The 72,089-nt window shown below is 37.8% G+C and overlaps 1 pseudogene; it reads left to right on the forward strand.

Annotated features, from left to right (window-relative positions):
• Positions 1-6,325: 6,325 nt before the first annotated feature.
• Positions 6,326-35,845, forward strand: LOC118521999 (ubiquitin-ribosomal protein eL40 fusion protein pseudogene; annotated as a pseudogene).
• The last annotated feature ends 36,244 nt before the right edge of the window (positions 35,846-72,089 follow it).

The following is a 72,089-nucleotide window of genomic DNA, read 5'->3' on the forward strand; positions in this document are numbered from 1 at the left end:
TTTTCTGTCTGCAATTTTTTAAATTTAATTAAATTTAATTAATTAATTAATTTATTTTTTTAAGTAAGCTCCACGACCAGCATGGAACCCAACACGGGGCTTGAACTCACAACCCCGAGATCAAGATGTGAACTAAAATCAAGAGTCAGATGCTCAACTGATTGAGCTACCCAGGTGCGTTTTCTGTTTGTAATTCTAACAATTTTTTCTGAGGATCTGGTATTTTATATAGAAATATTGAAAAGTCTACATTTGTAGTTTTTCTTCATCATTTGGTTCCAGAGATGAATTAAAATGGATTTAAAAAAATCATTTTACTAATTTTATGTTTTAAAAATATTCAATACTTCGATTTTCCTTATGGCAGAAGAATGGTTCTGGATTATGTGGGAATTACATTTGTGAATAATGCATAGTTATCTTCCTTAAGAATTCTTACAGTCTAGCCGTTTAATAAAACAGAGACATGAACAAAAGAACCGAAGGGCTAACATTTGGGTATGGCCAGAACATTGGTGAGGCCTGTGCTGTTTTTATAAGTTCAGATTGTTTACAAACTTAATACATAGATTCTTTCTCTCCAAAAGTTTTACTTTTCATAATTTGACATGAATATTTAACAGAAAAATTAGAGCAATGGATAGCTATCTGAGTGTTTGTGTAAGTGGATTAATGAACTTAATACAGGCACAAAGTAAAGAACACTTAGGTATCCATTGAAAAAAATCATTCTTTCTGGATTTAAGATCTTTTTAAAGTTTTTATTTGTCTGCTTATTTTTTGGATAGCAGATAAAGATTTTTAAGAACTTAAATTTATGTTCCTCCTCTAATTTTTAGGCCTAGTATTCTTAGGTCAACTTGAGAAAAATTATAGCTCACCTACTATTTGTTTTAAGGATAAACATAACAGCTCTTTTTCACTCATCAAATTTCAGACGTTTTAGAAGCACAAAGGACACAGCAAAAAGATAACATTTCTTGGTAAGAGAATCTTGCTTAGAAATATGAGTCTATAGGGGTTTTGTATATGTATTTTTCTTTCTTTTCTTTTCTTTCTTTCTTTCTTTTTTTTTTTTTTAACTGTAAGAAACTCCTGTAAGTGATGCAGGAGAGATTTAAAATAATGAGAAACAAAAGATAAGAAAGGCCAAATGGTTTAAAGTTATTTTATCTCTGGAAGTATCCCAATGACAGCCCAGCCCAACATTAAAACAATCTACATTGTGTAGCAGAACAGTTAAAATCAGTGTGGCCATCTGGAAACATTCCAAGCATTATGGATTGATGGCCAAAGACAATCCCCTTTTAACAACTGAGCACATTCACACAAAACCGCAACTCAAAGTCTATGGAAAAGAAAATGCTCATATAAAAAAGCAACAGGCTGAAGAAGAGGATTCTTTACATGTAGGAAACAGTCACGACAATAACTTGAAAGAGTAATGGCGATGAAAATTTCAAATTTCCAAAGTAAGGTCCATATGAGAATTGCACCTAGCATTATTTAGATCTGTGCTTGACTATTTTTTTTAACTTTTTGCACTACAGAAAAAAGAAAAAAAAATTATCATATGACATATCACTATGCATGAAAAACTCAATAATTTCAGAATCTAAAGTAAAAATAAGAAAAAAACAAACAAACAAACCCTGATACCACCTATGTAATTATATCACTGACACAAAGTGTAAACAAAAGTACCACCAAACTCCTTTTTGGAATTGTGATTAATTAATAAGAGTTCCATACTAATTAATCTTTAATTTTGTGTTTTTGAGAATGAAATTCAAGTGAAAGCAGCTAAATCATGTTTCAAGGTAGAATACTTAAATATGGATGGATGTTGGGGCGCCTGGGTGGCTCAGTTGGTTAAGCAACTGCCTTTGGCTCAGGTCATGATCCTGGAGTCCCTGGATCGAGTCCCGCATCGGGCTCCCTGTTCGGCAGGGAGTCTGCTTCTCCCTCTGACCATAACCCCTCTCACGTGCTCTCTCTCATTCTCTCTCTCTCTCTCAAATAAATAAATAAAATCTTTAAAAAAAAATATTGATAGATGTTTTCTTTACATGATTATCAGGAAGATAATTTTTAAAGTGGAAAACCTAAGATAGTTGTTGACGAGCAGTGTCTAAAATGTTCAAGTCAATCTGCATAACACACTCACCGCCAAGTTTGGTTTTGCTTCAAGCATCAAGGCTTAAAACTATTTTTAAAGGCAATTAAAATTGTATAGGTGGCATAAGTCCAGAGAAGAACAGCTGTCACTATTGATACACCAATTGTTCAGAAGATACTCTCGTGGTTATTTTCAACATTCCATATTCACTATCTTTAAGAAATTTGGGAATAAATAAATCTACAATATTTAAAATAACTAAAGCGTTATACAAAAAAGTATCTTGTGATATTTTAAATATCATCAACTAACAATTGATCCTGTATTAGATATGGTTTGAGAAGTATAGGGTTTTTTGGATGCTGTTATGATTTATTTTGTAATTACCATTAATTTGCATGAGCAAGTACCCATTTGTGAATAAGATTGCTTGATGCTCTATGAGAAAGCACCAATGGACACAGCTCATGTATTGCAGAGACAGGGGCTGCTATTTATTGTTGTCATTGCTATCTTTAGTATGAAACCCTGTAGAATTGGGGACAATAGCCTCTCAGGATGAGTGAATCAGATTTTTCCATTGTCTATGACCCTTCTTTATTATGACCTAACAGTTATTGTTTTGCTACTTCAGTACCATGACATAATTCATTATATGATGAATTTTGCTATAAGACAGGCTTGGATTGCCACAAATGTGGAATCTATGCTCCAAATAATAATAGAACTTAACTCAGAATCACAGTAAAATTTCATTTTATGTTTAAAAAGTTTATTATGCTTCTTGAGCATACAAATGCCCCTTTTGTTACTATCACAGGCATATCTTAATAATTCTGAGTAGAATATTCCTAGTATAGGAGCCTCAGGGTTTATTTGCAAAAAAGTGAAATTGGAAGCTCTACAGATCTGTGTCTGATTCCTAGCTCTATAACTTATTTGAACTCTAATGTACTTTTAATGATCCAGGGAAACCATCCAATTTGCATACCTGGAAATTGTTGATTACTGAGTTTAAAAGAGAATATCAGTGCAAGAAGCTAGCATTGTGTCTGGCTCAATATGAGCAAAATATCTGGAAAAATAACAAACCTCATCAATGGGATTTTTTTTTTTTAGCAGATCCTTAATTTCTGGCCCCATATAATGCTTCAGGCTCATCTTGCTTGTTCTTCTGACCCAGTCCTAGAATCAGTCATTTCTTCAAGGAGCCCTGGAACTTGTTAGTGGAAAATAGCATTAGAACCCAAGCTCTGATGGGCTCTTTGCTACCAGGATATCATCTCTCTGGGGCACTCTCGGTTCACAGACTAACCCATACATATACACATGTCTATAAATATTTCTATATTCAAAAAACATAAGTTAATACTGACTTCTCCAATGATCCATATAGATAATTCTAGACCCCCATCTCCGCTGGCTTATCTGCATATTCTCACTCCAATAGTGAGGAACCTGGCTCTCATCATCCACCATTTATTCACTTATTTACTTCATTGTTCAATTTCAGTGTTCATGTATAGCAGTACCAGAATTGTTAACTCATATCTTAATGGGGTAAACTTCATCAACCAGACCACAAGGCTTTTGTGCAACTGCTTCATCCTTTCCTCTTACAGCTGCTACTCATTTGAAAAGTTACACTAGTCAGCAGTCCCTTCCTCCTACTTCCTTCAAGGGGTGTTTCACATATTTTTAATACAATTGGATTCTTTTGCCACAGTCTGCATTCTTCCCTAAGATTCCAGGGCATCCAAGTAATTTTTTTTTATTCAAAATAAATTTGCACGCATTGAAATTCACTATTTGTGCTGTAAATTTCTAAAGGTTTGACAAATGCATAATGCCATGTATCCATTGTTCCAGTTTTATATGAAAAGTTTCAATACCCTAAAAATCTCCTGCCCTTTAGTTATTCATCCCCTTGCCCCACCCTGAAGGCCTGGCAACCACGGATCATTTTACAGCTTCAATAATTTTACATTTTCCAAAATTTCTTATAATTGGAATCATATATGCAGCTTTTTCCTATTGGCTTTTTAACTTAACAATATCCACTTAACTTACCTCCATGTCTTTTTGTTGCTTGATAGTTCATTTCTTTTTATCACTGAATAATACTCCATTGTATAAATGGACCACAGCTTGCCTATCCATTCACCTATCAAAGACTATCTTGGTTGTTTTGCTTGGGGTAATATGAATAAAGCTGTTGTAAATATGTGCAGTTTTTTGCAGACATAAGTTTTGAAATTAATTGAGGAGCTACTCTGGAATACAAGTGTTGCATTGTATGGTAACACTGAGCTTAACTCTGAGAAGCTACCAAACTATCTTCCAATGTGGTTCTACTATTTATATTCCCATCAGCGATGAATGAGAGTTCCTGTTGCTCTACAACATCATTAGCATTAGGTATTGTCAGTTTTTTGGATTTTTAACTAATCTAATAGGTATATAGTGGTATCTCATCATGGTTTTAATGTGCAATTCCTTGAAGACAAAGAAGGTTGAACATCTTTCATGTTTCTATTGAACAATCTGCACCTTCTCTCGTGACGCATCTGTTCAGAACTATTGCCCATTTCCTAGTTTTCTTTTTATGTTTTTATTTGTATATTTTGAACATAAGTCCTTTAGCAAATATGTGGTATGAAAATATAGTCTCCTAGCCTCTGACTTGACTTTGCATTCTTTTAAGAGTGTCTTTTACAGAACGCATGTTTTTAATTATAATGAAGTCCCCCTTATTTTTTTCCTTTCATAGATGGCACCTTTGGTGTTGTTTCTAAATACTCATCACCAAACCCAAGGTCACACAGATTTTCTCCAGTGTTTTCTTCTAGGAGTTTTACAGTATTGCTTTTTATATATATGATCCCTTTTGACTTAATTTTTGTGAAACTGTAAGATTTGTGTCTAAGTTTTTTTGTTTTTGTTTTGTTTTGATTTTAACACATGGCCATCAGTTGTTCAGCATCATTTGATGAAAAGACTATCCTTCTTTTATTAAATTTTTTTGCATGTTTGTCAAAGGTCAGTTGATTATATTTTTAAGTCTACTATGGGGCCTCTACTGTGTTATGTTTTGTGGTTTTTTTTTTAATATTTTTTAATTTACTCATTTGAGAAAGAAAGAGAAAGAGCGAGAGCATGAGCGGGGGGGGGGGGGGGTCAGAGGGAGAAGCAGAAGCAGACTCCCCACTGAGCAGGGAGTCCGATGTGGGTCTCAAACCCAGGACACCAGGATCACAACCTGAGCCGAAGGCAGACACTTAACTGACTGAGCCACCCAGGGGCTTCACTTCTAGTGTGTTCTATTGATATATTTGCATATGCTATTCAGATGTTAGTTTGTCTTGATTACTCTCACTTTACAGTAAGTCTTGAAGTTGGATAGTGTCAGTCCTCCAACTTTGTTCCTCTCATTCAATATTGTGTTGGCAATTTTATATCTTTTGCCTTCCCATTTAAACGTAAGAATCAGTGTGTTGACATCCACAAAATAGCTTGCTAGGATTTTGCTCAGAATAGCAATGTCTCTATATTTCAATTAAGGAAGAATTGATGTAATATTGAGTCTTCCAATCCTGGAACATGAAAGATCTCTCCATATATTTAGATCTTCTTTGTTTTTTTTTTTTAAGATTTTATTTATTTATTTGACAGAGACAGAGAGAGAGAGAGCACAAGCAGGGGGAGCAGCAGAGGGAGAGGGAGAAGCAGGCTGTCCACTGAGCAGGGATCCCAATGCGGGGCTCTGTTCCAGGACCCTGGGATCATGACCTGAGCAGAAGGCAGATGCTTAAACAACTGAGCCACCCAGGCACCCCTAGATCTTCTTTGTTATATTTCATCAGGGTTTCTGCCTATATATCATCATATTTTATTAGATTTAGATCTGGATATTTCATTTTCTGCTGCTATTGTGACGAACATTTTGTTTTTAATTTGAAATTCCTATTTTTCATTGATGGTATATAGGAAAGCAATTGACTTTTGTATATTGACCTTGTATCTGATGGCCTTGCTATAATCACTTGTAGTTGCAGGTGCTTTTCATTTGCTTTTTTTGTGTGTGTGTGTTTTTTATATGGTAATCATTACATGTACAAAATAAAACATTTTAATTTCTTCATTCCTAATCTGCATAAATTTTATTTTGTCTTTTTGCATTAGCTATAAGGCAGTTTACCAGTTGATATGACGGTAAGGTGTAGAAGGTAGGAAAAATATTCTGTAATCTTATGATTCAAGGTCACTGTTTTAGTGCTCTTATGAGCCTTGGCCATGAATTTCATTATTGTCTCTCACTTTCTTCCTGACAGCTTGGTTGAGGCAGGAACACTAGAGTGTTATGTAGTTGGGTAATTCCCTCTCCCAGATAGGATAATTCCCTGGACTTATTTCAAAATTATCTTTCTCCCCCCACCTCACTTCTTCCCTCTCTCCTCATAGCCACAACCCATGCTAGAAACACTAAGATGTTTTGGGTTTTGGGTTTTTTTTTTCCCCCTAGACTCTTCTCCATGAGAAACGGGTAAGATTCCTAGAGATAAATCCCCAGAGAGCGTGTACCCTCCTGTAAATCATTAGCCTCCAGAATTTTCTCACTCTCATGCTAGTTCATGCTCTGACTCCATTATTATATGGATTATTTCATCTCATTCAATTGAAAGATGATGAAATGTATATTTAGGCAATGTGTTTATACAACTGATTATCATTTCACTGTTCGTCAAACACATTTACTTATTTCCCTAATATTAGAGACATTTTTGCTATATTCTTATTGCAAACAATGATGCAATAAGCATCGTAGAGAAAATGTCCTTGTGCATATGAGGGTTGTCAAGGTGTGAGAGTACTTGCGTTGCCAATACTTTGAGTCATCAGATTCACGCAGATTTGAACAAATTGGTATTTATGAGATGTTTTAGCATCCATTTCTCTATTTGTGGAAATAATAAACTTTCATATCCTTTTCTTTATCTTCCATTAAGTTGGGTTTTTTAAAAGATTTATTTATTTATTTGAGAGAGACAGAGAAAGTGGAGGGAGGAATAAGAGGGAGAGGGAGAAAGAGAATCTCAAGCAGACTCCCTGCTGAGTGTGGAGCCCAATGCAGGGATCGATCCCACAATCCTGAGATCATGATTTGAGGAGAAATCCAGAGTAGGCCCTTGAAACCCACTGAGCCACTCACATAGCCCATTTCATCAAGTTTTTAAATCCAACAATTTCTTGTTCATATCTTTTGACCATTCTTATGAATTTCTTTTCATTTGGGCACCGTTGTTAATTTAACTATTTATATATACTCAGGGTACAAATCCTTTTCAGTTATATGTCTTGAGAATATCATTTCGCATTTGTGGAAGATCTTTTAATTTAGTGCACCATGTTTATTTTAGTGTAGAAAATTATCTAGCATTTTCTTTATTTCCCCTGCCCCCCCTTGGTGACCTTGTCTAAAATATTTTATTTTTTAAAAAGTCTCTCTCTGGAGTGCATGGGTGGCTCAGTCAGTTCAGCATCCAACTTTGGATTTCAACTTAGGTCATGATCTCAGGATCGTGGGATCAGGCCCTGTGTAAGTCTCCAAGCTCAGCACGGAGTCTGATTGAGGATTCTCTCTCTCCCTCTCCCTCTGCCCCTGCCCCTGCTCTCACTCGTTCTCTCCAAAACAAATAAATAAATCTTTAAATAAACAAATAAATAAAAGTCTCTCCAAAATTCTTTTTTTTTTTACTTTTGCATTTCTATCTTTAAACCTAGTTGATTACATTTTGTTTAAACTATTCAGTTGGATATATTTTTTTAATATAGGTAAACATTGTCCAACACCATTTATTAACTATGTTGACTTGCAATTTCACTTGTTATTTGGAAAGTTCCAGTGTGTGCATGAGTTTGCGTGTGTTGATATGCTTCCTGGCTATTTTTTCAGAAGGTGTACTTTGCCATTATACCGACACACACTTTATTATTATTGCTTCATGATAAGTTTAACTAAATAGTAGAGAAATACTAGTTCTTCAAATCTGTTTTGGTCGTTCTGGGGCTTTTCTTCCTCCATAAGAAGCTTAGATCCATTTTCTTAAGCTTCATAGACAAGGACTTGAAGTTTTCCTTAAAATTGCATGGAATAATTAGCATGATTTGAGAAAAGTAATGTTTTCTTTTTTTTTAAACTTTTTTTTTTACTTTTTGTTAATCACCATACATTACATCATTAGTTTTTGATGTAGTGTTCCATGATTCATTGTTTGTGCATAACACCCAGTGCTCCATGCAGAACGTGCCCTCTTTAATACCCATCACCAGGCTAACCCATCCCCCCACCCCCTCCCCTCTAGAACCCTCAGTTTGTTTTTCAGAGTCCATCGTCTCTCATGGTTCGTCTGCCCCTCCGATTCCCCCCCTTCATTTTTCCCCTCCTGCTATCTTCTTCTTCTTTTTTTTTTTTTTAACATAGAAAAGTAATCTTTTGAATGACGTATTTCTATGCATGAGAACCATGTCTGACAGGTAAGTCCTTTGACAAATTCTTATAATTGTATCTATTGAAAACTAACATATATTTGTAAGAATTTCCCCCCTCAGGAATGTAGTAGAATTCGATGGTATCCTCATTTTAATTATATATTTGCATGTTGCTTAGTTACAGGAACCCTGTTGCTTGTTTAATCTCATACTCTCTTATATGGTCTATTACAGAATCATATTTTTGTAGCAGTTTTATTTTTTCTTTGCATATATTTATTCATTTACTTACTTATATTTTGTCCCACTGTCTTTCAAATATAGTGTTCTGCATAAGTAGTAGTAGTGTTGACCGTTGTCTATTCCATGACTTCAAGCACAGCTTCTAAAATTTCACCATTAGATATTATTTTGGCTAGATTTTTTATAGTTCTCTTTTAACAAATAAAGGAAGCTATCTTCTATTCTTATTTTACAGGTACATTGTTTTAGTTTCATTTATTGGTAGTTGATTTAATTAGTTTTACCATCTACTGAAATGATGACATTACCTTTCCTCCTCTGATCTGTTAATATATGAAGACTTCCATGTATATTTTATCTGATGTTAACGATACCATTCTGGCTATTCTTAGATAAATCTGGCTCATTGATGACATATTATCCACTTGCATAATTTTAGTGAGAGTGCTGAGATGCTGATTATTTAAAATTTTGCACTTACTGTCTTAATTCACCTAATTTGTCTTTCTCAATCTATCCTTGCCTGGCTTTGCTATCAGAGGTATAGTAGCTTCATAAATTGAGTTTGGAAACTCATTTTTCAGCCCTCTGGAACAGTTTATATAACTTAGGGATTACATGTTCTTTTAAGGTTTTATAGAACTTGGTTATAAAACTGTCTGGGCCTGGTGTTATTCTGCATGTGGGAGGTGGGTGGGGAGGAGGGTAAATGTTAATCTATTGCTTCTATAGCTTTAATACCACAAATGGCTTGTTAAGTTTTATATTTCATTTTGAGTGAGTTTTAATAATTTTTCCTTTTTGAAAATGTCATTTTATATATGTTGGAAAGTTATCTACATAATCATTTTTTTTAACCAATTCAATCCATGATTTCTACATTACTCTGATTCCTGATTTGTGTGTGTGTGTGTGTGTGTGTGTGTGTATTTTCTTTATATTTTCTTGATGCATCATACCATAGTTTCACACATTGGATTTATCTTTCTGAAGAATCAGATTTTTTAAGTAATTTTTTTACTATGTTATGTTAGTCACCATACAGTGCTCATCACAACACATGCCCTCCTTAATACCCATCACCCTGTTATCCCATGCCCCCACCCCCCTCCCCTCTAAAACCCTTAATTTGTTTCCCAGAGTCCATAGTCTCTCATGGTTTGTCTACCCCTCTGATTCCCCCCCTTCATTTTTCCCCTCTTTCTCCTCATGTCCTCCATGCTAGTCCTTATGTTCCACAAATAAGTGAAACCATATGATAATTTTCTTTCTCTGTTTGACTTATTTCACTTAGCGTAATCTCCTCCAGTTCCATCCATGCTGATGAAAATGTTGGGTATTCATCCTTTCTGATGGCTGAGTAATATTCCATTCTATATATGGACCATGAATCAGATTTTAAAAAAATATATATTTTCTCTGGATTCTGTTTTCTGTTTCGTTAGTTTCTAGACTTTATGATTCCCTTCCTTCAATATTTCTTGCACTTACTCTTTTACTCTTTTTCTAACTCACTGAATTAAATATTCATCATGCAGTTCTCAACCCTTTTTTTAAATGAATGAACGCATTTTAAAAACTTCAAATTTCTGGGGCATCTGGGTGGCTCATTTGTTTAAGTGTCTGCCTTCAGCTCATCATGATCCCAGGGTCCTGGCATGGAAGCCTCACCTTGGTCTCCCTGCTTAGCAGCATGTCTGCTTGTCCCTCTCCCTCTGCCCCTCCCCCCACTCATGATCTCTCTCAAATAAATAAATAAATAAAACACTTCAAATTTCCTTCACATTACTGCTATAGTTGAAACTCCCAAGTTTGAATATCTAGTGTTTCCAATGTTAATCAGTGCTAAATCTTTTGTGATTCAGGATAAATAATTTTTTTAAGTTCTTATTTAAATTCTAGTTCATTAACATACAGTGTAATAAAAACAATATTTGATTTGATCAAGTTAAAATTGATTAGCCATAGAGTTTAAAAATCAACAAAACAGGGACAAATACAAAACCCCCACATAGTCATGATAACACATTTAAAAACATATAACTAGTTTATTGAATATTATAAACTTGGTGGGCTACAAATATAAATGATTTTATTTTCTCCAATTAAAAAAAAAAGAACTAAATCTTTTGTACTTTCTGTTGTTTCTTCTTTAACCCAAGAATTATTTAAATGTGTGTATATTTTATTTCCCAAAATACAAAGCTTTGGGGATGTTTCAAAATATGAATCCCCAATTTAATGTATTTGCCTGATATAGCTATCTTCGTATTTGTTGAGACCTTTTCTGTGTCCTATATTGTCAACTGGAAATATTCTTCGTATACTTCAAAATTACTGATGTTTCAAAATCACAGATATTGTCTATTTCACGATGCTTCCCTTTCTCCCTTGCCACCCTGTCGCTTGCACCAATCTTGTTATTTGTGTTTTTTACTCTGATCTTTTCAGATTTATCACTTATATCTTGACTTCTTGAGAAAGAGTTGTTATAAATAATTTCTAATTATTTTGTACATTGGTTGATTTGTTTGGTAATTTTGTCAATTTTATTTTATATATTGTTATCTTACTACATTCCCATAGGTGTAGGATATTAAATCTCAGGTATATTGGTTATTCTTATTCTTTTTATCATTCTACAATAATATGCTTTATCCTTAAATATGTTTATTAAAGTCTATCTTGTATGAAATTAATATTGTTATGCCAGCATTCTTTCATTTTTATTTGAGATTTTTTTAAATCATTTACTCTCTACACCAGCATGTTTCACCTATGTTTTCTGTAACCCATACATAATTAAATATATTTTTTACTTTTATGTGGCTTATAGCCTAATGGTTAAGATCAGGGACACTCCTGTGCCTTCCAAGAGTTTCCTTCCTTTGTGTTTAGTGCTCCAATGTTTCCATGATGTACTTAGGCATATTTTATTTTATTTAGGATTAAAATTGACTGCATTTTTTCAATATTAATATTTCTGTCCTTTGATCAGGTCTTTCATTCTTTTGGTATTGCCTTTCTCCCATTGATTTTGTTTTATCCTCTTGGAATTCAAAGTATTCATATGTGTCTTTGTCTTATTAAATACCATATTCATCTTTCAAATACTGTTTCCAATTGTCTACCTCTTCAATGGTTTTTAACATACTATGTAATATCCTCAACTATAGTGTTTAATTTTTTAATTTTCTTTTTAACATATCTAATCTGCTGTTCAAGGCATGCATTAAAAATCTAATTTGAATAATTACATTGTTGTTTCGAAAACTTATTTTTGATCCTTTTATAGTCTGCTCCACTGTCTTTCTTTTTGCATCTTTTAATACTTCCTTTTAGTCTCACACCTTTTTGAGTGTACTGATTTTATTACTCTTTTGTTTTTCCACTTACCTCAAGTTTTGTGTGATAACCCTCCTCATTTTTGGGTCTGCTCCTTTCCCACCTGGTGGAAAATATCTTCCTGTTAGTTATGATTTCTTTCTTCCCTTACTTATTTACTTATTTCTACTATGAGCCCCTATTCCTTTGAAGTATTCCTCCAAGTTGATCTTGAGTGTGTACCCACTGCTTGTGCTAGGCTGTCATTGTCTACGGACCAATTTTTATATTCATAGCTTGGCTTGGGCATTTATGCAGCTTATCTATAATGAAAAATCAAACAAATATAAAGCAAAGTGCTGGCATGAGCTTTTAATTTCTTTAGAAAAATACCCTGATCCTCAACCCCCAGGTCAAGATAGAAGTAGTCTTCCCAGCCATATCATCTCTCCATCTCAACCTTTGGGCAGTTTATCAACTTCTCACTGAGATTGTAACACTGCAAAGATCAAGACTATCATCCCATTCACGAGTTTCAGTCCCTTCCAACACAGTGGGCGGAGAGACCTGATCTCCTTTCTCAAGACTCTCCTTGCTATTTTAGAGTCCAGTTGACCCAGGGGAACCCATCCTTTTTCCTGGTTGCCTGCTTCCTCCTTGATTATAAACCCTGTGGATTTTGCTTATTATATTTGGAGCTAGCTATCAATATTTTAAAAAGCTATATTTAACCCAGATTCTTTAGTACTTTGTAGGAAGATTTTCATGCAAGCTTAGTTCTTTATTTTATTGGAATCAGAAGTCTCCCTGTCTACTGTTTTTCCTTACCCAAAAGATTCATGGAATTAAGAAGCACTTCCTTCTATTTAACTCCATTAACCTGTATTTGGTCTCATCAAAACATCCAATCTGCTTAGTTTTTTTTTTTAAGTTTTTGATTGTTTTCAGCTTCAAGCAATCTATCAGGCCCTTTCTGATTTTTGTGCCTTTTTTACTCACTTTAGCACCATGAGCCATGACATCTATATTCTCTTGCTGGTATTCACAACTCCCTTTTATGCTTTTCTTTCCATTGCACCTGCCTGGGTCACTTCTGTTCCTTCTTTGCTAGTTTCCCTACTTACACTCACTTTCTTCCACAGACCACTCTCCAGCTACAGCTAGAATGATTGAAATGAAACAAAATGAAATTGTTCCTCCCTGCTTAAAACTCTGATATCTTCCCATTGTCTATAAACTAGTCTCTTAATGATAACTTAAGAGATGCTTGATGGTGTGGTCTCCATCTACCTCTCAACTACACCTTGAGCTTGTTTCCTATTTTCTTTCACCTTTAAGAATGTGGAATTGCTTTCCATTCTTCGATAAATGTTCTGTCATCTCAAAAGTACATAATTAGGCAACGGTTCTCAAAGTAGTTCCCTGTGCCAACAGAAAGAGCATCCCCTGGGAACTTGTAGAATTTTGGAGTTCTATCCCTGACCTACTGAGTCAGGAATGATGGGGGTGGGCCCAGCAATCCGTGCTTTCACAAACCCACCAGGTGTTTCTAACACGTGTTAATGTTTGAGAACCACTCCTATAGGTATTTCTTCTGTCTGAGACACTCTCCATGCGCCACCTAACCCTGCATGGATAAGCTGTCCCAAGCTTCAGGCTTCAGATTAAGTCAGCTTCTCAGTGAGGCAAAATAGATCTTTAAATCATGTTGAATCCACATTCATGGCGTGATACACTTCCCTGATAAGTGAAGTTACCTGGTTGTTTGCCAAATACTGATTCACATTAGTCTTCTGGGAGAAACCACAGGCACTGAGAAAGTCAGGAATTTTAATAACCTCTTTCTCATATATTTTCAATGTTTGCCACCTACTTACAGGGTAGAAGAGTGGAAATATTTTTGGATGATTGAATGGATGCAAGGTTTAAGTAGTGTTTTCCTTGTAGAGGTTGAAATTAGTTCCCCCTTTCCTCTCACTTTGCTTTCTAGGGATATTTCCTGAAAGAATTGATATAAGAGAAGTCTGAACCACAGAGGTTATTTTCTGTATTCCAACTATTTTGTTTGTCAGTATGTTTCCTGGTTGGAATCAATCTGTCTCTCTCTTTATCTCAATCTCTTTCTATCTCTTTCTCTGTCTCTGTCTCTTTCTTTGTATCTATCATCTATCTATCTATCTATCTATCTCCCATCCAAGTACTAACCAGGCCCGACCCTGCTTAGCTTCCGAGATCAGACGAGATCGGGGGCGTTCAGGGTGGTATGGCCGTAGACTATCTATCTATCTATTTATCTATCTATCTATCTATCTATCTATCTATCTATCTATATCTATCTATCTATCTATCATCTATCTATCTATCTATCTAGAGAGACAGAAAGAGACATTTATATTCCACATTTTTTAAGTCAATGGCTGGTGGGTTAGAATTGTCTACAAATATGAGTTATTGGAGTAATTTGGTCCAAGTACAGATTCAAACTTCAATTTGTTCAATGAATCAATATTCACTAAGAACTCACTCTGTGCAAAATGGTACTAAATCTTTCCAATAGGTGACTGCAGCTGTGTTTACTGGGGAACCTGAAGAGGAGAGGCGGGGCAGAGTTTGAACTGCCAGATGTGGGTGGAAGTGTAAGAGGCTGGCTACAAGCTTATACTTTCCCTTGTCCTTCACTTTTTACCTTTGGTGACCTTGTCACGCCCATCATGCTCTGGGGAATTATTTCAGCTCAGAAGACTCTGTTTTCATTTGTCTTCTTTTGGTTACGTTTTCTCTTTTTTACGAAGGATCGATTTTCTTCATTTTTGCTGATTTTATTCTTTCTTCGAACTTTTTGTACTAGGATTTGTATTTTGGCATCTTAATTTTGGTCTTATCAATGTGTTATTTATTTCATAGATTTTGAAAGTGGTCCTTTAAATTGTGTGCACTCTTTTTCAGTGATTTATTTTATAATGTTATCAGGAGGCATAATCTTGGAAGCTTCAATGTGGGAAGAACATATACAATGAACAATGTGGGTTGGAATCTTCATCTAGATCTCTCTACAGCTGACCATTGTCAACTTCTATCAGTAGGCAATTCTCATTCATATCATGCATCTGTCAAGATATTCATGTATTAAAATAAAAAAAAATGATCGCAGTGTCCTGGGATCAAGACCCACATTGGGCTCCCTGCTCAGGTTTTCCCTCTCCCCCCTGCTCATGCTCTCTCCCTATCTCCCTCCCTCTCTCTCAAATAAATAAATAAATGAAAGATGTTCATGTATTAAATATATTTTATGAAGTTAGTTGTAAGCAAGAAGAAGTATTCGTGCTTGGATGGAGCAGCGGAAAAATGGACTGGGTTGCAGTCCATGAAATAATCATGCAATGTAAATTGAGATGTATGCACGTGAAAGGTACCATATGAGTATAAGGATAGGCCATACATAGCCTGCAAGACCAGAGAGATGTACTTGGAAACATGGGTGAGCCGATTATTCCTGGCAAAAAATAGGAAGTGCAAATTACCTGAGATAGAAAAGAGGCTTGTGATATTGGAGAAATAGAAACAGGTCAGTATGGCCAGCAGGTAGTGCATGGGGGCTGGGAGTCAGAGTACTGTCTGGAGGGTAGAGGAAAAGTCAATGCAAATTCTGAACTTTTAGGCAGAGTCCAAATCATCAAGTGCCTTGTAGATGACATTTGCTTCTTTGACAGATCACGCTGGTTCTGAATGGAAAATAGGTTTAGAGACAGATGAGAGAGAGCAGAATAAGTAGATGGAGGTGGGCTGTGGAGATGATGGTGGCTTGCATTAGTGTGGTGGAAGTGGCAGGAACAAGAAGAGGGTGAAGTTGAAAAGACCCCGCATAGCCAGAGGAATGTTGAAAAAGAAAAGCAAAGCTGGCAGCATCACAATTCCAGACTTCCAGCTCTACTACAAAGCTGTCATCATCAAGACAGTATGGTACTGGCACAAAAACAGACACATAGATCAATGGAACAGAATAGAGAGCCCAGAAATGGACCCTCAACTATATGGTCAACTAATCTTTGACAAAGCAGGAAAGAATGTCCAATGGAAAAAAGACAGTCTCTTCAACAAATGGTGTTGGGAAAATTGGACAGCCACATGCAGAAGAATGAAACTGGACCATTTCCTTACACCACACACAAAAATAGACTCCAAATGGTTGAAAGACCTCAATGTGAGACAGGAGTCCATCAAAATCCTAAAGGAGAACACAGGCAGCAACCTCTTCGACCTCAGCCGCAGCAACTTCTTCCTAGAAACATCGCCAAAGGCAAGGAAGCAAGGGCAAAAATGAACTATTGGGACTTCATCAAGATAAAAAGCTTTTGCAAAGCAAAGGAAACAGTCAACAAAACCAAAAGACAACTGACAGAATGGGAGAAGATATTTGCAAATGACATATCAGATAAAGGGCTAGTATCCAAAATCTATAAAGAACTCATCAAACTCAACACCAAAAGAACAAAGAATCCAATCAAGAAATGGGCAGAAGACATGAACAGACATTTTTCCAAAGAAGACATCCAAACGGCCAACAGACACATGAAAAAGTGTTCAATATCGCTCGGCATCAGGGAAATCCAAATCAAAACCTCAATGAGATACCACCTCACACCAGTCAGAATGGCTAAAATTAACAAGTCAGGAAATGACAGATGTTGGCGGGGATGAGGAGAAAGGGGAACCCTCCTACACTGTTGGTGGGAATGCAAGCTGGTGCAGCCACTCTGGAAAACAGTATGGAGGTTCCTCAAAAAGTTGAAAATAGAGCTACCATATGATCCAGCAATTGCACTCCTGGGTATTTACCCCAAAGATACAAAAGTAGGGACCCGAAAGGCTACGTGCACCCCGATGTTTATAGCAGCAATGTCCACAATAGCCAAACTGTGGAAAGAGCCAAGATGTCCATCAACAGATGAATGGATAAAGAAGATGTGGTATATATATATACAATGGAATATTATGCAGCCATCAAAAGGAATAAGATCTTGCCATTTGCAACGATGTGGATGGAACTGGAGGGTATTATGCTGAGCGAAATAAGTCAAACAGAGAAAGACATGTATCATATGACCTCACTGATATGAGGAATTCTTAATCTCAGGAAACAAACTGAGGGTTGCTGGAGTGGGGGGTGGGGTGGGAGGGATGGGGTGACTGGGTGATGGACACTGGGGAGGGTATGTGTTCTGGTAAGCGCTGTGAATTGTGCAAGACTCTTGAATCTCAGATCTGTACCTCTGAAACAAATAATGCAATATATGTTAAGAAAGAAAAAAAGAAGAAGAAGAATGTAGCAGGAGGGGAAGAATGAAGGGGGGGAAATCGGAGGGGGAGACGAACCATGAGAGACAATGGACTCTGAAAAACAAACTGAGGGTTCTAGAGGGGAGGGGGTTGGGAGGATGGATTAGCCTGGTGATGGGTATTGAGGAGGGCACGTTCTGCATGGAGCACTGGGTGTTATGCACAAACAATGAATCATGGAACACTATATCTAAAACTAATGATGTAATGTATGGGGATTAACATAACAATAAAAAAATTAAAAAAAAAAAGAAGAGGGTGAAGTTGGAAAGCATTTAGAAGACAGAATCAGCAGGACTTAGAGACTGGTTGGCCATATGAATGAAGGCTTAGCTTCTAGCTAAGATAGGGGACACTGGAGAAGCAAGTTTGGGGGAAAGATCTCCTATCAGTTTAGCATATATTGAGTTTAAATAATTGTGAGCCATGTGAGTAGGATTTTAATTACGCAATTGCATTTATATGAGATGGAAGAGAAATTTATGAGAAGGGCATGTGGCTATCTACAGTATCTTGTTGGTATTAGAACAGACTTTTGAGGGAGCAGGTTTGTGCACTGGGACAGGGGATAGGATTGGGTAGGAGACCACAGACCTTTGAAGGGAATTGATAAAACCAGCTAAAGTGTTAATAGAAAATCCAAGAAGGTGAGTGTTGCCAACTATAAAGAAAATATTTGAAAGAGGGAAGATGGATCACGTATGTTCACAGTTGTTGAGGAACCCAGTGAAATAAATGACTTACAGTCCATTGATTTAAGCAACAGAGGCATTTTTGACTTTTGACACAGTTGTTTCAAAGCCATTATTTATGAGTTAAGGAATGAATGTAGGTGAGGTGAAGAGAGAAAAGAGAGGCCGAATCTGGAGAGGAATGTGGACACCGAGGAGGGTTTTCCTTTTTCTTTTTTTTTTATAAAGATTTTATTTATTTATTTGACAGAGAGAGACACAGCGAGAGAGGGAACACAAGCAGGGGGAGTGGGAGAGGGAGAAGCAGGCTTCCCGCTGAGCAGGGAGCCCGATGTGGGACTCGATCCCAGGACTCTGGGATCATGACCTGAGCCGAAGGCAGACGCTTAACGACTGAGCCACCCAGGCAACCCAGGAGGGTTTTTCAATGGATGGGAATGTGGGTGGCACATTAAGATTATTCTGGCACCACAGTAAAATTGTCAAAATGTTGTTTCTTTGTTGCCTTTCTTTTTTAATAAAGAGTTGCATGTTTTTATATCCAAATATTCCTATCTTTCACACAATCACTGACATTTAGGAAAGTCACAGAGCTATATGCCGCTCTTAGGAAAAAAAAAAGAGCTTATAATTTTCATGTTTGGAAAGATTTCCTGAATACCCCCCTGAGGATCTTGGAGAATCCACTGAAGGGCGTGCCTTGTGGGCAGGCTCACTGAGCACCCAAAGATCTATGGGTGCCCAATGACTTTCCAAGGGCAGTAGGTGACTTGATGTCATAGTACTCTCAATAAATACAGCTTGTTATGTATGACTTCAGATGGCCCTCTCTGTTCGTTGCCACTTCACCCAACCCTCTGCCACATTTTTATACAACTCACATCTTCAACCCAGTAACTTACTGAAGACCAGTCACCACATGCCTGTACCTTACCTTACGTCCTGGAGCTCTTGCCCCTCCTTCTCATCATATGGTGACCTAGAATAGTTGGGGTCCCATATTTTACACTCACCATATTCTTTTCTTTCCTACTTTGCTTTCCCGGTCTTACTATCCTCTACCATCAAGTAAAAATGACATGCATAAATAAACTCTGGGGAGTAGAAAGAGCCCTCAAGACAAAGTGTCAATCATGCCTGTTCCATTACAAATCAGTTTATGTTAAATTATATGCATTGACATTCTAATCTTCATATTATAATCAGTTAATTAGTAGTAATTAGTATAGTTTAGCCCAAAATAGCTGCCTTAAATCTTATATGCTTTTTGTAATCTTATTTAGGCCTCTGCAACATTTAACTATTTAAAACTATTTTTTAAAAAGAACAGTTTGGAACTTCTTGTAAATCAGAATTTTGTTTTTTGGTTTGTTTTTTGTTTTTTGTTTGTTTTTAATTGACAATGCCCTAAAGTTAACTATAAAGAGCATGGGTGAATGACATGGTCTCATCTGGAATTTATAAGGATGGTTTAGAATCTTTGTAGTGCTTGTGGTAGACAGAATAATTCTCCCCCAGGGGTGTGTGTTATCGTCCTTGGGACCTGTGAATGCAGCCTGTTTTAGGACAGAGGGGACTTTGCAGATGTGATGAAGTCAAGGGTCTTGTGATGGGGGAGTAGACAGGATCAACCAGTGTGATCACAAGGACCCTCACAAGAAGGAGGAAGGAGAGTCTGAGAGAGTGAGATGCAGCCAGGGAAGTGCAGGCCACATATTGGAAGCTGCTGCTGTCCTGGCTTTGAGGATGGAGGAGGCGCCACCAGCTTCTCAGAAGCTGGAAGACGTGAGTACATGGCATCCCCTCTAGAGACTATGGAGGGATCACAGCCCTGGTGACACTGAAATCTCTACCAGGTTAAACCCATTCCATGCATCTGACCTCCAGAACTCTAAGGTCATACATTTGTGTTGTATTAAGCCAGTAAGTTTGTGGTAGCTTGTTTCAGCAGCAGTAGGAAACTGACACAATATTCTATAATCACTCAGTGTCACTTACGCAGTTTTTAACACACACACGTCTTGTTAATGAGTCAGCATTGCTGTATGTAGCTGTGGCTCTTCCTATCCCAACAGTAAGGGATGCTCAGTGGAGGACAGAGAGGGAGACCAACTCTGGCGTAGATCTGAGGTGACCTACGGAGACTGGGAAGGCCAGGGGAGCAGACAGAACTCAATCTCCACCTCCCTGAAGACTGGACTCATTAGAGACCCTACCTCTTGCCCAGTCTGTGGGCCGAGTCCAGTTACGGAGTAGGGCCACATAGCAGCTCTGCTACCTATGTCTTCCGCTAGGCTCTCTTCCCCTGAAGAGGGAAGAGGATTATTCACATCTTCTTAAAGGAGCCCACCCATGAGTAACTGAAAGGAAAAACAAGAAAGAAATGTACATGACATTTGTTGCTGTTAAGCATTTTAGCTCTTGTTGGACCCCCATCACCCTCTTGTGTGTCTTAAAAAAATCCAGAGAGGACTTGTCTTTGCTCTCTGGGGGATATCACCTATCCATCAATCCTGCAGCAACTCAAAACCATTCTGAAAATATGTCTGTGGATGTAGAACACATTTAATACGTTCCCCTTTCTGACATTTGCTGACTGTAAAAAAATACAAATAAGGAAATATTTTTTTAAATCCCAGGAAAAATTCAAATGCTGGGTGAGTCTGAATCTGAATTGCCCTTTAATAAATCAACAAAATCTTTGTGCTTCTCTCTCTTTGCCTGTGTTCAACGTTTGAATATATGTATTTTACCACAAAAATTTGCCAAAATTGTACCCCATATAAATATGTGTAGCTCACAGCATTTCCAGGGTAACTAGTGGCTCGAAATGATGACATTCTATTGTTAATCAGAATGCCCCCATTTCTGTGTGACAGAGCTCTTTACAGAAATATAAAGGAAAAAATGTGAATAAATCTTATTTAGCTGGCTCCGTTTAACACTCAAGAAATATGTGAGTCATGCTATGAGGGCTGTGCATAAAACACACAAAGAAAAAAAGAATTATTCCCAGTGATAATCATGAAGTAGTGGGGCCTGATGGTTTTTTAGCAGCTGTGTGCAAATCATTATATATCAATGGCCATGGGGAAACATTGTCAACATCTGGAGTTTTTATTAAACAAATACCAACAGCTACCATTTGATTGCTCTTTCCCAAAGCAGAGATTAAATAATAGTCCATCAGACACCTGCTGCATGAGATTCATCACAGCAGCCTGTACTCTCTCCATCAAGAGTAAAGTAGCATCTTCCCGGCATTCTCCAGCATGCACAACTTGTGAGTGTGTGTGTGTGTGTGTGTGTGTGGGTGGGTGTGTGTGTGTGTGATTAAAACTAGAAACAGAAGAAAAGAATACTGATCAGTAAAAAAACATGCTTTCTTCCTTATTTAAATGGAAATTTTAAAAATTGAAAATGTGATCACTGCATCATAACATAGTCATGTATTTTTCTGTGAATTTTAGATCCAGCATGTTCTTTTATTATAGTATTAACATGTTTTTTAAAGATTGTTCACATGCAACAGGACCTGAAGTGGATCATAATGAATTCCAAAGATAGAAATGGTGGGACCCATTAAAACAATAGCTACCAGAATTGGAGTGGGGAGACCACTTATTTGCATAAATGTTTTTACATAAGTTTAAGAGTTATATGCCTGGGAAATCAGGCTGTTGATCTAAATATGAATTAGAACTTTGTCAGTGCTATGTAAGGGCCATATTAAACAGAAACATGGCTTTGAATGAGCATATGGCAACATCTGTCCCAAAGATTAGTTGGTCTCTCCCATATTGAAAAAGTGAAAGTATAAAATCTTATTAATAAGCGTCATTGGAAATCTCTTGTGTTTGTGCTACTGAAAACTTGTTCCTCAAACCAGCATTATCAGGATCACCTGGGAGCTGGTTAGAAATATAAATTGCTGGACTCTACAACTAGACTTTTTGGATCACATTTTGGAAGTGGGGCCAAGTATCTGTGTTTTAGCAAGTTTTCTAAAGGGCTTGGATGCATGCTAATTCAGAGAATCACGGGTTCATACAATTTGAGAGTACCAGTGGATTTATTTGAAAAATATTGGGAATACTCAAATTTAGCTCAACCCCCTGATCATTGGTCATATAAGGACTCATCGTCTACATATACAGTTTTCAAACACGCCTCAGAAAAATCCCTTTTATGTTTCATTTTGTAGAAATGTCCTATATGTCAATCTAGCACTTTTTCCAAATTTAATTTTAGATGGAGAAATGCATATCTTTAATATACAATAGGAGGGCTCTTTTAGTTGGTACGGATGAAAAATAGTTGGAGTAAAAACAATTGTCAAGACTAAGAAAAAACCTGGGGGTGATATAGTATTTGAAAGTGCTTTCTAGATTATAAAAACTAAATATAATAGTTGAAGTAATATATAGAGTAAGTGTTGGATTAATATTACTCTGAATACCATGACATAGACTTTTGCCATTAAGATATTTTAAAGAATATTTAGACACTAGTAAGTGCATCATTTAGCTGTATTTCAGATGAAGTTCATAAATTAATTCTGGCTCAAAAATAGGAGTTAATTATTTTCATATAACAAGAATGTGTTGCCAGGAAAGTTGTTGGAACAATGTCAGCAATTTGCAATTCTCTTGCTTTGCTTCCATGGTTGCAATATATCATCAAGTCCATGTTCAAGGAAAGTAGAAGGGGAGAAAGCACAGCATGAGATCCATTTATCCCTTTAATCAGAAAAGCACATCTTTTTCTGTAAAACCCTCCAGTGGGCCTTGGTTTAAGGCTCATTGCCAATGGGGCCACCTTTAATGGGAGGTGACGAGGGAGAGGGAGATGAGAATGACTTTTACATCAGCCCATCAACCATGTCTGAATGGCCAGTCCAGGGCTGGACAAAACCCAGGTCATTTTCAGCTCAATGATTTTTTAATCAACAAATAACTTGTTTAGTGATTAATGTAAACTACCAACATGTTCTTGAAATAAGCTAGTTGGGTTAACCCTACAAATGTGTTTCAAGATGAGCATCTGTTTATAGGCTCTTTGTCTCTGAGGATTCTAATAATGGGTTGAGTCCATGCGATAGGAAGCACGTAAGTAGTCATTTTTCTCATGTCGTATCTCCAACAAGATATACTAATATAAAACAGATGCTCATATCCTACTTCGACACTTACCTAAGGAGATGCACTGCATGGCTGTCCTCAGTGACCTATTCTAGTATCTCTAGGCACAGTACCTCAAGGATGCTCACCCAGGACATTGGACTTTGTTAAGTGCAGCTCTATCAGCAGCAGGGAGCTGAACTCAATGAACTTTCAAGGTCTCTTTTAAGGCTATTATCGGATTTGCCTGCCTGTGTAGTCTCAGGACTTGTTTATATCCACATGAGGTCAATGCTTCCTCCCTCCTATTAATTTTCCTGCCATCTGTGCTACCAGATGTAGTGAGAACAGGGGAGGCACTCCACCCTGGGGAAGAAAAGGCAACTCCGCCCAACTGCTCTGCCCCTGCCTCAAAATCGATTCTTCTCTTTGTTCCAGGAGATTTGTGCTCTTACTTGCCAAAAGTAAAGGTCTTAGTGTACAACCAAGTTGAAAATGGCCATCCATTCATTGCAAAAAAAGATTCAACCTGAACGGATAATATTGCATATATTTATTCATTTTTGCTATTTATGAAATAAGTTGGAATGTATTTGCTAGCTAGAGATATGCTAGATTACAGCTTAGCATAGTTGAGTGGTTGGCCAAAGATAAGTGGGATAAAATTCACTCAGAGGAGAATTAAGAGGAGCATAAAGTAGGGAAAGTCAAGGGACTGAGATCATTTATGACAGGGATAGAAATGACGTAAGTTCCTACACTCACTCCTGAAGCAAACTTGTAAATTATCCCCCAAAATGTGAGATACACCCAAAAAGGAAAGTTATGAACTGATGATGACCTGCATTACTTCTGGCTCTTCAGGGCTTTTCTTATGAATTTTGTACCCTTGACATTATAGCCCTGAGAATAACGGGATACTTTGGGAAAGTGTATCCCTTAGCTTTGAGTCAGTAGCTTTGTAGTCTGTAGCTAAGAGGGATTGCCAAGATCACCCACTTATCTCATTCATGTTACAACACTGAGGCATGCAGAGATGTGGTGATATTCCCCAATACTTTGTTACACGGAGCTATGTGCTGCAAATAGTGCACTCTTTTAACAATTAACTCTATGACATCTTTGGCATGTTAATATTTTAGTTATACATCCATCTACATGTCCTATCCACCAAATTTACTTAGTATTTACTGAGTGGAAAAATCACTTCTCTTTATATCATATGAACATCAGCAGATTTTAGGAGTTGGGTCTAAATTAGGCCTGAACCATTCCTAATGCTTTCATGATGTTCATGAAGATTAGATATTTGGCTGAATTGAATAAGGAATGACAATACAAAATAATAATAATAATAATAATAATAATAATAATAATAATAAATAGGTTATTAGTGTAGTCTATCCAAGTTATGCTTTTCACTGACTCTTTGACCTTGGATAAATCACTTAACCTGCCAGAATCCCCATTACGTTAAATTGAGATCATTAGTCTACAAGTGGATCTGTTAAGTCTATAAGCTTTGTCCTTTGTCATAGAAAATTGCCTATTTTAGTTGTACTGAATTTTAAATATAGTTAAAAAAAAGCTATCCAAAAGGTGTATTAGAGCTCTATCCAAGAAAAAATAATAAAGAGAAACGTGTTGGGAGAGACAAGTTCAACATGAATGCCTGACTTCTGACCACAACCCTGAAATCGCCGGAGGCCCAAGGGAAAATATCAGTTTGTATATTTGGGAAGTCAAGCCAGCTGAAAGGAAACTACAGATTTTTTCATCTCAGACTTAGGTTCTGGCCACCAGCTCCCATGTGGTTGAATGGCATCAATTTCAGTACACAGATTATCCATGCTGAACTGCCCCTGTGGCTTAGCAACTTCTGGCAGTTTTAGTCTGATTAGCTCAACAGCTAATTTCCAAGTCATTGGGGGAAATTGGAAACTGATGTGTATCAACATTGGTAGGATGTGATTATCCATCCTATTCCAACTATAAATGTTCTCAGACTATACTAATAAGTAGAGTCGGACAAGCTTTTTAGGCAAAGCATGAGTATACTCTGCTCTTAAGTCCATTGTACTCATCCTGTTACCCTATAAAATACAAGACCAATCAATGTCTATGGCAGTTTGCCATATATACAGCTTCGTGTTATATGCATTTAAATGTTTATGTTACTGAGCTTTTACAATCAAGTGATCAGTGCAAACTGTATAGTAGTATTTGATAGGAATCGTCAAGGAAATTACTTCCCTTAAAATGGAAAAATAAACAACAGATAAAGTAAAGCACACATTGAGTTGACAAGAGGAAAAGTGTCAGGAGATTTTAGTTTGGTCAGGAGGATTAGAAAAGACAATCTTTTATGAGCTCCCTTCACCGTTGGCAGCCTACAGAGTTACCGAGAGCAGGCATCCTCTTCAACTTCAGAAATAACTCAACACTGCTCTCCTGATGAACACAGTGGCAGACACAGCGGGCATTATGATAGGGACCAAACTGCCCCTTGAGCTATTCTTTCCCTGGATAGTTGTTGCTACACCTTGGAAAGAAATTCAACTTGGAGTCATCTTACTTTGCCTTTTCTAATCTTCTACCTGTCCTTTGAGTCTGTCCTTCCACCCTTGAGTTACTTTGTCATTCTCTTCTCAGGGAGCTGCTAAATCAATGAGCATTTTAGTGGAGTTCCCTGCTGTGAAGATACACAAGACTCAGAAGATATTTCTTGCTTAGAAACTTGCAACACATTCTCACTGTTATATGACCGAAGAAAATGCTGTAGTTAGATTTTTATTGGAACTCCAACAATACTGAAACAAGAGGCAATGGAAATATCACAGATGGATATCCAAGTTGATATTTCCATATGGCAGCTATGATAAAATAAGACCACTGGATTTGGAGATACAGAACTTGGTTTTAAATCCCAGCCATCCACTTACCATATGACCTTGCGGCAGTGATCGGATTTTATGAGCCTCAGTTTTTCTTCTAAAATGAAGGAGAATAAAAATGACCTCTTCCCCCAAACTGTATTTAATGACTAAAATATAGGCCATGTCGAAGCACCAACTGGGCCATGAAAACTTTCAAAAAGCATTTATGAGAAGCTGCATCGGAATTTGTATACTAATTCCAAACTCTTTTGCTATTTGTCTGGGGATTAAGTTCATTCTTAAATATCAAGCTTAGCCTTGAACATGTACCTAAAAATTAGATACAGACCAAATCATCTATAGAATTTTGAAATCAGATATCTGTTTCATCTTATTATTCCAACCTCTTCAAATTGCTATAGACAACAGAATACTCCAGGAACACAAAAAAAAAATAGTCCAAATTCATCAGCGATTTGTAGTCAGTAGACATTGTCCACCACCCCAAAAAAGACTTCATCTATAAGGAAGAGACCATTTATTTTCATGGCACTGAATCTTAGGATCATTAATGGAAGAGAATGAAGTTCACTTATTATATGAGACTAGCATAGGTAATTGGTGGATTGACAATTAGGCTTAGCATAATTGTTTTTCTTTTCTTTGTACAATTGTGTTGTACAATTGTGCATAATTGTGTTTCATTATAAAACACATTGTTTATGGTTTAACACTATTTTTAAAAAAGATTTTATTTATTTATTTGTCAGAGAGAGAAAGAGAGAGCACAAGCAGGGGGAGCGGCAGGCAGAGGGAGAAGGAGTCTCCCCTCTGAACAAGGAGCCCAATGCAGGACTTGATTCCAGGACCCTGGGATCATGACCTGAGCTGAAGGCAGACGCTTCACCTACTGAGCCACCCAGGCATCCCTAGTTAACACCATTTTTATAACAAATACTTATATAAAAAAGTGTAGGGTTGAGAAATTGAGATTTTCCTATAATTTATAATAGGCTGCCTGGCTTTGAAAAATAATTTTCTTTTTTTTTTTTTTTAAAGATTTTATTTATTTATTTGAGAGAGAGAGAATGAGAGAGAGCGAGTACATGAGAGGGGGGAGGGTCAGAGGGAAAAGCAGACTCCCAGCTGAGCAGGGAGCCCGATGCGGGACTCGATCCAGGGACTCCAGGATCATGACCTGAGCCGAAGGCAGTCGCTTAACCAACTGAGCCACCCAGGCGCCCTGAAAAATAATTTTCAACTTTAATTATTGTAATATATAAGTTGGAACACAAAACAGACATATATAAAGTATATATATAAAGTAAAAAGAGGTAGATAAAAAATGATGAATTAGATATGCTGATTCAATTTAATACAGTAAATGATTGGGATACATTCTAGACTGGATATGGTAAAGCAAAAAACAAATAATGAACTGGAAAATAGAAATAAAGGATTTATATAAAAATCAATACAGAGAGTCAAAAACAAAAATGTTAAGAAATATTATAAACATGTAGGATAAAAACTGAATCTCTGTCGTGTCTAGTGGTATAATAGTGATTGCAGGAGAAGCAAACAATTTTCTGGAATGTGAAAAAGAATAGTTTTCTACTGCAAGTGACCGTGATTGCCATGGAAGATAAAAGAAAGAAACTCCTATTTAGGTATATGGTAATAATACTAAAGAATACCTAGTATAAAGTGATATTTTTAAAGCTACAAGATATAGATGATCTACAGGTGAAGAAAACCAGACTAATGGTAAAAACACAAAGCTTAAAGAAAATAGCAGCATTATTCACAATAGGCAAAAGGTGGAAGCAAGACGAATGTTCATCAAGAGATGAAGAGATGAAAAAAATGTGATATGTACTTACAATGGAAAATTATTCATCCTTAAAAAGGAAGAGAATCTTGTCACATGCTACAGTATGAATGAAACTTGAAGACATTTTGGCAAGTGAGCTAAACCAGACATAAAAGGGGAGATACTGTATGATTTCAAATATATGAGGTCTCTAAAGTAGTCAAATGCATAGAAATAGAAAGTAGAGCAATGGTCACCGGGGGTGGGGCTACGGATAGATACGGATTTTCAGATCGACAAAATGAAAAGGTTCTGAGAGCTATTTAACTTCTGAACCATATACTTAAAAATAGGTAAGATGGTAAATTTTATGTTATGTGTTTTATACCACAACAAAACAAAAACTTAAAGGCAATGACTAATAACTTCAAAGTAATCACAAAAAAAAATAACTGTTAACTGGTAATTTTAAACTCAGCTAAAGAGACCAAGACTGATAATGGATAAACACAATTTGAATAGCAGTGTGCCTTAAATTTTTTTTATTAAAATGATTGCTTTAAGATATTATCTACTTAAACAGAAATAAGTAGCCCGCATGTGGAAGTGGATTGAAATGATGACAGCACTATGCAAGAGTAAACTCAAGGGAAGCGAAACTTCTGGAGAAATGTCACGAGAGATGAAGTGGCAATAAATTTGAAACCAAAGCTGGGTTTTTGTCTGTTTGTTTAGTGTCTAATAAGATATGTCAACCTCGGCCAGAGAGGCAGCTGGGAGGCAGAATGAGCCCACAGACATGTGCACCAATATGGATACATATTCTAAAATGCCTAGTGGAAGGAGCAAGATGCATAATGATGTGGAGTATGCAAGAATTTTTTATATTAAATATGAAGATCTTCTGTTAGAGGAACATCTTTAGCAACTGTATTCAGGATGAACACCAAATTGAAAATAATGAACTTTTTGGGAAAGGATAGAATCAGAATGAACAAGGAAGAGGCAAAATGGGGCTTCAACTATATCTACAGTTTATTAATTCATTAAGATTATGCTCACACTAATATGACTAAATTATAATATTTGATGAAAAGGTGACAGACAGGTATTTATTTTTATCTTTTTTTTCCTAGTTTTTAAAATTCTTAAACTCAACTACATAGTAACACAAAAAATAAATTAGAAAAAAAAAATACAGTGCACCTCCGCAAAATAAGCTCGAAGACATTTTTAATTTCTTGCCATTCCAAATCAGTGTAACCCCTCATCAGTCAATTACAGCTGGTATGACCTGCACTTACTCAGTGACAGATTTCACTGACCGTGGAAAAACTTCAAGGGTTAACATCTCACAAGTTTAAAACTGTTTCACAAATTTTTTTTATTGTTCATTTTTATAATAACACACATTTTTGAAATAGAACTTCCTGGATTGACCTCATTCAACATGGCACCAGACCCAAGTTCAGAATCTTCATTATCAAAATGATATGTAGCTTTCCAGAGTGCCTGCGAGCTCACCTGCATGCCAGGCTCCCAGAGTTTCGTACATTTATTTCAGCACTGCACTTTCTCTGAAATCTCTCATAAATCTGAAAAACACTGGTGCATTGCTTTACAACATCTGGTTCTTAGCGGAAGGTTATGGTGTGGCGTGGTACTCAGAGATTTGGGAAGGAGACTCAGTACAAACAGACCCCTCATTTATGAATTTTCAATGCAAACAAAACAGATCCGGGACATAACCATCACCCCAATGCCTTCGCTATGAAGAAAATATATGTGATAAAAAATTTAGAGTAATGTTTTCATTAATTTCAATTGAAGGAATATATTTAAGGCTGACACTTTTCTAGATCCTGTGGGAAACATGCAGATGTTTAGATACAATTCATAGACTTCAAGAACTTAATGCTATAAAAGGGACACAGGGTATATATAAATAATAATATAAGATAGACAATTTTGGGGGCATGAAGTTTCATACGAAGTTATACACAGAGAAAAATTAGAAAGGCCTTCTGGGAGTCATAAATGTCAATCTGGGCATTGATGGATGAATAGAAAGTTCACTAAGACATGTTTAAAATGTTGTTTTCTAATGATAAATGTAATATGCATTCACTTTGGAGACAGAGGGCCCTTCAGAGGAGCACAATGGAGGGGATTTCTTGTTGTGTATGATATGCCTGTGGATTTCAATAGATAGCCCCTCTATCCCATGAGGGGTCCCATCAGGGTAAGCACGACTTCTTGCTCCCTGCTGAGCAAGGAGTCCACATTCCCACAGGAATGAATGCAGCTGAAGGAACTGGGGAGCCTCTGATTGCCCCCAGGGCACGTTTATACTGTGGAGATGGCACTTTTCCTCCAAAGTAGAAACAGGTTCCAGGCTTCCACTTTTACCGGGGGAGCATTTGGAATAGCAGTCAGAAAGCAAACTGAAAACTGTGAAGACAAGAACAAACATGGCGTGTGTGCGGAGTAGGGTGGGGGACCAGAGTGGCTTGATGTTTCCAGGCACCTGATGGCTGAAGTGGTGTAGGAAGTTTTATGGTTTATAGAAATTGTTTTGGAAATATTTACAGGTTTAAAAATATAACCACTTTAACACATTCTATTGCTCATTTAAATTAAGTATGTCTCAAGCTCTTTAATAGCAAATTTTGGTTACCAAAAAAAAGGCAACCCAAATATTCTCTTTTCTGTTTGTCAGCTCTTTTCTAGGTGTTAGCTTGCTTACTGTTCTCCTGGATTTTTGCCTTTGTTTCATGGGAGCCATGTGCTGGGCCCTGCTCCATGCTGGTTCTGGAGTTAGGAAAGATGACTGCACGAAGCTTCTCCTGCAGAGAGCTTGACATCTCTTGCCCGATCTCTGTGTCCTGTCCTGTTCTGGAGTCACCGAATCTTCTGTTGGATGCTTCTCAATGCCTCCCAAAGGAATGCCTTTGGGTCGTTTTTAATACATCACAGCATTAGCTTAAACTTGCTTCTGAGATCATGAAAGAAAGAAAGCATGCAGGCTTCTGAAGACCGGGGCTTGTCCAGCTCAGCCTCGTGTCACCTGCGCATCCAATGCCCACAGTCAGAATTCCAAAAGCAAGTCTCCACTTACCTCCTACAGTCTGCTCAGAGCTTCAAATTTTGAGATTTTGGATTTAACATTTTTTTTATCTGGTAATACTTCATTTTGCCCATTCTCTCTGACCAGGATTGTTATAATAGCTTCACTCTGCTGCAGTGAAAAGCAAAAATTAAATGTTCTCAGAGACTTTTCAAACATTATTTATTAATTTATTTTAAAGACTTTATTCATTTGCTAGAGAGAGAGAGCACGCACAAGCAGGGGGAGGGGCAGGCAGAGGGAGAGGGAGAAGCAGGCTCCCCGTAGAAGAGGGAGCCTGACCTGGGGGCTTGATCCCAGGACCCTGGGATCACGACTTGAGCCCAAGGCAGACACTTAACCAACTAAGCCACCTAGGTGCTCCTCAAACTATATTTAAATAAGGAAGTTTAAAAGTTATGCTTGTATACCATGATAACTTTTCTGTAACCCACACATAGATACATACATATATTTCTTAATATTATGTATAAATTTAATTCCTGTGTAATGATTTATTGTTGAAAATAGAAACACACTGTATAGAAATTTCCCATGTTGCCAAGTTTAATTCATTATAAAAGAAATCCTGGTCTCTATGTTTATTATTATTATTATTATTATTATTTTAATTAAACCTGAATTTTCATAAAAGGTGATGGCTTTAAGTGAGAGATCCATATACATGTCAGTCATGTGTTTCTAATGTGTTTTATTTTTTTTTTTATTTTTTATTTTTTTTTAAAGATTTTATTTATTTATTTGACAGAGAGAGACACAGCGAGAGAGGGAACACAAGCAGGGGGAGTGGGAGAAGGAGAAGCAGGCTTCCCGCGGAGCAGAGAGCCCGATGTGGGGCTCGATCCCAGGACGCTGGGATCATGACCTGAGCCGAAGGCAGATGCTTAACGACTGAGCCACCCAGGCGCCCCTCTAATGTGTTTTAATCCTGAGATTTCTCAGTAGACTTGAAAACATTCCTGCATCTGTTATGAATGAGGGATTAAGTTGATTATTTGAATATCTAGCTTGAGGAGAAAAGGAAGAAAGGCTTCTCTCTTTATAAAAATAAGAGAATACAACTTATCATTTATCTTTAATGATAGGATATTGGAAATAGTGTCCCTAATGATTCCATTATCTATTGTCTCATGCACAAAAAAAGAATAACACATGGAATTTCCTCTAAAATTCACTATTAAGAAAATAGAAGAGGGGCACCTGCATGGCTCAGTCATTAAGCGTCTGCCTTCAGCTCAAGTCATGATCACAGGGTCCTGGGATGGAGACCCGCTTCGGGCTCCCTGCTCCGCGGGAAGCCTGCTTCTCCCTCTCCCACCCCTTCTGCTTGTGTTCCCTCTCTCTCTGTGTCTCTCTCTGTCAAATAAATAAATAAGATCTTAAAAAAAAATAAAAAGAAAATAGAAGAGTCGGGACGCCTGGGCAGCTCAGTTGGTTAAGGGACTGCCTTCGGCTCAGGTCATGATCCTGGAGTCTCAGGATTGAGTCCCACATCGGGCTCCCTGCTCAGCAGGGAGTCTGCTTTTTCCTCTGACCCTCCCCCCTCTCATGCTCTTTCTTTCTCTCTCTCTCAAATAAATAAATAAAATCTTAAAAAAAAAAAGAAAATAGAAGAGTCACAGGTAACTTATTATTGTAGGTGACTTTATCAATATTGGTATCAATCATTCTAAACTTTGTACTTCCTTCTGTGTGGAAGCATTGAATTATGCATTATGTGTTATATTTATGAGTAGGATATCCATTCATGGGTCAGCCAGACAGTGATTCAGTGTTTTCCATATGACACTCAGTCTGATAGATCCCCAACAGTATAATTGTTTAATAAGAATTGCCAGAGAAAGAGGAGTAAGGACAACAATGTATACACACACCTAAAAACATTGTTGCTCTGTGTTTATGTTTATGTATGTATATATATATATATATATATATAACTGGAAACATATGCAGATAAAGTATTAAAGTATACCTATGCATTATCATATAAATATATATGTACACGTATTTCTTCACTCCTACTTCTTTTTCACAGCATTTATCAGTTTGTAATTAGTACAGTAATTTGTGCGATTATTTGCATTTTGACTGCTCATGAAAGTGGTGTTAACATAAAAAACAAACAAGACCAACTTTGAAAATTGCCTGAGCAGACAAACCACTTTAGTTATACAAGCAAAGCTTCATTTAAGTAATTTTGCAAGGCTAACTTGACCTGAGTCATTTCTTGCTTATGTTTCTGAAAGTCAGAAGCAAAACTTGAACTGTTTCCCAAGGTTGATATGAGGTAATCACTGACTGGATTCTCTATTATTTAAGAAAATTCTAATTCTAGGGGCACCTGGGTTGGCTCAGTGGGTTAAGCATCTGACTTTGGCTCAGGTCATGATCTCGGGGTCCTGGGATTGAACCCCATGTTGGGCTTCCTGCTCAGTGGGGAGTCTGCCTTTCCCTCTGCTCCTCCTCCTGCTTGTGCTCTTTGTCTCTCTCTCAAATACATAAAATCTTTTAAAAAATTCTAATTCTATAGCTTCTCACTGTGAAGAACACAGTCACTGCTTCTCACTATATAAGCTGCTTTATAACAATACATCCCTGAGCCTCATTCCATGTTTTGGTATGAGTGCTCCCAGTTTGCAAAATGTCTTTTTTGTGTGTGTGCACAATAAACTTTTACTAATTATTGCTTCAGTGATTCACTGATTTTATTTCTGTTACTTCTGAAGTTTTGGCCACGTGCGCTAAGTTATCTGGCTTCAGGAGAGCACTGGACTGCACTGTCTGCTGAATACAGAAAGTAAGTAAAACAGAGTAAATCCCAAAGATTCACCTTGTATGTCAACAACAAGACTGCTGATCTGTGTCTGTAGGGAGCTCAATGGTATCAATAAGAAATTGGGAGAGGACTTTTAGGAAGGGAGAAGAGAGGGCATATCTAAGGATGTCCTCTAACCAGAGACCAAAGTGTCCTTGGAAAGTACACAGCAATTCTAACAGCATTCTAATTTTACAGGAAATGCCAAAACATCTTCAATATATATTATGTAAGTTGTTTAAGCACTAAGTACACACATGCAAAGCAAATTTCCCAAATGTTTTCTATTAATATTGCATTAGAATAAGAACCTTTATTGGACTTCACTCAGTGTCAAACAATCACTGCCCCAGCTAAAATCAAATTATATTTTCTCTTGGAAATCATTTCTGCTTAACCCTAGGAATGAACTAACAAATGCATTTGAAGGTATTATAGATTGTTTTGATTTTTATCTGCATGTAAATTTTGGAACATATATAACAAATGTTTCAAGGAAAATTAAGTGGAAATTAATTTAAGTCGAGAAGTTCTAGTGGAACGAAATTTTTCTTCTCATTTGCCTTTGGATGGACTATTTCTTTAAAAACAAAAAACAGCCAGGAAAATCTCTAAGAAAAGGTGTGTTTTACTTATTTCTCTACAGAGGTCTCATTTCCTGGAGACTATAATCTAGGAAAGTTACTTTGAGTCAGTAACAATGTAGATAGCATTTCCCAACATTTAAGTCTTTATAATCATTTCAAAGTGAAACCCATAAAAAAAAGTGATTACAGTTTTAATCACCTAGTGCAGATCTACACACTCACACAAATTATATGGTTCACAAGTTGGATTTTAATTACTTCCTTCAACAGGAAATCATTGTTAGTTATTATTTAACAACTGGCCATGAAGTTTTGATCTATTTTAGCTAAAATGGCATTCATTTTATATGTAAAGTTATTTAAAAATACCCCAATACATGCTTTTCTTTTCCTAAATTAGCTACTAGAAGGAAGAAAATAGCACACTGTATACTACGGTATATCACATTTCCCATGATTATATATACATGCCGACACACAAATGAACACGCACATATCATCCAAGTGAGACAGAGAGAAAGAGAGACAGAGACAGAGAGACAGAGAGAGAGAGAGAAAGAGAAGGAGGGATTTTCACATTCCTCTGTGGCACGTTTGTACCTAATATTCACTCTATTTCATATACAGATTATGTATTCCCTATGATTTTCTTCATATTTTTTCAAACTTGAGTAAATTTGAATTTTCTAGTTCTTTCTCATCTTTTCTAAACTCTAGCATTGTGTACATTTCCCTTTTTAGGCATTGGAATAAGCAATTTCAGAATCAGCCTTAATTTGGATAGGTTCAATTTAGTTCCTTTGGAAATTCTGATATTTTTGGTGATTAAAATACATTATTAAAATCATCTAGGGACTTTGTCTTCAATGAGGTGGCAGAGTGATTTGATCCTGGTGGCTTTGAAGCAAACACAGGGACACAGGTCTTTGTGAAGAGCCTGACCAGCAAGACCATCACCCTCGAGGTCAAGCCCAGTGATACCACGGAGAATGTCAAAGCCAAAACCCAAGACAGGGAGGGCATCCCGCCTGACCAGCAGCGTCTGATTTTTGTGGGCAAACAACTGCAGGATGGTGGTGCTCTCTCAGGCCACAATAACCCAGAGAGAGTCCACCCGGCACTTGGTGCTTCTCCTGCGGGGTGGTATCATCACTGAGCCTTTCCTCCACCAGTTGGCCCAGAAATACAACTGCAACCAGATGATCTGCCCCAACTGTTACGCTCACCTGCACCCCTGCTCTGTCAACTGTCATTGGAGTATGGCCACGCCAACAACCTGCGCCCCAAGAAGGAGGTCAAATAAGTCTCTCCACCTGCTCTTCCTTTGCTGCAGGGCAGCCTCCTGCCAGAGCCCCAGGGCCCTGGGTCTTCAATAAAGTTTCCCTTCCCTTGACTGGAGCAGTAAAAACAAACAAACAAACAAAAATCTATACATCTATAAATATAGATAAAAGATATGGATAGATAATAGATAGATGAATAGATTTGTTTTATCTCAATAGAATTGAAGAAGGTGCTGTGCTTAGATAAAGGGAGTGCCTTTTGCAGGAGAAGGCAGAAAGCTTGGTCAAAGCTTCACACATAGTGGATATAGATCTGTGGCTGAATACATGGCTGTGCTTACGTCCAGAATTTCACTAAGCAAACCAGCTGTTTCATAATCTCTGGTCTGACTCTCCTCTAAAGTTGTCTAATGTCTCTGTGCATATTTGTCTAGTCCTCTGTCTTCCCGTGTCCTTGTAGGTAATTTCTGACATTTTCAGGGTAAAATCAAATGCTGCCATGCTGAGAAATCTTCTGTTATCCACACTCAATACATGTTGGTATCTGAAGAAACCTTTACCCACGTCTCTATGCACAGAACAAAAATGTCTGTGCTTACTGCTCCTACTTGCCCTTAGGCTGATGATCGCAGTCAATGCAATATGGAAAAGAATCAAAAGGCGTAAATACTGAAAGAAAAGAAGAGCAATCTTTATCTGTGGGTAATGTGATTATTTATGTAAAATCCTATGGAATCTATAGAAATTCTAGAAATATAAGTGAATGTAACAAGATTAATGAAAGCAAGATTGATACATAATCAATTGAATTTCTATGTACTGGTAGCAAACGATTGGAAAATTTAAATTTAAAAAAATATTCTATTTAAAATAGCATCAAAAACATGAAATTCATAGATATACATATATATAATTATAACAACAGATATGCATTAAAATCTTGCTGAAAATAATTAAAGAAGACTTAACTAATGGAGAAGCTCATTGAGTTCACAGATTAGAAAACTCAATATTGTTTGGAATGCCAATTCCATCCACATTTATCTAATCCCCAAATTTAATTTTTCTCTCATCTAATTAAAGTTATAATAGTTTATGGTATTGGTTTTTGTGCTAATTTGATGATTATAAATTTTATGTGAAAATGCGAAGTAACTAGAATAGCCAACCCAATCTTGGAAAAGAACAAAACTGGATGACTTGCACCTCCTGATTTCAAGTCTTATTGTATATTCACAACAATCAACACAGTATCGATTTGACATATGGATAAGCAAAGAGATTTGTGTAACAGAGTTACAGAATAGCAAGCCTTGAAATAGACTAGCATGTATTTGTCAGTTCCTTTTTAACAGAGACAATAAGGCAATTTGATGGAAAATGGAAAAATTTTTCTCAATGAAACATGCTTGAATTGGATTAATTTATGGGAAAGACATGAACTGGGGTCCTGACTCATACCAGTAATTTATAAAGACTACTACATAATGACTGAAAGGATATAAAGCAGGAATGGAAGGTTAACTGAACATTCAAAAATGAATTAATGTGAGGAGAAAATTCACACAATTATTTCTATAAATGTGGGAAAAGCATTTGAAAAAAATTTGACACACACATAATTAAAAACTAACAAACTAGGAATGTAAGAAGAATACCTGAATATTATAAAGTATACCCATATGTTATTTTAGATGAGTCACAGACATAGAAAGTAAAACTACCCATCTTGTATAAGGAAGCATTGCAGAATATTCTGATGACCTGGGGTAGACAAGATTCTTATACTGTGATCATATCTGATAAATTTATACCTCAGGGTTTCTTTTGTTGTTGTTGTTAGTTCTATTGTCAACATCATTATTTATTTTGAATCCAATTATTCATTGGTAATATATGAAAAAGCAAATGAATTTTTTTGTGTTAATCTTGTTTCCTGCAACCCTGGTATGTTTGCTTACCAATTCCAGCAGTCTTTCTTTTCTTTTATATTATTATTTTTTGGAGTTTTCTGCATAGATAATCATGACATCTGCCAATCTGTATAGCTTTATTGCCTTGTATTGTTTTATTGAACTAGCATGACTTCCAGTCTGATGTTAGAGCAGAGTGATGAGACCATATCCTTGCCTTCTTCCCCATCCTAGGGAGAAAACATCCAGCTTTTCACCACTTAGTAAGATGTTAACTGTACCTTTGTGTACATGTGTTTTATCAAGTTGAGGAAGTTCTGCTCTATTTCTAGTTTGTTGAGTGTATTTATCATGAATGAGTATTTGAGTTTGTCAAATATTTTTTCAACTTCTATTGATATACTCATATGAGTTTTCTTTTTTATGTTGTGGACGTAGTAAGTTAAACTGACTGATTCTCAAATAGTAAGCCAGCCTTGTATATGTGTCATATGTCTTACTTGGATGTGATGTTTGATGTTTTTGTATATTGCTGAATTCAATTTTCTAATACTTTGTGGAGGATTTTTGCATCTGTGTTCATGAGAGCCGTAATGGAAAAAGCAGATGACATGTTAGAGTAGATGATTAATATAAGAAAAGAGATGGAAGTGCTAAGAAATAATCAAAAGAAAATGTAATAAGTGAAAAAAAAAGAATTTTGACATGAAGAATGCTTTTGTGGGCTCATCAGTAGACTGGACACAGCCAATGAAATCATCAGTGATGTTGAAGGTATGTCATTGGTTATTTTAAATTCATGGTCTGATAATAGCAACATCTGTGTCATATTTGAGACTGGTTATGATGTTTGCTTTGTCTCTTCATGCTGTTTTCCTTTGTCCTTGTAATTTTTGTTGAAAATGGTCATCATCTGTCAGTGAATAGATGCTGAGGTAGTTAGGCCCTTAGTGTGAGGTTTTATGTTAATTTGGCTAGGAGTTTGCATTTAATGTTTGTTTTAGTTGTTGGTTCTAGAGTTTTCAAATTTCTCTATAATTCCTTTTCCTTTATTTTTCTGGACTTTCCTAAAAACCCTCTTTAGATAACATCTCTCTCTCCCAGCTCTTCAGTTATAATCTAATGTTTTACATGGGAGTTCTGGTGGTAAGGCAGTAAAGTTGGGAGAGAAGTTTTCTATAATCTTATGATTAAATCCTAGTCTTTTAGTGGAGCTAAGTCCTTGGGCTGTGGCCTTCATATGTATATTTTAGCTTTTTCTTTCCTTTTCTCTTTTCTTTCCTTTCTTCTTTCCTTTTCTGCTTCCTGTCCTGTCCTTTCCTTTCTTTTTCTTTTCTTTCCTTTTCTTCTTTAAGTCATGCAGATAGGCTAGAGGGTGCTGGAGTCAGGGCATTCCTTCCTCTGGGTGGTATAGGACGCAAGTAAATTCCTTTCCCTCAGAGAGTAGTCCTCCATTATGGAGGATGCTCCGGGATGAATTAAAGGTTACCAAAATCCAAATCAAATGCATCCTCAAAGGATTCTCTGCTGTTTTCCCAGATTCTGATTCTAAGGAAGCAGAAATTCTAAGTCCTTTTCCACAAGTTGCCTCCTAGTCTTTGCATTAACCTAGAGATTGAATAATAGTTTCAGAATAGATATTATAAATTTGAATTATTAACTCAAATTTAAATGCACTCAGGAATACACTATAGATTTGTAGAGTAACCTCATATCATAAGTTATGAGCCAAGATATTATGATCATTTTGAAAGCAGACCCAATAGATTATACACTCTTGCCTTGATACACATTTATCAATCTCTGCAATAAGGTATGGTAAAGTGCCTTCACAGTCACCTTTTTAGGGGGGGAGACAATCTGTGCAGTAGAATAATTTCTATCTTTTCCAAAATAGATTTGGTTGATGCTCAAATTTATTTGTGGATGACACTGCTATATAATACAGAATGCTGCATTTTAAGTCACAAAGCTGTGAATATTGAGATACATGTAAATAATGCTGTATATAGCATTCTTAACAAATGCATCAGAAGTATACTAATTATACTAAATAAATAGCACTGATGGCAACAATGTATAAATGCAGGGCCTGTCAGGGTAAGGAAATAAAAAAGCATCCAACCCTGTAAGTGAACCCTGTTGTTTCGATAGCACCCCATATGGTCCTCGGTCTAGAAGCACCACAACATAAGGCAGTACTACATGCCCTAGAGCATTCTTAGCAAATAGATTAAAACGGTGTGGTATGGAAAATATGGAAAGAATTCTTTTCTTTTATCTTTGAGCCAGGCAAACCTAGAGTGAAATGGCAAATAATTTTCTAGGAAGTTTTATAGAGAAGAGTTTTGTAGAACTCCCCTTTATGAAGTTTAGTTTAGAACTCCCCTTTATGTTGTATAAACAAAGGGCAAAATGCAAAACAAAGGACATCCTTCACCCTGAGATATTTATATTTTACTCTTTTGAGGACAGCCACATGTTGGCACAAAACTTTATTACAATATAGTGAACAAAGACAAGGTTTGGGTTGATGCTAACAATACGTAAGCTATCTGAACAAATCGATACATTAAATATTTCCTTGCCTAGTTGATTAAAAATGAAAATTAGGATGGATAGTATTAAAAGGCTTTTAACAATAAATTTGTGCCAACATGTAATATAGTAGCAAAGTCAGATCTGTCAGATAGAAAGCCTTCATTTTTTTTTTATTTAACCAGTGATAGACCTGTTAATGCTTTAGTGTTATGTCATGTTATGTGTAACTTATAACTCTCGTGGAAAAATGCATTCCTCTGTACCTCTTGATTAGATCATTTCCAAGCTAAGAAATCTGAAAATATTGCATTTTATTTTTATTTTACTTACCAAATCAATTTATGTAATATGCAGTTACATACTGGTTATCCTTTAGAAGACCCATTGGAACATAAGGGGGGATTACCTTTAGAAAGGTACCTAGATTCATGGTAGCTCAATATTCCCATAATTCATGTTAACAGCAACAAAAAAGTATGAATGCATTACCATAAATAGTTTATTACACTTGATTATGACATTTCTTCACACTTCTTGCTTCTTACACAAAATGTGTGTGTGCCCTCATGTAAGTGTTTGAAGCAGAAATATAAGTTTTATAATGAGAGTTAACAGATTTAAATCACAAATGCCTTTTGAATTTTCAAGTTACAACTTGGGAAGCATTAATTTTATGGGATTTTATATTTGATGAGAATCCCATTTTGTCACTAATTCTACATTAATCTTTTATGAGAAGTCAACAGTAGATAACATAGAGATAATTATTTATGGTAAGCTAAAATGACAACAAAACACTCCAACATTAATTCACTTCATTGTAAATTATAAACTCAGATTCTAATAGAATTAACTGAAGGCCAAGTAAAATAACATAATTTATCATATAATCCTGTAAATCTATACAAAGGATAATGAAAAGATATGTACTACATTACAGTCAGGAATTTGAATGTTATTCATAATCACTAAATCTTTGATCTTGGTATATTCATGCAAAATAGATGGGGAAGTAGAAAACAGGTTCTTTCAATAGGTGAAAAATGAAGATAAATCAAAAGAATAGGCTATTATTCAAAATTATTCAGTCAAGTAATGGAATAGTAGTCAAAACACAGGCAGAAATTTGGATTCCAATGTTAAATTTTCAGAAAAATATTTACGTGCCATAAGATATGGCTAAACGTATGCCTTTAATTTATTAGAGACATTCCTTATGCCGTAAGACAAAAAAAAATTATCAGAAAGAGTGCCTGCTTTTTGTCTTCTCTATTTCCCCATGCAGATGATCGTCATATAGAAATAACCTAAGCAGGGCGAAAATGGTACATTTAGAGGCTTATGTGAAATCAATAATTTTCTATAAATTAGAATAATGCAAACTTCAGCTTTCTGATATTTTGAGATAATTACTCGAGTTTTATTAGCAGATCTACATCATGCCATATTTAACCTGCTCTTGAGGCTGGCATCTTATAATACTTCGTGATCTCTCTGAATAATAATAATAAAATGTCACTCATTGCAATGTACCTTCAACATTGTACTTGGAAGAAGGCAGAGGTGGGATTAATCACATTAGTCTTGAGTAAAATAAGATTTGGAAAGTTTAGGGGAATCTATCCTTCACTGAATGACTACCTGTGCCAGCTATTATGGTATATTACATACACTTGACCTCCGTTAAATCTTTCCCAAAGGCCTGTGAGGTCTGGGATGATTTCTATTTCGGAGATAGGGAAAATGAATCATGGCAATTTGGATTAAGTTACTAAATCACAGAGCCAGACAGAGGATCTGTCCAACTGCAAATGCAGTTCTCTTTCTCCTACAAGTGTCTTGAAACCTGGCTCCCTGGTTGGAAAGCTTCTCGAGGCTCAGATGAGCTAAGGCAACCCGGCTCTTGAGCTCTGGTGTCAGCAAGATGCACTTTTCTCTCACCTGTTGTTACTCACAGGAGTTTCATGTTTTATAAAAAGGACCAAATCCCATAGAACGTACAACAGCAAGAGTGAACTGTAATGTAAACTACAGACCTTGGTTGGCAATGGTGTGTGTCCATGTAGGTTCATCCATGGGAGGGAAGGTTCCATTCCAGTGCAGGAGCTCTGTAGTGGGGGGTGTTGTGCCTATGTGAGGCAGGGGGTACATGGGGAATCTCCGTACTTTTGGCTCAAGTTTAACCATGAACTGAAAACTGTTCAAAAAATAAAGTCTGTATTTCAAAAGCTTTCAAGTGGTTTTAAAATACCCATCCTTAAAAATGCCGCCTCCTTGGGGCGCCTGGGTGGCTCATTTGGTTAAGTGTCTGCCTTGGGCTCAGGTCATGATCCCAGGGTCCTGGGATCGAGTCCTGCATCGGGCTCCCTGCTCAGCTGGGAGCCTGCTTCTCCCTCTGCCCTCTCCCTGCTGCTTGCTTTCTCTCTCTCTCTCAAATAAATAAATAAAATCTTTTTTTAAAAAAAGCTGCCTCCTTGGACAATGACATGCAAGACCTCACCATATATGAGAAAGTGAGAGCTAAAGCTCATTCTGGATCTCTCCCAACCCTATCAGTGTCCAACTAAAAAATAACATCAGCAGAATGTTGATTCCTTGTCTGTTGTTATTATTTACACCACAGAATGATACCACAAACAAATACGTTTCCTATTTTTCTCGGTATGTCAAACATTTTACCTACAGGAAATGTCTATTTTGCAATTTTAAACCTTTTCCCCCAAGTCTCATTGAAGATGAAGACCCCATTCTTTTTTATATGTGAGAGTCATTTTGAAATCTGCCATCCTCATCAGTGTCACTTTCCTTAACCTGACCTCGTGGATTCTGTTTTCCTGTCTTGTAATGATTTTTGCTGCTGTGCAATGTGCTTTTACCAAAGTCTTCATAATCCTCTTAAATGCTGGAGCACTCAGTGGGACAGAGCACTCTAATGAGCAGCAATGCCTAAGAAGTAAGCAGATTGTTCCTTACCTTTTCTAGATCTTCAGTATTTCACCAGAAGCACTTAAGAGCAGAACTTCTGGGACTCTACATAGCGATCACATGTTTCCCCAGGACTCTCTGTTCTCCTATTATATATCTAGGTAGAAATTTGTATATATGTATTTCATTTGGAGCCTTTAGAAACTACTTAAATGTCATGTGTGCAGACTTAATTTAACTTTATTAGAAGAGAGTCTGATATGGTAGGAATGCTGCAGACTTTGGAATCAGAGAAAACAGGGATGGATCCTGTCCCCATCATTTAATTGCAACTTATTGTAACTCCCCAGCTTCAGCTCCATCATTTCACAAATTGTTCATACAGCCCAAGAATTTTTTTTTTTTTCCTCCAGAAAGCTGCCATGTACCTTGGTCACAGTTAAAGGTGCACTTACTCTCTACAGTGCATCAGCCATGATATTTGCCTCTGTGAGACAGTTCTAATAAAGGTGACTTGTCCCCCGTCCCCCTGCCACTCTCCACTCAAAAAGAATACAACACAGAATATTTTTAGAGAAATTGAAATCATAATGTTGGGATTCACATCTTAGGTAAAACTCATAGTACTTAAATAACTAAGTCAATTAATCATTAGTGTTTCCTCAATGTACCATAATTCTAATGACTTACTTCTTTTAAAGTAGCTTTGATAATTAACTGAGATAAAATGTGAAAACTATTCATATAAGCTATCAGAGAAACAGAAGTTACAAAAATAGCGTATTTGAAATTAGATAGACTGGGATAAAAGAAAAGCTACACAAATGATTTCAAAATTTTCATGCCTATTTGAATATATGAACATTTGTATAATTATGTAAAGGGCATGTATATTTCATGTGGAACTTTTGTGTCTAAGAATATATGCAAACCAATGCACAAATATTTAATATAAATATTAAATCTCATTATGTTAAATTGGCATAGTCTTGAATATTGAAGATCCGATTTAAAAAAAACTGAAGTGTTGTTTACTAAATGATACATTTTTTTAATGCTGAGTGTGAAAATTTTAGTCTTAGCTGTTCAGAAGATGAAATCACTGTGAAGATTTATATTGACAGGTGGTTGTAGCATGTCATTAGGAATGATCTCTTTGAAATGAAAGTGACTCCAAGGATCACGCTATTGTTTTGGAAGGAGAAGATAAATAGAGGAACACTGATAATATTATTAGCACCTATCATTACAAAGTCTTTTGCATACACTAATCCCAATCTTTATTACATCTGCTAACATACTTTTGCTGAGACATTAATGCCTCTTTTGGTCGTGGGTAAATCAGTGAATCTTTATACACGTTAATATTGTATGGGTGATAAATATATTTTAGGAGTTTAAGGTACATATCAAAACTATACTTGCTAAGAATCACCATCTGAAAAAGTGTTATAACCACTGTCAACTATTTGTCACAAGTTCTCCTACACACTACACCTAATCCATCAACAAATGCTCTTTGGCCCACCTTCAAAATATGTCCAACATCTTGACTACCTCTGAAATCTTCCCAGCTACTATCTTGTAAACCACAGTCATCTCTCTACTTGGTCATTTCAGTAACTGCTGACTGGTTCCCTGTGGCCAGCCTTGTCCCTCCATTGAGGGCCAATTCTCCACCGAGCTGAGTGACCCTTTGAAAATGTAACTTGGATCATGTCACTCCCCTGTAATGGTTGGTTTGAAGTCTCATTCCCACTGAACCGTGAAGTCTTCATGGTGACCTACAGAACTTAACGATCCGATCCTGTTCCCCACATCTGCATCCAACAACTTGTCTTCCTCCCTCCCTCCCCCACTCTTTCTCTCCATTTCTCTCTGTCTCTGTCTCTCTGTCTGTCTGTCTGTCTCTTTCTCTCCCCCCGCCCGCCACACACACACTCTGACCCGGTCACTCAGGTCTCAGAGTTTTATGTGCTAAATACTCTCTGCTTGAATATTTTTCCTGGAAAATGCATGTGGTTCACCTCTCACTACCTTAGGTGACTATGGAAGCTTCACTTTATCAGAGAGAACTTTCCTATTTTGACAATCCCCCCCTACCCCGCACTCCATATCTTTTTTTAAATCCTGCTTTATTTTCTCTATTGCCCTCAATTCCGCCTGACACTATACACACATACCCACACAAACACATAAATACCTGTCTGTGTGTTTGTCAGCATGTATATCTGTATATGCATATGTTAAATAGGATAATATTTGTGTATATTGTTGGTCTTCTCTTGTTTTAATTTTTAAAATTTAGGAAATGGCTGATTAGCCCTTAAGAGATGAAGATCAGATGGAAAACATAGAACTTTGGAAGAATGTGTTCAAACAGAGACAGTTTATCTCACCAAACTATTCCCATGTGTCTAGATAAAGATATTCCAAACTGGAAGATAATGAAAATGAAAAATCACAGGGAAATAAAAGGGAGTTGGTGAGAACGGGCCTTGCACCCAGCTACCCTTCTAGGTCCAGTCTCAAATCTAAGGTGTGAGAACCTTTTTATTTGGGGCAGTTGTGTATTGAAGGTATCTTACTTCAGTTCTGCGTGGAAGAGCTCTCCTCCTTATCTCACGTGCAAAAAGACATGACTGCTTAGCCTCCCAGAAACATAAAATGCACATCACAGGAGTTGGAATAGAGGGGAGGGTCCGAAATGGGTAGAGCTTACCTGGCAAAGGTTAAAAGACAATGACCTGACTCGGTTTTCCCGAATCATCGGCAAACGTGTTCTGCTAGCAGGTAAAATGGGGTTTGAAATAAGAACCAAATGTGTCATGGGAAAACAAAAATAAAGAGATACAGTTCTTACACAACTAATGTTGGTGGTCTGGTCATAAGTTCCTAGACTCCTGCTTCAGCCGAGAACATATTTGTACATTCTGGAATTACACTTCAATTTTCTTTTATATATAGTAAAAAATATGAAATGGGATACAAAATAAAGAAATGAAAAAAATCATAATGAGAAGCACTGTAATAGATTCTTAACTTTTACAGGAGAAAATCTTTAATAAAACATATTGAATAATGTTGATTTTGGCCATCAATTTAAAAATGCAATTCTAAGTTCACAGAGAAATACTGATCTGCGTCTCTGAGAACATGTGCTTGTCAGGAAATTGGAAGAAGGAGCTTGTTCTCCTCAGTAACACCACCCCTGTCTCCCTCGCCCCAAACTGGGCAAAAAAAAAAAAAAAAAAAAAAAGGAGAGCTGGTTCATGCAAAAGAAAAAAAGAAAGAAAGAAAAGAAAGAAAATAATCATTCCTATAGATTTACTGACATTTACCTACCCCCTGACAACTCAGTTATTGTCTCACTTGCTCAAGCCTGTAATCTGTGTTCGTAGACTTCTCTTTATTCCTACTAACTTAGCAAAATTTCCAACCACTTGTTATTCTCATCTCTGTGATACCTCACATTTTTATTCTCCTTGCCCGCAGATCCCCATTCCCAAGATGACATCATGAACATTCTCATCACCAGAAACTGCAATATCCCTGAAATCACATCCACATCTAGGTTAATCACTGTAACAATTCTTTAAAACAAAAAAACAAAAAAACAATTCCTTCATATTCCTCTCTTTCCATTGCACTTGGTACTCCAAGACCACAATTCTAGAAACCCAACGAGCTGCAAATCTATGTCTGAATCTTCCTTAGGCATGCGGCAGAATGTTCCTGAAGAAAATCACAGAATCGGCAACCTGACACCACTTATACATTCATTGCCACCTGCCTGATATGGTCTCACACAACACCGGTCACTTCTACTCTGTCTTTTGAGGAACCTTGGTCTCTGCTCTCTGTAATGTGTGCTATAGACATGTCCTTCATTCACTATAGTGACATATATTCTTCAAAATATTGCATGGGGCATACATATATAGAACATTTCTCGTTGCCTCCTGGAATTTCAAATTTCACTAGGCATCCTGTAGTTGTGTGTGCTAAATCTGGCAACAGTACCACTACACTCTTAAAAAGAGGGTGTTCTCTCTACTTCATTGAAAAAAATATTGACGTCCTATGGAAATGCTACTGCCCCAGGACTCCCACCTTTAGCATCCTTCTTCCTTCCCATTTCTAAAAACATTTGAAAAAAATCAAATATTCTGTAATCAAAGGGTGATACCTTACCATGAACTCAAGTTCCCACACCCATGTTTCTTTGATGACCCCTTTATGCATTAAAACACAATATTGTGCAGGATCATTCCCCTCGGTCCAGGTATGATTTATATCTTCTGTAATAAAACCATGCCTGATAAAATAAGAGATCGTAGGAGGTCACACTTCCTCAGTCCTCCACCACCTTTAGTAGCAAGATTCATGTGCCCAGGGGCGCCCGGGTGGCTCAGTCGTTAAGCATCTGCCTTCGGCTCAGGTCATGATCCCAGGATCCTGGGATCAAGTCCCGCATCGGGCTCCCTGCTCTGCGGGAAGCCTGCTTCTCCCTCTCCCACTCCCCCTGCTTGTGTTCCCTCTCTTGCTGTGTCTCTCTCTGTCAAATAAATAAATAAAATCTTAAAAAAAAAAAAAGATGCATGTGTCCAGCACTGGCACAGCCTTCCCAGGCCTGGCCACCCTGCTCTCCAAGTAGTCTCTGAGCTCCTCCAGAGTGGATGTCAGAATCCTCCTCTGTCTCCAGGATCTTAACTCTCCCTGCAGTTATTTACCCATCAATACTCTGATGACGCCAAGCTGCAGGTCTCCTGAGTTCCAATTTGTTTCCTCAACAAAAATCTACACATAAAAGCTTCATAAATACCACAAACAGATAATATCGAAATAAAACTCTTTCATTTTCCCCCAAAGTTGTCTTTTCAAGAATACTCCCCACTGGAACGGAGTTGCTATTGATTACCTGTCTCTAGAGCATGGGGTAGCCGATAGCTCTTTGGACCCCATGCTCCCACGTTGGGCTGCAAGGTTTGAGCGGTAGGAGGCTTTGTACACCCTTTCCCTGGCTCTTCCTGGCCAGCCATTTCTTAGGTTCCAGCATTTAGTTCAAATATTAAGTCCTTAGTAGACCTTCCCAGACTACTTCAAATAAAAATCCCTGCTCCCATTTTTTTTCTCACTACCTCCAATACGTATTCCTGTATGTTACCTCTCTGTTTTAATTGTCTGTCAGTCTCCTTCACTGGGCTATTCTTTGGGTCACTACTGAATTCCTTGTAATATCTCACACGAGTGGCACCTAACAAGCATGAAATAAGTATTTGTTGAATAATGGAGAAATGCAACAATAAATTACTTGTGAGACAATATTTTAAATGTATTAAGGTATTCTCAAATGTACAGAATTTTATGATGGATTATAAAAATATAAAAATAATTGAAATACTAAGTATATATCTACATGATATATAATACTTTCTGCCATTAGGCTAATATATGGCACAGATGTTACCAAATGTTATATACAGTATTCATTTAGGTCCTAAATATTGTAAGTCAATAAACGAAGACAAATAGTTAAAGAGATCTAATGAGGAAAACTATGCATCTGTTAAAGTGATAATTCTGATTTTTTAATTAAATTTGGGGTATATTTAATTTTATGTGAAAGTAAATAGTCTAGAAGCCCATGTTTTACTTCCGAGGCACATTTAGAGCTGCTTTTGCAAAGCTCTGCATAAATTTATTGTTCTGTGATGGCATCAGTTAATATCACCACCATAATTATTTATAGCTTATTAATCATTACTGAACAATTAAAAAGATTTAATAGCTTATTTCTCACTAACTTATCTTTCGCATAAGAACAAGAAAGATTGTTTTCTGTTATATAATAACACATTCTGAAAGAGCTTCACCAAATTCTAGAATAATAAAAGTAGAAATAGTACATAAATTTCATTTCACTCCCATGAATAAAAAAATAATTACTTTAAGATAAGTATTTTTTTATTTGTTAGACTACATCCTCTTCTATTCTTTGCTCGTCTTTTTCTCTCTCTCTTCTTTGGCACTCCCTCTCTGGGAGTCAACATCACACACACCCTGAGACACCTTACTGCTGTCTTCAGAGGGAGAAGTGGCAACAATCTGGTAAATAAACAACATCAGTACTGACAACTGCAAGATCTAAATTACACTGTGTAAGGCCATGTGAATTTTAAAGGATTATGGTAGGCAGTGGCTAATATTTCATATGGAGGGAAACAATACCATCAGTGTGATTTCCAGCCTCAGTGAAGACAGGAGATGGCTTTCCCTGCTACTATGAAATCTGCCATAGTTGCTTGCCAACGCCGTCAATGCAGAAAGAACTCTCTGATCTCAAGCAATGGGATCATTTGATTAAGCTAGGAATAAAGGATATTATATTACTTCCTCATACTTAATTCAAATCATCAGCCTGTTTGTTCTGCTTTCCAGAACAAAGAGAACAGCTCTTCATACTACATCAGTTGCATCAAGTACAGTGGGCTGTCACTGCAAGTGCCTTGCTTTTTGATTCTTTCAGCTGAATATTGCCCTAAAATTACTCTGGGGCTCTTATCTGAATCTTTGCAATTGCTCAGGCCCTTCTTTTAGGTTAGAGCTGGGGTCAATACTCTGCTAGTGGAACCTGATTTCAACCAAGAAAGATAAAAGGAATCTTTCACAGTTTATGCTACATATATTCATTCATATTTCTTTATCAAATAGATTGTTTGGTACTAATTTTATAATTATATATCATTCCTCCAAGTAATATGTATGAACCAAGCAATGTGTAATGTGCAAAAGCTTTAAAAACACAACAAAGCCGTTGACCTGATGAGCCTTCAGTCTTATAGGAAAGATGAGTCCTCAACCCAAAATAAAGTCATATGTAATAGCGGCCAAATGATAATGACACTGTTGGAGTACAAAATGTCAACCAGCCATAAATCCACTGAATATTTCACCAATATGTACTATTAAGCGGTGGAATTTATAAAAATGGCTGCCTTGTTACAAGAATCTGAGGCTTGATTCTATGTTTTTGATTAACAACTCTGTCATATAACCCGTATTTTGTGTTGTATTTATTATCTTTATGTCGGTGGATGTATCACCACTCCATATTTAATTTGTGAGGTCCTCATAATGTACGGTGCTTGTTGTATAGCTAGTTTTACATGGAAGTAAGGGTATAACCCTGTGACAGTATGCTCCAGTTCTTTAGGAAAAAAATAAAATAGAAATTGAATTGTTTCACCATTGCTTTTTTACCAGAGAAAATGTCTCCATTATCATTGTTTCAACTCTGTCTGCAATTGAATAAAAAAAAGAAAAAAACAAAACGCACTCCTTATTTTTGTGTTTTTTTCCCCCAAAATCTTGTACAGGAAAATTTTTATGTGTAAAGTGAGAAAACGCCTCTCCTTAAGAAAAACAGACCCTGAGTTGAATCAATTGCTTTAAAGCAGAAAAAATGTAAAAAGAAAAAAGAAATTGGATTCACAAAATGTCTCTTAACTTTGTAAATAAAATGTCTAAGTCTTGGAGAAAAAAAATCTAAACCTGCCTGGAAGGCAGCTCCCATCAGAGAAGATGGAATGAGTTAGGATCTAATGAGGGAAGGTTCCCAGGACTGCTGAGAAGAGAATATGCAGTCATGGTACGAAAAGTTGCTGGAGTGTACACAGTGATGGGATGATTTTTAAATGACACAGTTTTCTGCAATATCATTTCAGAGATGAATGAAGAAGGAAGCCCAATTTTTAATAAAACTGGAGAAACATTTTATAAATAAACAAAAAGCCTTCCAAAGAACAGAATGTATTTAATGAAAAATACCTGTAGAATTATAATGTATCTGAGGTCCTTCTTATCTAGAAAATCAACTTCTCATTGACATCCATTGACTAGGATTGATCAATGACAAGGAAGAGAACTTGAAAGCATGTATTTGCCAGAGTTCTGCATTTGAATAATCGGAAGGCAGGTAATTTTATCTCTACAGGTGTCAAACCCTGGCAAATGCAGTAACACAGGCATGGGTTTTCATAAATTCTCCTCTTCTCCCACTTCTCCTCCACCCTGTGCTTTTGCATCCATTTCCATAAGGATTACTGGATCTCCTAAACTTTAAATATCCTGTTTTTTCCCTTAGTGTGTATCCATGGTGCTGAGGGCTATGCCAATTAAAAGGTCACATTGTTATGACCATCAGGGTTGTTCGAGCTTTTTTGCAAGATATGATCCCAGTGCTTTTCATCAGTGCAATCAGCTTCTGCTTTGTCTACTGCATTCCATTTCTGTTTTTTGTATATTGACCAATGTCAGCCTGCAGCTGACCTCATCACTTTGATCCCCTTCACTTTGTGGTGGGCTAGAACACGTTTAACAACTGGCCCTCCGGAAAAAATAAAATGTATGTGTGTGTATGTGTGTGTATACATTTGTGTTGTATTTTATTGATGCAAAAATGTATGGCAAGCAATTGGCAATTAATAACAAAATGTCCAATACCTTTATCATAAATTCCATCTAGCCAATTGATTTTCACAGAATGTTTTTATGTAGTTTGCCAAATGCTTGTATCTTGGGTCCACAGCCAACCTATGGCTTCACTTCAGCCATGGTTTGACAATATTCTATGTGACTTATGAAGTAATGAGAGATATAACACACTTTTGAGTTTACTCTGCCTTATTTAATTTTTCCTTCATCAATTTCTCGAGCCTGGGTAGTCCACAAAACCAAAGATGAAGGCTCAAGTTGTTGCATTTGCTGATTTCTGTTGAATAACTACTCCCATCATGGCCAATTTCATGCTCCCAATGTGATATTGAACACAAAGCTGGGCAGTGATATTCAGTAAGTAGTACATTGTCTCTACTACAGAAATCATATGCATAGACAACTCCAATAGCATAGATAATAGAAAAATGTGGTATAATAATTAGGAAGTAATGAGTTTTGGATATTCACCTTTATTTTGGTATAATTAATTTGTGTGCTTATTTATAATTTCTTTTTTTTTTAAGATTTTATTTATCTATTTGACAGAGAGAAAGATTGAGAGCACAAGTAGGCAGAGAGGCAGGCAGAGGGAGAGGGAGAAGCAGGCTCTCCACTGAGCAGGGAGCCCAACGGGGGGCTCTATCCCAGGACTCTAGGATCATGACCTGAGCCGAAGGCAGCCGCTTAACTGACTGAGCCACCCAGGCGCCCCTATAATATAATTTCTTTACATTTTATTTTTTTCATCATAAGTGTACTCCTTAATCACCATCCTCTATTTCCCGCATCCTCCCCTCCCCACGTCCCCTCTGTTAATCATCGTTTGTTCTCTATAATAAAAAATCTGTTTCTTGGTTTATCTCTCTCTCTCTCTTTTTTTCCTTTGTTCATTTGTTTGGTTTCATAAGTTCCACATATGAGTGAAATCATACAGTATTTGACTTTCTCTGCCTGACTTACTCCACTTAGCATTATTCTCTCTACTTCTATCCATGTTGCTGCAAACGACAAAATTTCATTATTTTTTATGGCTAAGTAACATTCCATAAGTAACATATCGCTTCTTCTTTATCCATTCATCTACTAATGGACACTTGGGCTGTTTCCATAGATTGGCTATTGTAAATAATGTTGCAGTAGACATAAGGATGCATGCATCCCTTTGAGTTAGGGTTCTTGTGGTTTGGGGTAGATACCCAGTAGTGCAATTCCTGGATTATAGGGTAGTTCTATTTTAATTTTTTGAGGAACCTCCATACTGTTTTCCACAGTAGCTGTACCAGTTTGCATTCCCACCATCACTTCAAGAGTGTTCTTTTTTCTTCACATCCTGGGGAACACTTGCTGTTTCTTGTGTTTTTAATATTAGCCATTCTGATAGGTGTGAAGTAATATCTCATTGTAGTTTTGATTTACGTTTCCCTGATGATGAGTGATGTTGAGCATCTTTTCATGCGTCTGTTGGCCATCTGGATGCCTTCTTTGGAGAAATGTCTGTTCATGTCTTCTGCCCATTATTTAATTGGATTATTTGGTTTTGGGTTATTAAGTAGTATCTGTTCTTTATTTTGGACACTAACCCTTTATCAGATACGTCATTTGCAAATTTCTTCTAGGTGTTGCCTTTTAGTTTTGTTGATTATTTCTTTGGTTGTGTAGAAACATTTTATTTTGATATAGTCCTAACAGTTTATTTTTGCTTTTATTTCCCCTTGCCTCAGGAGATATATTTAGAAAAATGTAATCATAAAATTTGTATGGAACCATAAAAGACCTCGAATAGCCAAAGCAGTCTTGAAAGAAAAAAACAAAATTGGAGGTATCACTATTCAATGTTTCAAGTTATATTACAAAGAGGTATTAATTAAAACAGTATGGTACTTGGGGTGTCTGGGTGGCTCAGTCAGTTGAGCATCTGACTCTTGGTTTCAGCTCAGAGCATGATCCTGGGGTTGTGAGTTTGAGCCCCATGTTGGGCTCCTCGCTCTGCAGGGAGTCTGCTGGAGATTCTCTCCCTCTCCCTCTGCCCCACCCCCCTGCTTGTGCTCTTGCTCTCTCTCTTAAATAAATATTTTTTAAAAACAAGTATGGTACTGGCATAAAAATAGACACATAGATTAATAAAATAGAACAGAAAACCCATAAATAAACCCACAATTATATGGCCAGTTTATCTCTGTCAAAGGAAGATGAATATCCAGTGGGGAAAAACACAGTCTCTTCAACAAATTGTGTTGAGAAAACTGGACAACCACATGCAAAAGAATAAAACTGGACCACTTTCTTTCACCACACACAAAAATAAATTCAAAATGGATTAAAGACTTAGAGGTGAGACCTGAAACCGGAAGAATCCTTGAGAGAGCATAGGCCATAATCTCTCTGACATCAGCTATAGCAGCATTTTTCTAGATATAATATGATTTCTAATAATAGTTGCATTAACCGAACTGACAGATTTCCATCAATGTAACCACTGTCTCTCACAAGCACATATGAGTTGGCTCCAGCACACCATTGCTTTGTTATTCCCTGAGCTGCACACTCCAGTGCTGAGCCTGAAATACGTTGCAGTCTCATTCAAAGCTCCAGCTCCATCCTCATCCCTAATTTCTCAAAATTTAGATCAAACTCCAACTCTAAATCTCCTAAAATACAACTGGGCTGCCCCTCACAGCTTCACTACCATCTTCTCCTCCATAATTGACCCACCACGCAATTGGAAAGACATCTGAAGTTGGGCTTTAAGCTGACTGGAATTTGAGACCACTCTCTCTCTCTCTCTCTTCTTTTTAAGATTTTATTTATTTATTTTGCGAGAGAGAGAGAAAGAGGGAACACAAGCAGGGTGAGCAGCAGGGGGAGAGGGAGAAGTAGGCTCCATGCTGAGCAGGGAGCCTGACTTGGGGCTTGATCCCAGGACCCTTACCTGACTGAGTCACCCAGGTGCCCAAGACCCCTCTCTCTCATTTACAGCTGTATGACCTTAGGTAAGAAATGGTTATTTTTCAGGTCCAATTTCCTCATCTGTAAAACAAAGAAAATAATAGCAAACGGGAAGAATTTTAGTTAGAATTAACACAGGTCTGAAACATGCCCATGGAACATGCTCTGTAAAGATAAGATGCACCTGCCTCTTTCTCCCTTTGCTCAAATGGAACGACATTCTCTTCAGATGGGAAGAACAGGTCCAAAAGGCTTGAAAGGAATCTTTACAGCCAGCTAAAGCCTTATGTTTTCAGCCACTGACTGAAATAATGAGGCTATTTACTCAATATGCTCCCAGTTTATTGGTGCCTGTTCCCCTTGTTGGCCACACATTTCAAGTTTCAGCATTTCTTCTGCATGTCTCTGGACTATAGCTTCCATACAGCTGTCTTTCCTGGTACTCTGCCCAGTTAGCATGTGGCTTTGAGCCTTTGTGAAGCTGGCTTTGTGCTGGGTCTTGATGCGGCATATTTCCTAGTCATTGTTCCTGTCTTTCTGGTGTGTGGTACTAACGCTCCCTAACTTCTGCAACACTGAGCTTCTCCATCCACTCTTCCCTGATCTGATCTTTCTCCCATTTCTCTGTTGGTTTTGTGACTAGGCAACCTTTCAAATTTGCCTTTTCAGCCCTGGTAATACTGAGATTGGGGCATCACTGGACAAGGAATGAGATCCAGCAAAACACCAGAGTGGAGGTCAGAAGAATGAGGGTCTGGTTCTGATTTGCCAGTACTAGCTGTGTGACTTTAAAGAAATCAATAAACTGCTCAAAGCCACAGTTTCTTCAATTGAAAATGAGGCATAAGATTTCTCTAGGGTCCCACCAGATCTAATGTTTCATGATTCCGTGGTTCTCATTTCACTGTTGCTCTCAGCAACTGCAGTAAACTGGAAATATTGCTTCTCCCAGCCTGTTGCTTAAGCAACCCTTAATCGGTAGGAGCAACTTCAGCTGTTCAGCTCAGTGTCATCCATGAGTTCATCAGCGGCCAAATCAGGTTGGGAGAAACAATGCCTTAGAATAAAAGGAAAGAAATAGGCAATATTTTTTTCTAATCTTAAATATGAATGTATGCTTTATCTATGAAATAAAACTTTTGTTTTTTTGAAAGCAGTAAAAAGCAGTCTCCTGGATAACAAAAACAAATCGGTAAACATATGAAGATTTGTCAGATAAAGTCTCAGCCAGGAAGTTGCAACCATGCATGGAAGTTGGGCTGGTTTTCGTTGAAAACATCATCCTACTGAGGAGGAATTAGGCAAAATACTGATAATTATAATGATGATAAACTAAAAATAATATAAAATTAAATTGATTTTAAAAAGAAAGTTTTACCTTCTCCCAAAATCTATAAGAAAAATAGGTGAAGTAGGTAGAGAACTATGGACCTTGGTCACCCATATCTTTAATATGTAATTCAGTGGGTCCTATATTTATCTATGGCTTCCTTCCTTTATATGCATGTTAATGTTGACACTAACGATCATCCCTCCTTAAATCTTTTTTCTTTGGGATTTTTCATCAGAACATTAGCCTCTAACTTTTGATGATATTTCAGATGCCCCCTTTACCAGCTGCTTAAACACCATGGGTTGATTCCTTGGGTTCTACTGGGGGCCCCTCTTTCTCTCTCTCTATTCTTCATCCCTGGGTGAACAGGTCCATTCCAAAAGCTTCAGGTATCATCAGCAGGCTGATGATTCAATCATATATCCTTTGCTCCAATATATGCACATAATAACCATTTTACACACATATATAGAGTATGATTGCATGTGTGTACATGTATAAATGTGTGTATGTGTATAAATATATATAATTTACACCAATATTCAAGATGTCCACCTTTGGATGTCCCTATACATTGCCTAAATTAAACTCTCCTCAATCTTCATTTCCTGTGATGTCCCCTGTGTCCTGCAGGTGACTCTACGCATCTAGTCACCAAAGGTGGAAACTTAAACATCATTCTTGACCCCTTTCTTGCATTCATCCCTCATATTTTATCAGTCAGTAACTTGCATTGGTCTTTCAAAAATACATCTGGTTTTTCTCCATCTCTATTCTCATTCCTCTGTTCTTACTACGGTCAGACATGGCAATAGACTATGGACGGGACTCCCTAGTTTAGGCCTGATGCCCCAGATCTACCCCCCTGACTGCAGCCAGAGTGAATGTTCTCCATACATGATCCCACCAAGCCCACTTACAATTTCCTCTTAACTTTGGATGATATGGACTTACTTATCTGGTCTATGTGGGACCTTAGGATTCATATATGAAATTTCCATCTGCCGTTCAATGCTCTGGGAATATGAATCAATTACAATTCCTCAATTAAGATCTTTTATGTTTTTAAGGATTTGTACAAGCTCTTCCTTCTAATTGAATCCTTCTTCCTCAGACTCTTCTCCTACGATTTATAACTTAACTTTTGGCTCAGACACCTGTTGATATTTCCACAAAACTTCTCTGACCACCCTAAGGAGGGGTTCTACATCCTCCTCAGCACCCTTGTTGCACTACTTTCCCTGGGTTGCCCCTGCCCATTTAATTACACCTCTCAACCTGGTAAAATCCATAAGAACAGCCATACTCATATCTTGTCCACAGTTGTATCTCCTATAAATTTGGCACATTTAGCAAAAAAAATATACAAGACGTCCATTTAAAGTTGAAGCTCAGATAAATGACAATTTTTTATATGCCCCAATATTGAGAACATACATTAAAAATGTGTTTGCTATCTGTAATTCAAATTTAATGGGATATCCTGTATTTTATTTGGCAGCCTTAATCTCCAGATCTTGAAAATGTCTACCACATGCTAGTTGATCAATAAATATTCAGTGATACAAAATGACAACAGAATTATTGTAAGATTTCATGCTAGCCCTTCAAAAATATCATAATACAATTTACTATATTCCTTTTTGGAGAGTTAGCAGTGAGTATTCTTGTTTTATTTGACAGTAAAGTCATTTTAAGACAGTTTATATTATTGTTTATTGTGTATATGTCACTTAGTTGTGATCTTAGCAATGGAAAATATGTGTACATATAAGCCATTACTAGATAATTCAGAGAACATAGCTTGTGTGTTTTGTTTTGTTTGTTTTGTTTTTGCTCATAGGGCAGAGACAGAACCTGTCTAAACTTGCTGAGGGAAGCTTTCTTTAGGTTTTCATTTCACACATCCGCTCGCTGAATATTTCCCTCCATAGCACAGCATCGGTCAGGAGTGCTCTGACTGCTTACAAGGGAGAGAGAAAGAGCCATCTGGTCCTGACCTGGAGGCAGCCTCCAGGGACTACAGCATCATTTCCTAACTTTCCAGTCTGTCACTTTGATGCATGAATCCTAAAATCCCATAAAGACATGCCTTGATTTTCCCTGAATTATTGTAAAGGAAAATAAAAAGGCAGTTTCTTTCAATTCTCTTGCTCCAGTGTTTACTTAATTTTGTCATGTTACTATTTGAAGGCCACTCCATCGAGTCTAATTTAAGAAAAATAAAAATAAAAACACTAAATATGGCAGATAGCCTCCAACTATGAGTAAAGTTACTAAAAGAAATTGGTGAGAGGAGTCTTTGTGTATATGTATGTACATATGGATTTCATCTTTCTAAACTTGCACAGCTTATGTTGGTTGGCTTTGTTTCCATCTAAGATGAGCACCAATGTTAATACAAAAGTGGATGGTTAAATTCCTATGAGGTAGGATAGGGAATGGATTAAGGAACTCCAAAGGTCTGCCTCTCCATAAAGGCAATGGAATAACTGGAAAAAAATGTGAGAATAAACTTTTTCAGAACTCTGGAAATCATCCAAAAGCTTGCAGCAAACAGGGAGAATTCATTCAAGAAAAGTGTCTGCGTCTTGGCAAGAACTGAGAGCTATGTGTCATTTAACCTACCCTAGTCCCAAGTCCCAATTCCCAGCTTAGCGGTATCCCTGAAAATGACAGTCCAGATTCCATTACAGGTACAGGAGAAAGCAGAACTGACCTCAGTTGCAAAGAATTCTAGGTATTTATAGTCATTTGTTTTATTCGCATTTAATCTTTGTTTATTGCCTGCTGGTGGCTGGATCTAGACAATTGGCTCAAAAGGGTTGTCTTTACTTCACTTAACTCAGAACTTATTGAGTGCTGAGCATCTGTCCAAAGCATATACAGGAACATGTTTTAACCACTGCTGCCTGAAGCAATGGATAACAGTTAGAACAAACAATAGACTAAACAAAGAGCTTGTGGAGAAAGTTTGAGGAATGAGAGCTTAGGAGAACAGGGCTTTGAAAAACTCTAACATGTTTCTTGAATCAAGGTCACACACATGCCCATGCTGTACATAAGCCTCAGCAAAGACCTGAAAAGACCCTGAACTCTAACCTTTGATTGATGTTGAAGCTCTGTGCAAGGAGGTAGTGAAGGCTAAGACAGAGTTGTCAGCTGTCGGGCTGAGTGTCAAAGGTGTGCCCTAACCCACACACAGTCTCTCTGCAAAGACTGAGAGGTTTTTTTAGCATTTCCCAAGTCATTCCCTGAATCTGGTGTTACCATGATACCAAAGCCAAACAAAGACGTCACAAGAAAAGGAAACTATAGACCGACACCTATTATTGATATACATGCAAAAATCCTCAACAAAATACTGGCAAACCAAATCCAGGAGGAAAGGATATTTTAAAAGGATTACATATATTAAAAGGATTACGCACCATGACCAAGTGAAATTTATCCCAGGAATGAAGAGGGGCTTGACATACAAATACCAATTAATACAATACACCATATGACAGAATGAAGAACACCAAATACCTGGTCATCTTAACTGATGCAGAAAATTCATTTGACAAAATTCAACACCCTTTCAGGATAAAAGAACTCTAGAAATAGAAACTAAGTCTAGAACGAGGAATAGTAAGGAACTTCCTCAGCTTGATCAAGGGCATGTATGAAAAACTCACAGTTAACATAATACTTAATGCTGTAAAAACAAATTTTCCTGCTAAGAGTAGGAAGAAGACAAGGATGTCTTTTCTCAACACTGCTATGTAATATTGGACTGAAAATCTCAGCCAGGGCAATCAGGCAAGAGAAAGAAAGAAAAAGCAATCAGATCAGAAAGAATTAAAAGTATCTCTATTTGCAGATGATATGATCTTAAATATAGAAAACTCTGAAGATTCTAACATTAACATCCAAAACAATAAAATAATTAAGAATAAATGCAAGACGTACATTGAAAACTGTAAAACTTTTGTTGAAAGAAATTGAAGACATATATAAGTGGAAAGCCATCCTGTACTCATAGATTGGAAGACTTAATATTGTAATGATGACACCAATCCTCAAATTGTTTTACAAATTCACTGTAATCCCTATCAAAATTCCAACTGCCTTTTCTGCAGAAATTGACAAACTAATCCTAAAACCCATATGGAGCTGCAAAGGACAATGAGTCACCAAAAGAAACATTGAAAAAGAAGAATAAAGTTGGAGGGCACACACTTCTGGATTTTCAAACTAATTGAAAAGCTATGGTAGTCAAATGATGTAGTACTGCCATGGGAATAGATATACAGATCAATGGATTCAAAATAAGACTACACAAATTAACTCACATTATGTTCCACTGATTTCAACATCGATTCCAAGACTATTCAATGGGGTAAGATTGCTTTATTCATTAAATTGTGCTATTTCAAACCATACGCAAAGATTAACTCAAAATGGATCAAAGATCTAAATGTAAGAGCTAAGACAATGAACTTTAAAAAGTAAACGTAGGTGTACATCTTTGTGACTTTGGATTATGCAATGATTTCTTTAATAGGACATCTAAAACACAAACAACAAAAGAAAAAAATAGATAAATTGGAATTTTTCAAGATTAAAAAATTTTGTGCCTCAAAGGATACTATAAAGTAAGTGAATAGACAAGCAACATGATGGGAGAAAATATCTGCAAATATATGGTCCAGCGTCAGAATACATAAAGAACTCCTACAACTCAGCAATACGAAGTCAGACAACTCAATTTAAAAATAGGCAAAAGACTGGAATAGGTATTTTTCCAAAGAAGATATGCAAATGGCCAACAGGTGAATAAAAAGAGACTTAACATCATTAGTCATCAGAGAATGTAAATTGAAACCACACTGAGATACCACTTCATACCCACTAAGGTGTCTGCAATAAACAAAATGCAAAGCAACAAGTGTTGCTTTTTTGTTTTACCTCCAAAGCAGTTATGGCCTCATGACTGTTGGTGTTTTGTTTTGTTTTATTTTGTTTTGTTTTGTACAAACTTGTCTACCACGGGTCCTCATGCTTGTCCCAAAATCCCTCAATGCTACCAGGAACAGTGGGGTTGGCCAGGTGCTGTATGACACAAAAGATTAAGCTGAACTAGGAAGTCCAAAATGGGGAAAGAAATTCCCAAGTAAGGACATAAGCTCAGCACCAGCTGTGAGTGCTCTTTGTCTCCCATTAAAGAAATGGTCTGGATCCAAGGCCATTTTTCTGAAGCCATGCAAGGGGGTCAGAAACTACACATAACTATATCTCTCAACAGTGTGGATATACCACATTTTGTGTATCCATTCCTCAGTCGATGGACATTTGGGTTGTTTTTGCTTTTTAGCTGTTATAAATAAGGCTGCTCTGAACATTAATGTACACGTTTTTGTGTGAAAATATATTTTCAAAGCTCTTAGTATAAAACTAGGAGTGGGATTGCTGGGTCATGTTACTACATGTCTCTATGTTTGAACTTCTGAGAAACTACTAAACTATTTCCCACACTGACTGAAACATTTTCATTCCCGCCAGCAATGTATAAGGGTTTCCATTTCTCTCAAGTGGGGATTCAGACTTTGATGAGACTGTTGGACCCGGATGCCCAAGTGACAATAATTCCAGGCCCCCACAGTGTTAGGGAAAGCTGGTGGCATTGAGGGATTTTCGGACAAGTGTGAGGACCCATGGCAGACAAGTGTGTACATACTTGTGGGTGGGGCCTTTGGGTCGTTGCTGGCATTGGTGATCCTGGTTTCTAAAGCTGAGTGTGTAACAGGTGTTGATATTTTAGCCGCTTACAGCACAAACTTCACCACAGCCTCAGGGGCACGCCTCGCCACAACAAAGGATTTAGAGCTGTAACGTGGGATGCCAGCCTTCTTACTCACCACCCGAATCACCCAAAACTTGACAAATTACTCAACAAAAACAGCATTTCCCACCAGCCAGAGGAAAACGCACTACTTTGGGAATTCAGGGCTTGCAGCAGGCAGGAGGATCCCATGTCCTGTCAGCACAGCGAACAGCCCAGAGTCTGGCTGGCTGACCATGGGTTACCATTGATTAAATGATGAGATGCCACTCTTGGCCAATGGGGGACCTGGCATCATTGCCATCACCAAAGCAGTGGCGGCCTACGGGACTCTGGCATACCGTTATTGATCTAGTTAATGCCTTTATCTCAGTCTCTCTGTGGGACAAAGATGAGGACCAATTTGTGTTCACATGGAATGGCGTGCAGAATCCTTTCGCTGAACTTCTGAAGAGATAACTTAACTCCCCTGCAATATGCCATGATCTACAAAAGGCCCACTTATCTCCAGAAGTACTCATCATCCACTATACTGATGACATTCCCGTTGCTAATCTGACTGAGAAATAAATTGACCAGGCCCTATATAAGGTCATCAAACTATGACATTGGCAGGCTAGGCTGTCAACCCTGAAAAGATCCCAGGACTTCCTTGACAAGTACAGATGCTGGGAACCACCAGGCCTGGTAGTTAGAGGTGTATTCTTGATAAAGTTAAATAGAGGTTTAACTGTCCATAGCAGCCTTCACCAACAAGACAGAAGGTCTGCAGCCAGGAAGATCTTTTGACTATTTGGAGACAACATATACCACATGTGGGTATTATTTGGCCCCTTTAATCAAGTGTGCCTACAAGGCCAATCACCCTTGAGTGGGACCCCAGCGATAGCAGGTGTTAGAAGCCCTGCAACATGCAATGGCACAGCCTTCCCATTGGGGTGAGTGGAGCCTGCAAGCATCGTGGAACTACAGGTCTCAGTGACTCCAATGCATGTGGATTGGAGCCTGTGGCAAACGACTGTCACCATGGTGAGTGGGCTTTTGACTATGGACATGTAAATTACCTGAGGTCGCCGCCAGATACACCCCCTTCCAGTAGCAGCTCCTAGCCTGCTATTGGGCCCTACAGGAAACAGAACACATGACCACTGATACACCATATGTGACCCTAAGACCTAAGCTTCCTGTCCTCATGGGAGTACTCACTAATCCCACTGATAAGGGAGAGCAGGCTCTGCAAAGCTCCTTCTATGAAATGAAAATGGTACATTCATGATTGAGTCCGACCAGGGCTCCAGGGAATCAGCTGACTCCATGAACAAGTGGCTGCATTGCTGGAGGGGACTGAATGCCCTGGAACAGGTGCTCTCACCCCTCCCTTTGCTCAGTGGGTGCAGGGCTCGAAGATATTCTAGCTGATCCTATGGCTTGGTTCCTGGATGGATCCATGAATCTCAAAGATGATGGAGCCCACTGGGCTGCTACAGCCATCTACCCAGGGATGGCCACATTTTGAATGAGAACAGACTAGGACGTTCTGCCCAATGGACCTAACTCCATGTGGTAGTGACAGCTGTGAACACTACTCATCAGCAACTCCCTGCTACAGGTATGCAGAGTTGTGGCTACTGAAAACAGGCTAGCCATATGGTCCGGTGACTAGAAGATTAATGATTGGACCATTAAGGCTCCCCTCTGTTGGGATAGAGGCTCTGGCAGCAGCTTGCAAACTGGAAAAGAAACCATTCAAAAGGGAATGTGAATGGAACTCGTGAGCTGATCAAGCATATGCTCAGCAAATCACCATGCTTGCCCACTGGGTCTATCACAGATGGGACATGGATGGCCACCTCTGATGCAAGAATGGGCCGAATCATGAGGACTTACTGTAGAAGAAACGGAAGACAGGGATGCATGCAGCCAGCTGTGGGACTCCCACACCATGCAACATGGAAAACTGGGCCACATATCCTGGAGCAGAGGTCTATTGTGAGTGTATGAAATGGACCCCAATGGACAGCTAGCCTCTAGTCATGGATTATAGTAATGCCTCGTCACTGTGGACACATATGTCAGACATGGGACTACCAGCCAGGGTGCCATGTATTGTGGCTTTAGGAAAATACCTTTGCCGTGTGTTTGACATTCAGCAGGATTCCAGTCGATCAAGGCACTTCATTCACGAAAGCTACACAGCCATGGACGTACTCCCATGGCATAATTCGAATGGTCCATGCTCCCTAGACCCTGCCCCCCCAAGCATATCATGGGATGATAGAATGATGAGCACTTCAGACCCATCTAGTGGTTCCACAGAAGAGAACCCTGATAAGAAAGTTCATGTAAGAGGTCAACATCATTCCCTTCAATTCTGGGCAACAGAATTGGTGGCAACATCTTCAATAGAAGTGTCTGAGTTTAGACATTAGCTTCCGAAAGCTTCAATCAGTGAGTGAGAAAGATAATAATATAAAGTATTTGACAGGCACGTGATCTTGTCCCCTCTGGATTTCAGAGTTCCTGGAGGAAAATGTCAGTGGTGCTCATAGATCCAGATAAAGAGATACGGAGTTCAGATGCAGGTGGGTCTAGACGAAGCAAGAGAACATCGGAGCTAGATCAACCTTGAGAATAAGGGAGCATATGAAATGAAGTAAGGGTTTTCTTGCTCTGGGGCATCCTCATATTGAAGGAATCTGAACAGGGGTGCTGAGCTCTGTTCCAATCAAGCTAACTATGGAATTGTCTTCAAGGAATTGGAGATGAAATAGGTACCAGATAGTCTTCTCTTCTTTGAAGACTGTGCTGCTTGTGGACCTTTCCCACTGCTGTAGGAATAGCTTTTCCTTCTCTGATCTGATCCATCCTGTCAGAGACAGTAGGTAAAAGTGCCTAATTAGGGATGTGCTAATCCAGAGCCCAAACTTGGCGTGGACCCTAGAGATGACGTCTTTACATTTCAAATCCTCAGGACTTTGTTGCTTTTTTTAAAGATTTATTTATTCATCTGAGAGAGAGAAAAAGAGAGAGAGAGAAGGGGCAGAGAGAGAGAGAGAGAGAAGATCCTCAAGCAGACTCCGTGCTGAGTACTCCATTCCAGGCTCCATTCTAGGACCCTGAGATCATGACCTGAGCCAAGATCTAGGGTCGGCCCCTTAACCTACTGAGCCACCCAGGCGCCCAGGACTTTGTTGCTTTTATGAGTCTTATTTCAAGAAGGGTTCTTTTTAAAATTTCTATTAGGCTATCACTGAACAGTAATTCCAATCATGTGTAAGAAAACTGCATAAACTCAGACAACAATGCCATACAATAACATTTCCCAAATATAGAATATTGATTTAAAGCCTCCTTTACAATTGCTATGTATGAAAAGAGAAAGAGAAAAAAATGGGGAAAATCACTTCATAACATTGTTTTCTATTATATTTCAATTTATATTTATGTGAGACAAAAAGATAAATTGCAATCCTTGGCTTCCATGGTCATGTTAATTTCCCCATGAGAAAAAATAATTTCCCATGTGTTGTGGTTGATATTAACATGCTGAATCTTATCTGTAAAAATGTGCTTTTGTCACAAGAACTGTCACCAAAAAAAATAGTTGCAGTGTATTACACCCAATAGTCAGACATTGAACGCCAAAATTCCTGAAATAAATTATTATAAAAGAGGACGAAAACCTCTTACAGGAGTACAAATAAAAATGAGTAGAGCGAAAATTAAAGTAGAAATGTATTCCTCCACGTCTTTCCCAAATGGCTTCCTTTTTATGTAAATATCCGTATCCCTCTTATTCTTGAGTACTTAAATGTGTAGGTCTTGAAAGATAGCAGAAGAAGGACAGCCTTTGAATAAAGATATGATAACCGTTTTTTCCACTAGGCCTGTTATCACAGGCAAAATTACATTTATCTTTTGGTTCAGGAAGACAGGAATAAAATTCAATGAACTCTTGAAGTGTTTATATTTCAGGAATGCATTTCACCTTATGGTGTGCACATACATTCTAAAGTAAGACAAGTTAATTAAACACACGAACTCCCAGATCTTAGCACTCTGCTATCATCATCACTAATTTGCTTTGAAGGGGTTTGCAAAATGGGCTTCAGTGTGTAGTTCTGAGCTTGAGTCTGCCGCACTCTGAACCTTCCTAATTTGGGGCACAAACCATTCTTTATAGTTGTCTTTTTCTTGTGCACATGTACTTATGATGACTATATTTTTAAGGGGGAAATGATCAATTTTGTGGCACTTGACCCATCTACACAGTGAAAGTGGTGGTCCACTGTAATATACATTTTATACAGTATTATCATTTCCTCAGTGTATAGATAGGTGCTGTATAATAATTCATAATAATAATTAAATAATTGTTGACATATTAATGTGACCTGATTAATGTGGAGTGGGTGGCTATTTTATGTGATTACATAATTTCATTATTGGAGACCCATTCAGTCATCCTAGGTTTTTCTCTGTTATGTAATGACTTAGGACCAGATTTTATGGCAGTCAGCTCTAGTATAGAATATCCAGGAGTGTTGTGGCTAGTTTTCTCTCCTCCTCTGCCTGTGGCACATGATCTCCCTCATACGCAGGGAATATGGACTTATTTTTTGTCTATTACTTATTACCCTCAGCCGTCACACATTATCATTAATAGGTGTCTGAAGCATTATTAAGGTTTCATTCTAAGGGAATTAATTTTGTTTAATGTGAAAGTTAAATAAATACATTTTAACATTTTAGTGTGAAAATATTATACTAATAAAAATTGGGTTTTATTCTTCCTTGTGTTGGCAGACTGTCTGTGTGTGTGTGTGTGTGTGTGTGTGCACTGTTTTCCAAAGTCTTAGCCTACTTGGAATAATAACTGTTCATATTTCTTGTTCTTGCCCTTGGCAAGGGGCCCCGGAGCCAATTAAAAGGGGTTTGGAAGCTTGATGTTTGAGTCTTTTAGTGCTAATGCAAGAGTTCTTGGGTGTGTAAAGAGCTGATTGCTCCTCCCCCATGGTTGATTCTGATCTCACTTTCGAATTTCCAACTATCTGAGCCAGATCCTCCAAAGGAGCCTTTCTCTCTTCTGCAACTAAGCATTGAGCAGAGGCATCCTTTGTGGGTTGTGGAGCACTGCCTGCTGGGAGTGAATTTGTTCATCCAACGTCTGTGTCCCAGGGCAATTCGGAGGCTGCTGGAATTTCCCCACTTGTCTAGACACCCTGTATTCATACTGGGCTTTTCTAAAGCAAGGGTCTTAAAGCAAGGGATGAGCACTTTTTCCAGAATTTGGCTCCTCACTGATTAAACATTCTTCCATGGTGCCACTGAAGGCTGCTTCCCTGCCAGGCTCTTGTGGGGGGTGCAATGCAAGGCAAGGGGGAGGGTCGGAAGCACTGGGTGATGAGGATTCCAGAATTTTCTCCTCCAGCATGGCCTCTACGACTTGTTCCATTTTTAAGCTTAAGTGGTATAGAATATTTAATAACAAATCTTAAGCAGGGTAAGTAAGTTTATGGTCTGAATTTTAAAGTTAGAGGGGTGCCTGGGTGGCTCAGTCGTAAGCGAATGCCTTCAGCTCAGGTCATGATCCCAGGGTCCTGGGATCGAGCCCCGTGTCGGGCTCCCTGCTCCGCAGGAAGCCTGCTTCTCGCTCTCCCACTCCCCCTGCTTGTGTTCCTGCTTTCGCTGTCAATCTCTCTCTCAAATAAATAAAATCTTTAAGTAAAAATAAAATAAAAGTGAATTTTAAACTTAGAAAAGCTCAAGAGAAACTGGCATTTTACATAAGGAGGAAGAAGTTGTCCGACTGGTTTTGTTGATATCATACTATACTATACAAAGTTATTTCAAAGGATGTGTCTTACCCCAGTTGCACTTCAAAATACAGGCAAAGGGAGTAAAGATCACTATTTTACACATGTAAAAAAAAAGCGATTTTAGTAAAAAGGAATATCATTTTTATCTATTTTAGATGTTTCTTCTGAAAATAAACTTAACAAAAACTTATTTTATTAAATTTTCCCTAAGATAATCCTTAATGAAAAGAAGAGTAAATTCCTCAAAGTGTCTTATTTATCTCCAGATTATCTGATGGAAGTTAGGTTGAAGACGGAAGAGGGGAAAAGAAAGAAAAACACTCCTAATTATTTTGCAATTTGCTTTAATTTAAATCAGAGCCTAATTTGTTGTCACAACAGATTAAGAGAGGCTGCACAAATGTAATGAATTTGGTGTGTTTCAAAGCCAAGGGCTAAACCTGGATTTACTGTGGGCATGCACTACATTCAGCTTCATACTTTAAGAAAAAGGAATGTTTTTTAAGGTAATAAACGAATACGGAATTTAAAAATATAGCAAATCTCAACTTCAACCAGTTGTGCAGGTATTCAAGTCAATGCCATAAACATCAATAGCCCTATATCATTTTTAAGCAAAAAATTAAAGCGGTTTTATAGTACAGCATTGATTTGTGCCTAATCTAGAATAGCCCCTTTTATTAATATTGTACTAAACCTCAGGAAATGATGTCATAGGCCACAGATTAGTGCCAAAATACATATGAAGCCAGTTGATTCTATTTATTAAGACCATATAAGGTCCCTGACCCCGTTGTGTGGGACAAACACAGGACCAGCTGGCTCACACGCATTATTTTATACAAACCTGTTTGCTCATATCTGTTCACAACTTTTCCTTTCATTGGGGTCAGAGCAATTCCAAACGGTGTAGGGACCAGCAGGGGGAGGCAGGATTGTGTTAGCAAAGGGGTGTGCGGAGCAAGTGTGCCAATTCTCCGCCATGACAATCAGGTGTTAACCAAAACCGGTTTTTTGCAAGTGTGTGTAAAACAGCGCCTGGGGGCCGTCACACAAGATGAGGTGCCCTCAAATGATTCCATTTTCCCTAGAAAAAAATTCGGCCGGCCACGTGAACGGAAAAGAAAAGACATCAGGGGCAAAGAAAATAATTAGCCCTTGCAATTCAAAATGTCTATCATTTCCCACCCCAGTGATGTAATAGTAAGAGTGAAGAAGTGTGCAAATACACACACACACTACTGTAAGCAACAGTCCCTTCACATGTGTTTTTAGAACAATCGAACTCAGCATTTATTTCTATTTTGGTTTTGGTTTTGTTTCTTTTGTTCCCCTCCAAAGAAACCTGCAAGCTGATTTTAAATATCTTAGAAGTTTTCCTACCATAGTCCTTACTTCTCTTTCCCAAAATGAAATGGTTGTATCACCTGGGACTAGAGTGCGCATGGGGTTTCAAACCAGGTCAGTGGAGCAATTGCTAAAAATGTCGCAGAAATTATAATTTAAAAAATAAGCTCTTAAGATAAATTTCAGTGGGGGGGGGGCGTACTTAGATGGAGGACACCCAGTTGTGTCCCCACCTGCCTGTGGAATTCATTTCAACTTAGTAGAGGAACGATATTTTCATTTTAGAGGTGAGAGCATATGTCTTCCCCTTAACCCCCCACAGTACTGGGGGTGCTGAATGGTTCCATAGGCTTGGCATTATCCTGCTTGGTTTTGTACAAAGGACCCTAAGATATCCTGGCCCTCATGATGAAGGTAAATAGTAGAGATGCTCTTAAGCTAGCTTGGTGGCAGTCATGGGGCAAGCAGCTCCTCACATGAGGAAAGCATTTTCCTGACAGCCTCCAGATGCTGCACATTAGGGACCCACTGTGGTTTTCATGCTGAAGTCAGCTTTGGCCCAGGCATCTCCCAGCCAATGATGAGCACAGAGATACCTACAGTCAGCCCTTTCCGTTCCCCATCTCACCGGCCAAGACTCTCTCAGAGCTGCGCTGTGGGTGGAGGTTCTTCTTACCCAATCTACCCCCTTCTCCTCCTCCCTTTGCAGGTGTCAAGACCACCAAGCCATCTGCAGACTCTCCCTACCTCTGCCTTCACGCCCCTCCCAGCGGTGGGGACAGCACTGTTATCAGAGGGGTGTGCAAATATCTTCACAGGTATCCCCTCATTTCAAAAGAAGTGGCATGAATATTTAATTCCATCATGCCATCTGCTTTTTTTGGAGGACTCCAACACCCAGTCAGGTCTTCCCTCTGCTTGTGTTTATTTTCAGAGCTTCTAATTACATGCATTTTTCCAACTGTAAACTATCTAGTATGAGAGAAGCCAAACTTAAAACACATATCATTAAAATATAATCTAGATATGTCTAGAGAAACAATTATTTCAGTTTTCCAAGTGACTTTGTTATAAATTCCAGTCCGAGCGTGGTCATCCATTTCGAACACGTGAAGCATCGCGGCCGAGCACAGCAAAGCGATTCACGCCACCCCATCCTTCCCGAGCCAATAGCCAGTTTGTTCCATCGGGCTTTCATGCAAATTTAATTCAAATACGTACTTAGACAGTATCTCCATCGACCCCGCCTAAACTGACAATGCATCTCCCGTCCAATCACAGCCAAAGAGAAATCTTTTTTTAATTGTCTCAATTTATTTGCCAACTGTTTCCTATAATGATCCCACATAATGTGACTTTTAATTCTGGATTACTAAAAATCCTCTCTCAGAACTTCTAATTATTTGACTCCTTGACTGTTTTCTTATTTTTTTTACCAAATACCCAGTATTTCATATTGCTAATTGTTGCTTTCTAAAAACTAAAACACCAGGGCGCACACACGCACACGTGCGCATGCTCACGCGTGCCCAACCCCAGGAGCCCATGTAATGCACCTGCAACCTCGATCAGTTGATTCTTCACTGGGAACACGAATTCCACCCCCACCCCCAAACAAAGGCTTGGGCATGATTCTGTCCGTTCTGTCTTCTCTCTTCCTTGTTCTTTAACATTTCACCCATTGCCAAGAACTGAGTTAGCGCTGGGCTTGCCACCACATTTGTGAGTTTCAGCGGCACAGTGGTAACTTCCTCCTGCCCGGGACAGTGAGATCAGCTGCCAGTAAGTCCAATTCAAAGATTTTAAAAAAGAAATGTTCACACTAATGTCATCAGGGCCTCCATTCCACCATCTCTGGCTCTCTCCCATATCAAACAATGGCAAACAGATTTTTGGAAAATTTGTAATAATCGAATGAACACAAATTTGATTTTTTCTTCTTTTTTTGTCCTAGCCCCTACACCTGAATTATCTACATACAAGAATTCAGTCTAAATTTCCCCTTTATGTACAGCCTCTTCTCTATCTCATTGTTATAACCCATATTTCAACTTTTATTAGAATTCTTTTTCTTCCGACCCTCCATGAAGGTCACACTAGATATCCATTTATTTAACTAATACTTGATCTTACTCATTTACTCAGCCAATGTTAACTGAGTCCCCACCATATGCTTCGAGCAGGTAGCAGATATATTCTCTGACTTCATGGAGCTTATAGTCTAATGGACATAGACCAGGACTAAATAAATATGTAATGTCAATTTTGGTAAATTTCTGAAGAACAAGAACAGAAATTAAATGTGAGGATCCATGATTAGAATAAATATCCACAAATTTGCTCACTGAGAAAAATTTAAGTTGAGACCTGAAAAATGAGATTTCATGAAATATATACAGCACCCAGATGCATCTATAAATATATAAATATATATACACTTATATTTATATGTAACTTCTTTTGCTTCAGAAACTGGGCTTCAATTGGTCATTATCAATTAGCAAATATAAAACATTACTGTAGGTTAGAATATAGATACAAACAACCCACCAGCCTCTCCATCTGCTCACACACGCCTCCCTCCAATGTGACAGAAGGAGGGTTTTTGGTAATTAATTGGAAAGCAAGAGATAGAAAGGCAGGAGGGTATTGTTTGGCACCTTTTCCCTCTGAAGTCCTGTCACCTAACTCCTGAGACCGCTACCACTCGTCAGCAGGAGCGGGAATTCTTCCAACAGCTCACAAGAGCTTCCTTTCTACCTGCTGCTCACCCAGAAGAGCCCTCAGCCTCATCCTCATCCTCTTTATTCCAATATCTCCCTTGCCTGTTATTTTTGTTTTCTGAATTAGGATGGATGTGCCTTTTATGTAGTTCTATTATGAGCACTTCAGGCTGGAAGTCATCTCTAGGCAATAGGCACACACCTCTCTCACACAGAAGGATAGCCAGGAAGGTTCTGATGGATTACTGTGTCATTCCTCCCTCCTTTTATTGATAAAGCAGGAGGCCTAGAAATTTGTCATGCCCTAAAATCAAGTTACACATCTTGGCCATGCAAACCTGGCCTAAAACTCACGTCTCCTTACTTTGTACGTAAGATGACCTTGTACTCT

Source organism: Halichoerus grypus, chromosome 4 (genome assembly GCF_964656455.1).
Source record: "Halichoerus grypus chromosome 4, mHalGry1.hap1.1, whole genome shotgun sequence".
Taxonomy (NCBI): Eukaryota; Metazoa; Chordata; class Mammalia; order Carnivora; family Phocidae; genus Halichoerus; species Halichoerus grypus.